Source organism: Ascaphus truei, chromosome 1, assembly GCF_040206685.1.
Source record: "Ascaphus truei isolate aAscTru1 chromosome 1, aAscTru1.hap1, whole genome shotgun sequence".
NCBI lineage: Eukaryota > Metazoa > Chordata > Amphibia > Anura > Ascaphidae > Ascaphus > Ascaphus truei.
Window position 1 is genome coordinate 100,646,262 of NC_134483.1, and position 72,089 is coordinate 100,718,350.

Genomic DNA, 72,089 nt, shown 5'->3' on the forward strand with positions numbered 1-72,089 from the left:
AAGTAAATATGCACCAAGACATGGATGTTATCAATATCTCAGGCCAAGAACTTACTACTGCTGAACTGTCATTACTGAGGAAGGGCCTTAAGTATGCTCCAACGATGGACTTTGATTTATTTAATACTGCCATAGACATTCACAAATTTGTGCGGAAACTAACGTTGAAATCTTTTTTTCACAAACAAGTACAGACCTCTGATAGAGAAGAGAGGGCACCTATGAACACCCTAGAGAATACTTCTACATCTGTAGCCATGTCTGAATTGTCCTTGCAAGATAGTGTGACAGAAGGAGGGGGGTCAACGGTGCCTGTCTCGGCCTTCAGAGAGGCGTGTGAACTCCAAGATGTGTTGGATCTTGAGGAACTATTGGGAGATGATAATGAGGCCCAACAGCTAATTAATATTCCTGAATTTAGTACTTGGAAGTCTGATCGTAAAAGAGTTTCATTATTTTATCCCCAGTTCACCAAGAGTCCGTTTCTCACAACTTTTGAGAACCTAGTAATTAGGGATTTGCGCATTTTGGCAGAGGGTATTTCGTTCTCAGGGGTGGGGCAAAACAAAACTTGAATCAAGGAGAAAGGCAGGCATTATTATCTTTACAAACAAATTCCACTATTGTTATCAAGAATGCGGATGAAGGAGGAGCGGTGGTGGTGCAGAGTAGGTCTGGCTACCTCAAGGAAGCTTATCGGCAACTTGGGGATGCCACTACCTACTCTGCACTACCAGGTGACCCCACAGTGGGGTATATGGAGGCATTCAAAGAATTGCTGGAGATGGGAGAAACCACCCAAGTCCTGAGTAAGACAGAAAGTGCTTACTTGTGGAACCCATACCCCACTATTTCTGTCTTTTACCATCTCCCAAAGGTCCATAAGACATTGGTCAACCCTCCGGGGAGACCAATCGTGTCGTCTATTGGATCTTTGGGATATGGTCTTTCCAAATATATCGATCGGTATTTACAACCATTTGTGAGGGGTTTGCCTTCCTATTTGTTTGATTCGGGGGACCTTATTAAAAAGCTCAGTTTAGTCAACTGGGGTCCCCATCCTATATGGGTTACCTTGGACGTTATGTCCTTGTATTCAGTCATTAAACACGAGCAGGGGGTGGTGGCTGTCAACCATTTTATCGGGGGTCCAGATAGCAATCAATTTCACACAGCGTTTATTTTAGATTCCATTAATTTTTTACTCACACACAATTACTTTTTATTTGATCACACTTTCTATTTACAACTACAGGGCACATCGATGGGCACAAGTTTTGCACCGGTGTATGCTAACTTATTTATGGGGTGGTGGGAGTCACTGTTTATTTTCACTAGCACTAATCCATATCGTAAGTATATCACGTTCTACAAGAGGTTTATCGATGACCTCATTATGATTTGGGAAGGGGATATAGACACGTTGCACAGTTTTTTTGATTACATCAACTGTAATAATAATAATTTGGTATTCACTCACAATGTTAATGAACATCACATTGACTATCTGGACCTTTGGTTATTTATTGACATGGACAAACAAATTCAAACAGAAGTTTTTAGGAAGAAGAACTCTAGGAACATGTTGTTGAGAGCGGATAGCTGCCACCCCCCTGCTGTGATAAAAGGTATCCCTAAGGGCCAATTCCTCAGACTGAGGAGGAACTGCTCAACTCAGGAGGGTTTTTCTCGTCAGTCTGAGGAGTTGTGCCAGCGATTCCAACAGAGGGGGTATAATACTAATAATGTAACCAGTGCACTTCAGGAAGTGGCCTCTATAAAGAGGGAGGATTTACTTTACCCCCTGCAGACTGACCCTAGAACAGATGGAACCGATGATGATAAAGAAATCCACCCATCAAACAAAAGGTATGCTAAACGGAATAAATATCATACCATGGAGGATGTGCCCCTCATAATTACGCAGTATAATAAGTGCAGTCATCAAGTCGAAAAAATCATTAGGAAATATTGGAATATTTTGGTATTGGATGGGAGCCTCAAAAATTGTGTTAAAAAAGGCCCCCGGTTTGTATACCGGAGGGCAAAAACAATAGCTACTTATGTATCCCCAAGCTATGTAGCGCCATCTTTGTTTGGCAGAAAATTCATTACCAAAGGATCATTCAGGTGTGGAGGCTGCAAAATGTGCCAATTCATGCTACCGGCCAGAAATTTTTCAAGCTCTTCCAATAGCAAAGAATTCCCTATCAAATCATTCATAAATTGTGACACTCAGTATGTCATCTATTTGTTGACCTGCGGGTGTGGAATTAACTATGTAGGGAGGACTACTAGGTCACTGAAATGCAGAATATTGGAACATGTCAGATTGATTATAAAACGGGACTGCTCGCATCCAGTCTCGAAGCATTTTTCTCAATGTAAAAAAGGTGGCATTAAGGGGATGACTGTCAAAGGCATCGAAAAAGTGTTTGCTAGTGAGAGAGGAGGTGATTTGCTCAATGTTTTGGACCGCAGGGAGGCATATTGGATCTTTATGCTACAAACTAGAATTCCCTGCGGCCTGAACATCGAGTGGAATCTTAGCCATTTCCTTAAACATTAAATCATTGGGGACCAATATATGTTCTGCAATAGTCCCGCTATCTCTTTACCTCATGTACTGTTGATATCAAATATGTAGATCGTCCACACGAATAGAATGTCTTATGATCATAGTGCTTAATACTGTTTATTCAATAGTGATCTAATGAGTTAGTAATACTGTTGATTCATCCTTCTGTATTTTTATTTCCCCATGGAGATTGAACTTTATGTATTTTATCTTGTTGATTATTGTTATATAGGGACCTTAAGTTAAACCATTGTGGATAGCTTACCTAGTGGTGAGTTTGTTTTAACTATTTTGTATTCTTGGTGTGTTGTCAGAGACACTCTTTTTTTATAATGTGTACTGTTTTGTATGGTATATGGAGCCATGTGAGTCTAATACCCTTAGGTTACCAGGTTTTGTCTTTTTATTCACTATTCAGCAGCCTTTGGTTCAAATTATAAAAATCATTTATTGTTATATAAGGTTGCGGTTAGTTTGCGCAGTTTAACTATATGCTTTTCTTTATTCACGCCAGCCTTAGACACTGCGTGGAGTCCCGGGGGGTGGGCGTGCCTTTTGTTCAGCCTGTAATTCTATTGGTTGACCGGCGGCGCGCATTGGCCAATCTGGGCTCGGTGTGATGTCACGGGGGCGGGCCTATTCGTTTGTTGACATGCCTAACGTCGGCGATCTGTCCCTGTGCTGACGGGAGCACTACAACACGGGGGAGGCACTTTTTACCCATAGGCCTTAGCGCCTGGAGTGGTGGTGCCTTGCATGACGTCGTGCGCATGCGCAGTGGGGACGGACCCGATTTTCACAGGTTTGTCAGATTTTCATTATTAGATTAGGGGTATATAAGACACAGATTTGCTCCATATGCTAGACTCCTTGATAAAGGACCTACCGGTCCGAAACGCGTAGGAGGTGCGTTTTTGTCCCCATGGGGGATCTGATATCAGTCATGTACTGAAATAAAGGACTTTGAAATTTTTATTCCACCTGGCTCCCTAGCTGTGCGCCATTTGCTGTCTGCTGCTTGTACTGCATATATTAGACTAAAGTGCATAATTAATAAAAACCACCGAAGAAGGTGTGCTAATCAGGAATTAGGAGCGATGCTGCTGCCGGGATCTGTTGATGTTATTTCCGGACTATACTCTCTCGCTAGCCATTATATGTTTGTTCACGGCCTCAGGCATAATTAATATTAAATGAAGAACGAGATAGGGATGTCTTCTCTTCCCCCTCTTGTTCGTCCTATCTATTGAATCCCTGGCAGCAAAAATAAGGGAAAATAATGATATCAGTGCAATTATCATTGCGCACCTCCCATATAAATAATCTCTATTTGTGGACAAGAGCCTGCTAAGGACGCGCTTATAGTCGCCATTTGCAAAAGATATGTTTCGGTTTTGGGCGACGTCGCACTATAAACGCAGCCTTACACTGACCATTCATCTCCCTCCCAAATCAAGTGAACATTTTTTACATTTTACATCTCTATCAGGATCCAAATTAACAATATAAAATCTGTGGGACTAAATATCAACTTCCCCGCACACACAGTTAAACTCTTCTCACTAAATTTTGATTTTAAATGGCAACCATATAGTGTTACATATCTGGGAATTTAAGGTAATGAGCACATACATTTCTTTATATAAGACTTGAATACATGGACAAAATTCAATATATGCTAGATAGGCCAATCAATAAAGATGAATCTACCTTACTTACTTTACTTATTTCAGACCCTCCGAATTCACCTGGTAAATAAAAATCAAATCAGATAACAGATTTTATTTGGACAGGGACGAAGCTGAGAGTAAAAAGACAATTTTTGACTCTACCAACTACAACTGTGCCTAGTATCCTATTATAAAGTGGCCCAAGCAAGCTAACTCAAAGACAGGCATGCAGGCCCTGGAATCAGTCAATGGGTATAATTAGTAACTAACGTATTAGAGCCCCTTTGAACAGATAATATCTTATGGCTTACAAGAAGCACATGGGAACCTCTGAGCTACTTCCCACTACTACCCACCCATGACTCCATTATTCTGAAATCCAAAATTCTCTGCCAGAGTAGAAGATTTGGACATCCAGAAATATAAAGCCAACAGGAATTCAAGACTAAGGGACAAGAAAAAATGATAGATTCAAACCCTGTGAATCGTCAATATTCCTGAAGGAGGACTACAAAGGCAGGCATTCCTCAGATACTTACCTTAAGGGTCTTTTATAACTCCAAAAAAGCCTGACGAAACACTGACCCAATTTCAGGACTTATTTTTATGCACATTATTCCAGAAAGGTTTAATCTCATCTTTATACTACATATTTCTAGACCGAGGGGCCACAGGAAAAGTAAAATATGTCCCAACGGAAGGAAGCAATTTAAACAGATCAAGTTGCACATCAATTAAAGAAAATGGGTAGAAAGTATTATATACATGGTAGCAAATGCCAACCAAATTAGTACAAATGTACCCGGGAAACTCCTCACTCTGTCCCAAAGGATGCATAGAACAAGCTCCTGCATACAGTATGTGGTGGGGCTGCCCATAATCACCCATTTCTGGCAAAAAGTAAACACAGGTACATGACCGCAGAGGATTTGTAATTCCATGATAACACTGGCCCCTGGACATTCTTGCTGTTCAGAATAATTCCAGATTTTAACAGACCAGAAAATAAATTACTCTCCCATGTGGCCATAGTCACCAGACTGGAGATAGCATACCACTGGAAAAAGCCTACATTTGTACTACTCACACAAATACGTGAAATAATCAGGTTTTCATGTCAAATGGAGCAATAAACAGCCCTATTGAATAACACAATTTCAAAATTCAATCAAACATGGCAACCAACCATGGCACCAGTATTGCAAAAACACAGGAGTTCCTCCACTTCCTAACTATTGAGCCCATCAATCCCCTTCCACACATAAAGAGTGAGAGACCAACAGCCAAACTTAGTGGTACAGGCCCTGTCTGACAACCTCCAGATCCAAAAGCCGCCCCCCCCCCCCTAAAAAAAGAGAAAGGGAAACACTCTTCCTGATAGATTCTTTAGAAAACAAATAAGATATCAGAGCCTAACATTAACATAAATAAAGACTAGAAATGTTTAAATGGAAACACATTGCAGCTAATTGTATTTAATAAACCTGACTTCTACATTATGTACCCCCCCAATGTGCCCCCACACATGCCCCTTTTATTTTTTTTAGCCTTATCACCCCACCCAGAAAAAAAATAAACATTAAGTTTAAAAAAACAAAAAAAGCAATGAGTTCTGTAAGCAATGCTAATTAATTGTTGACAAACACAAGAGCTGTCCCGCCTTTTAGTTTGAGGGGTTTTTGTGTGGATTAATAAAAAGTAAGTAAAATGAAATGGGTTGTGGCACGTATGCGCAGACAACTGGTCAACCAGTCATCACATGCATACATACGTTCCATACAGTCCTAGTGGGTGTGTACAAATACTTAAATGCAGAAATGGAAAGTAAGAGAAGAGCAGAGATAGAAGAGGTAGCAGCAACAGTGGCGGTAGCAGTAGCAGTGCAGGCAGCACCAGCATCAGCAACAGTGACAATCCCTGATATCCTGTCGGTGCACCTCTCCATCCCCTCAATGGATACTTCTTCACCAGGAGGGTGTATCAGTCAGCGTTGGGATTTCACATTGCCCACCTCTGGCTGGTAACTGTCTTTTACTAGTTATTTTTATACAATGACCCATACCGTATTTGTGCTTGCGTGTGCACCTATAATTGTCTTCCTTCACTAAACAATGTTTATTTATTGTTTAGGGTGAGACAGGAGTCGTGCACTGTGATTTTTGGAGATTGCCCTGTGATGGGTGTCCATTGTCCCATCACCAGTAACTTATGACACTCCGTCTGGTGTGTTCATATGGACCACTGCTTGTCTTTTTAGCAGGAGGGCCGATATCACTCCAATCACACCATCTGGGCAATAGAGGTTTGTGTTACAGTAGATTTATAAAAGCGTTTTACTTGAGTCTTTAATGGGGCTGCAGACAGGGTTTTCTCTACCTTACATTTTTCAGAAAGCCACAGATGCAGAACTAGTCTTTTTGTTCAATCAGCAGAGTGTAAAAGATGTGTAGAATTTTAAAGCCAGGGAGTGTACACTATACAATATGCCAGTATACAGTTTATGAGTACCTTAAAATCAGCACATATTGAGTTTCCATACCGTGAGTAACACACAGATTTGTTCCTTTCCTCTACAGGTTAATTGTACATGAAGCAGGGCAGACAGATGGAGCCAGGAAAGCACCTGCAGTGAGGGCCATTCCATCACAGTCTTCCTGGGTGTTTTTTCTTTTGATGTAGCAGTGGGAAAGGGGGTTAGGTGGTTGGTGACGGTTGTTATGGATAATATTGGGGGGGGGGATGTTGTTGGGTGGTTGGTGAGGGTTGTAAGGGGGTATTGTCAGTGGCAAGGGATGTTGTTGGGGGTAGTGCTGGGGTTTGTGAGTGAGTGTGTTGGACAGTTGTAAGGGTTAAGGGAGGAGGTGGGGGAGTGTGTTGGGTGTTTGTTTTATATTTTGTCAATTTAAAAAGCACTTATTTTTCAGCACTAGTTTGCTGTCTTTTTCTTACCGTGTAAAGTATATGAGTGTTCTAAGCGGGTGGGCTGGTGTTGTGTAGGTAGGGTTTCAAACCAAACATTTGGGGAGGGGAGGGTTACATTACAAGTGATAACCAGTATTAACCCAAAGTGTTAAAACCTGTAATGTTTCCATGCACAGCTGCAATTACTTTTGAACAATATTTACCTTGCAGTTAAATAAACTGTTGCTGTATCACCCTCCCCACAAATACAAATATAAGCCAAGTAATGCCTTTTTATAGAAAAACACAACAGAGTTTGAGGAGTTGGGCTTTATTCTTTTAAATGTGTGCTGACACGCATTCGTAGCAACTTCAACCTACTGTGACAGTCACAGATGTGTTTGCAACATTGTACTGAATTTTATTATGCATAAAGGTTGCTACAGTGTAACATAATTTTCATTTCCCTTAAGAAAAGATGTATGGACTAACTGTTAACCCTATAGTAGACAAATAACATGACAAACAGTTGGGTGTCAAAACATTATGTGTACTCCTAAGCACTTATGCAATTCAATAGCCACACGGCCATGGATAATGATATCTACTGCATCCACTGCTTGACACATACTGAAATACAATTAAAATAAACAAAACCCTCTAAACCATGGGATGTGATTCCGTTGGCTTCCCGTGGCCAGACCACAGTAAATAAATTATTTGCACACCATGTTGAATCTCTTGCCTTGTCACTGTACCGAAGACAATATATGTTGCTACATCTATTCCTCTGATCACAATTTTTTGGCAAAAAATGACACTCAACTGAATTGATCATTTGTTTCTTTCCAGGTCCCTGTTGATTCCTCTCCTCTCCAAACTGCATTGCCCTTTAGTATCCTCAAAGTCTTAAACTACTTGTTCTTGATTTAATCATCACACAAAATAGAGTAGCAAATCATTTCAACTTTTAACCTGAAACTTATTTTCCCGTAGAGTATATATTAGTATGACTTGAGGCAATGTTTTCTTTAATGATTTTGCTGAAATGTGCAAGCAAACTTTCCCTATTATAAATCATAGATTTTTTTTTTTAACCATAACTAAATGTTACGCTTGAAAAAAAAAATGATAATTCCTTGTGGTATTCTATGCCATATTATTTACTTTTTTTATTATTAAATAGCTTCAAAATGTGTTCATTTACAAGAATGCAAATTTAAAAGTAAGGCAAGATAAGAAGCTATCTAACATTTACTAATTCACAGGGAAAAGCTTTGTACTTATTCAGAATAATGAATAGCCTTCTGAGTTTAATTAAAGATACTGTACATGTACTGTATGAGCAATCTTTATTATAAGAAATATTATAAGTTGTATTTCTTATTGTTATGTATTTCATTGCTGATATACAGCACATTCAAATATGAATGGACATTAAAAGTGTTAAAATAGAAACAGCCTATAATAACAGGCCTAATTTCATTGATCAAGCTGAAATACGGTATGATAGTTTCCAGAAATGCAGAATTATTGTGTAAGACTGACTTACACAAAGTAAATTTTTCACAGCTCTAGGGAAGCAGCAGCCTACGGTGGATTTTTCATTTTTCCTGCTTGTACAGTAGCTTTTACTGCAAAATGTTTTTTATTGCAATTTCTGGCTGCAAGGAAAGTCATTCCAGGTACATTTATAACAGTGTTTTTAAACAGGGATTGCTAGGAACCCTTGGGTTCCCCGAGCATCCCTAATGGGTTCCCTGCAATTATCAGGTAATTTCAAAATTGTACCAAATACAGAAGAATTTACAATGCATTTGATCTCAGGCATGCTGTTGGGGTTCCTCAGAATGTTACAATATAATTTTGGGTTTCTTAACCATAAAAAGGTTAAAGAAACTCTGATCTATACAGTATTGTATATTCAAAACAGGCACAAAGGAAGTTAATCACTGAAGCAAGGTACAGTAGTTCCTACAACATGCTATAAATGTTTAACCTACTTACAACCTAAATGAGTTAATGGAAGTTATACTGTAGATCTAATGGATAAAACTAAATCACTGACATCTTTAAAAAAAATAAAAGATAGACATGTTTAAGCAATTTTATATAATTTTTAAATATCTGTAAAATGTGCCTGGTGTTTAGTGTGGTTTGGGGTTTAGAGTCTAAATTTGGTTTTAGAAATAAGTATTTTCTAAAAATGATCACCATAAGGTGCTACTCTCAATACTTTCTTACTTTAAATATTAAATAATGTAAGCATGTATGCATTTTTGACAATCAATATGATAATCCTTAAACTTCCCACTACTGTGCCAAAAATTTACGTATACAGGGTATCATATAGTCCAAGTAAGCTGCCTAAAATGTCGACTGTAATTTTATTTTAACCTCATGTTTATCTCACATTTAATAGTTGTTGAATCCATACAAACCATGTACAACAACCACTTGCATTTTCAAGTGGAAGTTCAACATCAATGGCAATAGAAACATTAAGTGCAACATTTTTTCACACTCATATAAAGTTCAGAAAAATTAATAAAAGTATAGAACTTTTCAAGAGTCTGTAGAAGTTCAAGTCCAGTAGTCTGTAGAAGTTCAAGTCCAGTAGTCTGTAGAAGAATATCCAAAGCAGATTTTGTAGGCTCAAAAAAATCTGCAACATCAGCCTACCACTTTTTCTCACCCATTCAATTTCACATTGTATTTTTCCTGGTTTTCTTTTTCTTTTTGACTAGTTACAGGATTGACTAGTTCAATCAACAAATCTTACCATTTTTCAAATTGTGATTATATCCCCAGAGGTGTTACACTATGTTATAGCTTGTTCATCATTTTTACATGTAATCATCCAACGTGATCTATGGGATGAATATCAAATAACTTTTTGTTCACAGCTGCAACAGATTCAATCTCAACCCCCCCAGTGTAGGTCTGCATTGCCTCAAAGGAGGGCAGCCTGATGGGGCTCCCCAAGAACTGCTCCCCTCTTCACAGGACCAGCATGCTAAGGGTTAACATGTGCTTGTACTTTGTGGAACATCAACTCCACACACTGAAATGTTAATGTGCCAAGGAGGACACAAATAACTTTTTTTTCACAGCTGCAACAAATTACATCTTAACCACCCCAGTATGGTTAAGATAGTATGTGTTGCCCCAAAGGCGGACAGACTTTGGCACAGCCAAAGTGCAGCCAAAGGGTGTGAGCCAGTTGCTGCCATTCGCTGAGGTTTGGTGATATTAAAGTGATATTAAAGCTGTTCTATTTCAATCTTAAACTCACAAGCCCTTTATCCCCAAACCCACTTTTCCAACTTTATCTGTCCATGAAATGTCTGTGAATTCACTGTATAACCCTGTTCTTTTAATGTAACCATGTATTTTTTATAACTCTATTCCCAGGACATACTTGAAAATGAGAAGCAACTCTCAATGTAGTACTTCCTGGCAAAACATTTTTATAAATAAATAAATATTACTAAAGGATAAACACAAGACAACTGGCATAATACTGTATTCATGTATTTTTATGTAGGTCTATTGCGCCTGATAGGTATTTCATAAAGTCTTAGTCACCTTATTTTAATTTATTAAAAATATCATCATGCTCCAATAAACAGGCTCAAGAAACGCCACCTATAATCCTACCTTCCCATGCCCCCCCCTTCCTTCCCCCGGCAGTCCCACCCCTACCATCCTTCCATCCTTCTCCCTTCTGTGTCACCTCCTCTCCCCCCCCCCCTCACCCTAAATTGTTATGTATGATATTCAAATACATAAGCTGCTTACTCACCGAGACTTCGGTGTTGTCTGAGTCAGTCTTGTCTTTTGTTGTCCTGTTGTCACCCCTAGTGCAATGTAACATTTCTATAGATTAGCTGAATGTTGTTCTCATTGCTTATATCAATGTCCTTTTATATTATGTTCCAGTACCTTACCTCAATAAAATTACAAGTTATAAAAAAAATAATATATATATATATATCATTCCAATTCGTTTTGTCATATGTGGACTGTACCTTTAAATGATTAATATCTACTGTAAAGAATGATTGCGCATCAATGAATAAACCCCACGTTATTTAAAAAGTTACTTAGATGAAACATGGGGCTATGTTTAAAGTTTTTGACGCATATGTTTGTATCTCATCAAATAGGTGATTAGTTTACATTTGGTGCAGATTTGTTGTTTTCTTGTATGGTGTGAGCTATGTTCAGAAACAATTGAAGAGTAGAGGCTCCAAGGATTCCTGATCTTGCAAGATTCATACGACATCATCTGCTCGCGCATACACATTAAATTTGTATCTTCTTATGTTCAAAGTTACATTTGTATCACACCGGCTCCATAGTAACCTGTGATGTTCTGTAGGCACATGCTCATTTAATATACTGTTCTTTTTATGGGACAACTGACATCATTGTCAATAACTCCATAGGAAGACATGTAGAAATGGGGGGAAAGGACACTATAAAATGTAAATTCAGAGTGAATGGATATAAAAGCTAATCCGTCACTTTATACCCAAGTGTAACTGTATAAGTGATATTTTAGAAAGGTGAACTAAAAAAGTTAAAATGATAAACTCTCCAATGGATTATTTCAAAAGGATATCTATAAATATATTAAATGAAACATACAATCAATAAATAATTAATCATATTTACAAGAGACTAGTAGAGATGAAAATAGCAACATATCTGATAGTAACACAAATTTTACCTTCCAGACGTAATGAGCTGAAGCTGCAGCAAATATATACCTGTAATTAATATTAGCGAAGAAACCAACGTCAAACTAAGGGATGGGTTATCTGTAATCCAAAAAACATCCGACATGTAAATGATCATTTAATCCCATTGGAAAAACTGTCTTTAAAGTAAAATTCAAAATGCCTCTTTACATAGTAGCATTGTGGCCTTGTCTAATCCTGCTCATACACGTAGACAACAAAGACAATTATTTTAACCCACACTTCCTAACTATACCAAAATCAGGATATTTTTAACTTACTTGAATTTTGCTAAATCCGAGGACCCTCTACTCTTCTTTTGTTCCTGAACTCTGCATATGGAATTCAGTAGACCCTCCCTTATTGAGAAGAGGGCACGGGTATAAGTATCTGCTATTTTTTTTCATTGCTGATGTGCAACATTTATCTTTGTTGTATGTATTATTCTGGACCCAGGGTCATGACTAGGGTATGAATGGACCCAGATAGCTTCAACTCAGCCCACCAAGTCCTGTAAAATTTTCTTCACTTTATTAGGAAAGGAGCAGTATATACAGGCACTTGTGGATGTAATGGTGTTGTGAGAGAGTGCTTCTCTATAGGTGCTTCATAGTTAAGGGCAGGTGAAAAGCATTGGGCCTTGCCGGGAGGAGTATAACATAGAAGGGGTACTCACTCAGCCAAGTAAAAGACAGAGAGGGGGATCTGGGAGGCAGGAATAGTCTAGGGACAGACCAACTTTCATTAAGACACAAGGGGGAGGACAGAATAGCCCATTCTGAGAAAAGATCTCAGGGGTTGCTGTAGCAACTCACTGGCTACATGCTCAGAGGCAGAAAAGGCAACATAGTAATATATCACACAGGCACAGTGTGTGTGTGTGTGTGTGTGTGTGTGTGTGTGTGTGTGTGTGTGTGTGCGTGCGTGCGTGCGTGCGTGCGTGCGTGTGTGTGTGTGTGTATGTGTAGAGCAAATACATGCAGCTGAAACTAAGGAGCTGACAAGCAGAAGCTGCAAGGGGGGTCAAACAGAAGTATGATTTTTGTTCCATGACATGTATATTAAACTGCTCCTAATGTTAGCACCCATTAGTATTTCATATTTGGAAATATGGACATAATCCTATACTATTTAGCTTCTGCTGAAGAATAACACCTGCTTTTTCTTATATTTTTCCTGCCATATCAGGTTTTGGAGTTTTTTTCTTACACTTACACATTGGTGCAAGTTGTAAACTTCCATAGGCCTTATACAAGGCTTTCTTAAATTTCTATTTTGGATTAACAAATAAAGTAGAGGTAAACATCTTTATTGAAGAAGAGCTTAATAAGATCATTTTCAAATGAACACCAGAGATGGCAATGTGTCTGGATAAACCTATTGATCATGTGAAGGACTTGGACAGATTGAAAAAGAGAGAGATTAAACTCTTTTCACATGGCAACACCCTAACAGAATATTATAAACAGAATTTGATCCCCAAGGGGTTCAGCATCAGTAATTGTCCTACAATTGGTATAGATAATACTGAATTGTGTTAAAACTGGTGTAACATATTGAAAAAATCTGCACTTGATTTAATATTACTTGTGATTGAAGAAATGGGGACACAACTTTCTAAAGTGAGACATGACATATTGAAGTTGGACATTATAATTGAACATACTCAATGATTCTACAGTACAAATTTGGGAGATTTAAAAACTAAATTACATAAATATAAGGATGATTTGACCCACTTCAAAAAACAAAAATGTAAAAAAGTGATTACAGAGATAATATTGTGCATCAGTTGACTAAGCAAGAGAGACGTCCAAGATTCGACAAGGAATCTGCTAGAAGACCAGATCCACAAACAAGTGCCTCTGATGCGAGTTCCTCAACAGAACGTTCTCAATCTCAGTCACCAACCCTCCTTTTTTAGAACAAAGGGGAAGGATGTTGGCAAAAAGGAAAGACAAAAAATACGGAGAGGTAAACGGGCAACAAAGATGACTGGTACTACTACACTCCCACATAATTTATGTAAACACAATCTGGTTAGAAATGTACCTGATTATAATCTCACAGTAATAGCAGTTTTAACTGAAGACCCTTCCTTATTCCCGACAACCGATCCCAGACAATTGGATTTGGAGGTGAAACGGTTTAAATTGGTAAGAAACCTTAATCTAAAAAATGTTTTAAGTCTAAGGGCCTCATGTAGTAAGCAGCGATAAGCCACTTACTGCCACCTTATCGCCAAAAAAGGCTACAGCGATTCAGTAAGCCCGATAACTCAGCGATAATAGAAAAAGTCGCCATTTTTTTTGCCGTAAAACAAAAATTCGACAACCATGCAGCGATAAGCCACTTTTAGCTAGCTTTTCAAACTTGTGCTATTCTAGTAGCCCCAATTAGCTTATTGATGGTAATCGGCGCTTTGGAATTTAGAATTTAGATTTTCACTCAAAATCATTCCGCCAGGAAAAGTTGGCAAGAAGGTGGTGAGAAACTGTCGATAAGCGGCGAGACGGTATTTAGGGAAAAAAATGCACTTTTGTTAACATATGTTTTAAGAATGTTGGAGTTGAGAAATATTACTTTGTATTTATGATTCCCTGGTGTTGAAAAGTATGTGTTGCGTAAATATAACCGTTTACCTTATTGACCTAATAGTGTCTCCACGTACGTTATTTATGTGCTAAGATATTAGTTTTTGATGTTATGATTATATACATGGTACATGAATGTTTCCGTTCAGCGGAGTCACGGGATAGTCCTATCGTAACCTCTTAAAGGTACATTTCAGACAAAATCAAAAATGTTTGTAAAGAATAATAAATAATTTATGTGCGATGAACATGCTTGTAATAACACAAATAAGCATGCCATACATTTTTAATGTAATTTTTCAATGTTTATAATGTATAAAGCATTATCAAAGTTACATCCTCTTCCTCTTCTGATTGGTTTGTGCTCTTCACCCCCTTCTTCTCTCTAGCAGGGTACCAATTGTATCTTATAACTGACCATTTATATTATCTACATAGACTAAATTTCCCACAAATGCTTTGCAGTAAAATATATTATTAACCCGACCAATCGAACGAGTACAGGAGAATTTATAGATCTGTAACGTTTCTAATCGCTTGGCAGTGTGCAGATATTATTGATGCACATATGTAATGATATTAAATCAATTTCATTTAGTCAAAACATCACTTTGACCAGCAGCTTTAATATATGTTTAATTCTTGTGACAGTTGACATATGTTCTCCAAGGTTACATACATTTAAACCTAGAGCCAACATGTCTAACGTATTCAATTCATGTTATATGCTGTCATCAATCTACAATGTTTTTACTACTATTATGAATAGCCATATTTTGGTTCATTTTCCAAGAACCCTTCATATATAATAGAATTTGTTTTGTAAAAATGTTTTCTTATGTTGTGGGTGTCTGTGAATTGAAAGCAGCAGTTGAAGCAATATCCTACATGTGTGTTTTGTTTTTTATAAACTAGTTCTGTACTATGAGAAAATACTTGTAGCATTTAAAAATAAAAATAAAGTTTTAAATAAATGTTGATTGTTTCTAATGTAGGAAGCATTTCCAAAGTGACAGCCCCTTCCCCTTCTGATAGGCCCCGCCCTTTCTTTAGCACTGCACCAATTGTATCTAATTACTGCACAGTCATTCATATTCCAGGACTACATTGCCCACAATGATGTGCAAGAACTGAATGTTATAACCCTGATCAAGCGATCGTTTACAGGATAACGGATCGACCTGTAGCTTAGCTAATCACGTCTCATTGTGCAGATTGTATTGATGCACATATTTAATGTGAAAATAAAAAAATATTTAAAAAAAACAGCAGCTTGAACTGCAGCTTTACACGTCAATATGTTTCAATGATTTTGTACCAATTATCCTTAACTGCTGACTGTTGCATACATGACAATTAGTGGCATTACAAACATCTGTTTTACTTTGGCTAACCAAGGAGGTATCAAAGAATTAGTTACATCACATTTTAAAAAGAAATCAGGCTATAATGATTCTGGTTTGGTAATGAACACATATTCATTGTTTCTAAGCACACATGGAGGCTATTACTTGTAATTGTTTTGTTTAACACCTTTCACACCCACATGCTGCAGACAATCAAGGACATTCAATGGCAACCACACTTTTATTTAGTTACAGCCGACGTTACATCACTTTATACAGTTATCGACCACGTCCAGGGTTGTGAGGCTATTGGCCAATTCTTAGACAATGACCCCTCCATCACAGCATCTGTCAAATCATTTCTCACCACAGGTATTCAATTTATACTCTCTCATAATTATTTTAATTTTAATGATTTATATTATTTGCAGATATGTGGCACCGCCATGGGTACCAGGTTTGCTCCCAGCTATGCTAATTTATTCATGGGCAGCTGGGAAAATAAATACATCTGGTCCAGCTGCCCCTTTGGAGCGAACCTGGTACTATGGCGGCGCTACATCGACGACATTTTCTTTATTTGGTCTGGCTCACTAGAGGAGCTAGACAGGTTTCAAGTGTATATTAATAACAATCCATTTAATTTAAAATTTTCATTTGCCTCCAGTAATATTTCTTTGGAATTTTTAGATTTAGTTATATATATTTGTAATAACACCATACACTGGCGACACACTTTATTCGAGCTTGGCTAGTCCCACGAATTCGGGTATACCCGGGTGTATTGAGGTTTGTGACTGTTTTCTGCCCGAGTACATTGAGTTATTTTCCAAGCAGGGATTGAAGCATTTTATTCCCGCTGGCTGCAATACTGCACAGTATATATATATAAACTGCATTACAATTCATGAATTTATGCCATCTGGTAGACACGCGAAGCATTGCAGCCTATTAAATCCTAATCATTATCATTTAACAGATCAGCCGCCCATCAGCCAGGCATGAACCCAGGCTGGGAAGGCAAATGCAACGGGGCTTGTCAGAGGTTAGGAGTGGCGCATTCCAGGTATCTGCCAGGTACATACCGGGTATTTGCTCGAATAAAGTGTGTCGGTGCAGTACATACTAAAACTCATTTCAAAAAGGTTCAGGCGAATAATTATCTACATGCCAATAGCCATCACAACCCTGCGTGGATCGATAACATCCCCAAAGGTCAATTCATCAGATTCAAAAGAAATAGTTCTACAATAGAAGCTTTTCAAACCCAAGCACAGGACCTTAGAGATAGATTTATCGATAGAAATTATCCATCAAATCATCTCGATAGAGTTATCTCTGAGGTCGAAGCAATAGACAGATCAACTCTTCTAGAGTACAAACCCAAATCATCCAACACACACACTCAAATACCATTCATAACACAATTCAATCAGATGGCACCAGGGATAAGGAAAACTATCCAAAAGTATTGGCCAATTCTGAGAAAAGACACTGATTTATCTAAAATACTTCCACTGAAACCCAAAATAATATTTACCAAGGCACCAAACATAGGCCAAAAGTTAGCTCCCAGTTGTCCACTTAGATCTAAATGTCGATCAAATACAAACAAAAATGTTATTAAAGGGTACTATACATGTAATACATGCACAGCATGTAAATTCAGCTCTAAACAATTAACTTTTACTTCTACTCAAACTTCCAAACAATACACCCTCCAACAACACATCACATGTAACAGCACTAATATTATTTATCTCCTTGAATGTCCTTGTGGTCTGCAGTATGTGGGTATGACCACAAGACCGATTAAACGTCGGCTCCATGAACACATCTATAACATTAAAAGAGGTCTGGATTCACATAGCATGTCGAGCCATTTCCTCCAAGTGCACGGTAAAAGCCCTAGAGGTTTAAAATGAGTAGCGATAGAGGCTGTCACGACCAACTGGCGTGGTGGGAACAGGGGAGGGGCATTAGGCAAGAGAGAATCCTTTTGGATTTACGAATTGAAAACACTAACCCCCCTAGGGCTTAACATTGAATTCGACCTGAAACCATTCCTTCTGGATAGATGAACCATCTATCTCCATGAGCAGATGATCTGTATTCCAGCACACAGGTTCCTCTGGTGTATAATAGTAGGATAGCTGTTTGACATTACATTTATTTTTAATCACTTCACATTTATCGCTTGAGCACTTCACTCCTTGCGTTAATATTATTTACTAATAAATATTAATATACACGTGACCAAGCTATGTATATTCCATTAATCACGCTATATATTTCTATGCACCTTTATATATTCACTCATTCACACATGCACCATTGCACTATAGTACATCACTTATGTCCACATGATTCTTATATCCACCTTACCTACCTATATCTTTATATACATCAGTTTATTATTAGTATATATTCACATACTAATCATCTTTTTGCACATATCTCACTTATACACATCTATTTATTTTTCACACCCACATAGGTTATTTACATATATCCATACACTACCGGGCACATATTAGCACTCATTTCACCTGCATTTGTCAACCGTTATGGTTTATACTGGGTTGTATTCTGCTCAACATACTTCTTATACATCGTATACAATTGTTGTTTATCATTACTGACGAGGTTCTTTGAATTTGTTTATTTTTTATTTTTATTTTTTAGTTAATGATAAGGTGTTTTTTGCACATATGGTTCTAGATAGTATGTATATACCATTTATACATCTTTGTATAATTTATCAACTAATAATATGTATTCATTGTCATTTCTCATTCCGTTTTCTGTTTATGTTATGTCTGAGACGCTGAGAGTCCCAGCGCATCCATCTGCGCATGATCAAGTAGTTTTGGTGTACTGCACCTTTAATATGGGACTACATATACCGGGATATACAGGGACTACTTTTTCATATCACGTTTACCCCTGAGGAAGAAAGCCTGACTTTCGAAACGCGTAGGGTGTTTCTGTGAGGTCCTCCATACTCGGTGGCGATTTCTGTCCCCCTTGGAATTTGCTAGCTGCTGCCCGTGGGCTGATGATTCCGGGCGTATATCCATCCGCGTTTGAACCTGCTCCATTTGGCGCGCTTTGAGCGGCCGGGCAGGAAGGGTCTACAGCTACCAGCAGACACGCCAATATCACGTGTCCACGGCGAACGGAGGTGGATGCCACGGACAGAGGGAGCAAGCACTATCCACGTAGGAAACCACACGTGTGAGCCCAGGAGATCGTTGCAGCAGCAGCCATCCAAAGAGGGGATACTCTTACAAATATCCACTGCCTGATACCTTCTTACATTCGGTAAGCAGGTACCCCCACTTGAGTTGGAGTGTCCTACCAGATCCTTATTCATGTTTTTATATGTAATTTTATGTATTTTTAATGATATACTTTATTAAATGTGTTTGTAATCTGTCACCTGTTGTTCTCAGCGTCCGTCTCATGTTGCATGTTTGTATGTGTGTCTAACAGTATCACACTATGTTTTGATTTTCTTTCCTTACATGGTCACCTACCACATGTGGAGCATCTATTCCAAGGGAGAAAATCCACGCCACTGGTTGTATAACTTTATTGTGATTTTATATATATTATATACATATTACTAGTGCAGAGCGCCATTGATATAATTTTTGTTCTATTCATTACCTGACTGGGGGTCATGGTTATATCACAGGCTGCCTGCTCATTAGGATATAGCGCTACCTATTTGTTTTCTATAAAGAATTAGTTACATCACATTTTAAAAAGAAAATCAGGCTATAATGATTCTGGTTTGGTAATGAACACATATTCATTGTTTCTAAGCACACATGGAGGCTATTACTTGTAATTGTTTTGTTTAACACCTTTCATTTATTGAAGTCACGTGCCATAATGACATTGCTACCTAAAGGAAGCCAATTGAACACTTACTTCGTGGTAGAGATGGCGGATGCAGAGATGGAGATAGAGTTGAGACACATTATGAAGAGTTAGGAGAAGCCTGGCTTTGGAGGAGAGACATAGGAGAGAGGAGAGGAGTGGGACAGGATAGGTGAGGGAGAGAAGAGGGGTGGTGCCCGTCCACACATACCGTGAACGCACACTTTTGTAAGGGCTTACTGAGGATTAAATTATTAGCAGATATTGCTTGAGTTTTGCAGCAATCTTTGCTCTTTATGCATAGTTAAGATAGCAGAAGATTTAGATTTCGTAACATGTGGAAAATAGCTGAAGCGCTCAAATGCAGGTATAATATCAAAAATAATAATAAGCCAAACCACTAAACCAGGGTACTAACAATTGATATAGTACCTATTGTGTGATATTATGGGTACTATTCTCCTGAAGACAGGTGGTATGTGGTGCAACCCACTCACCATCAGTCTCATTGGCAGGTTCCCCTGAAAAATATGCAAATACTCACATCCTGGAAGGGTAGGTAGGCAAGCTGTGCCGCTACTCAATGCAATACAGGGAAAAAGGAGACCAAAAGCGCACCAGCACAAACGGAGCAGGAAGGACCCAAAACAAAAAATGATTAAAAGGGCACTAAATGTGACAAAAGACCCATCCAACGCGTTTTGAATGTCACAGCGTTCTTTTTCAAGGATAAAACACAATGTGATAATATCCATTATATACCCTCTTGCCTGTGGGCCGTTTCGCGCCAAAAATCGGAACCTGATGACGTCATGACGCTGCGCGCGTCATCGCGCATGCGCAGAGCGACTCAGTGCCGATCTAAGGGCAAAAGGAAGTACCACAGGCAGTGTGGCCATCTTGGATGAGGGCAGACATAGGAACACAATAACAAAGCTTTAACAAAACATTCCAGTAGGACAAAGTACATTGCTGCTTACTGGGTATGCGCATTGCAACGGAATAACGCTATATAAAACTAAACTAATACTTACTAAAGGATGCTAATATATCAAAAAAGACATAAAGAAGGTAAATTAAAAAACTTGTTATGTTACAACTAAGCTATAAGCAAGGAAAGTGAACATATAAAAACCTCTAAACATGATTAAAAAAATGTGCAAAGAGAGTAAACTTAAAGACATATTAACACATATATACTGCATAACACAAATTGTGGACCTAAATCATAGGAACCAGGGAAATACAACATTATCATATATAAAGTATTGTCAACAAAATACATCAAAGAACAAATTTAAGCTAAAACTTTATAAGAACATTAGCATAATATTAGCATAATAAAGCTTAAGTTCAAGGGTTATAATGATCAAAATGTAAAGTCTAATATATTGAAAATTATCTTATTAAACCTAAATTACCAAATTGTGGAACAATAGTATATTTTACGAGAATGATTTTACAAGAAATGTGTTAGCTGCCAATCAATATTCAAGCCCATAGGGAAGCGTGTTTGGAGAGTGAAGATCCAATACGCCTCCCTACGGTCCAGAAGGTTGATGTGATCACCTCCTCTAGATTTAGAAATAACTGATTAAATCCCCAGGAAGAAAAAATTGCTAGTTCCTCCCTGACCACATTCAGTGAAATGTTTAGAGACTGGATGATTGTGGTGTCTTTCAATTTTATGAGCCTTAAGTGCTCTAACATCCTGACCTTAAGGGCTCTAGTCGTCCTCCCCACGTACCTCTTGCCACAACCACATGTTATTAGATAAACCACAAATTGACTTTTACAATTTATAAAACTGTTGATCTTAAATTCCTTATTTGATAATCTATTCATACCATGTGGCGGTGGCAAGGCAAACTGTCGAAAACATCCAACTGGATGATGGCCGGTCCTATCGTGTACTACCCGCCGACTCCACTCCGCAATTCTTGGAGTTCCTTGTAGAACTGGTTGATTCAGGTGTTATTATGGAAGTTCTGTCAAAGGACGAGGTTAAATACATTATACCATCTCATCCCATTATTCCTATCTTCCACCATCTTCCAAAGATCCACAAGACATTGGTCGACCCTCCAGGTCGCACCATTGTCTCTAGCATTGGATCTTTGGGAGATGGTCTGTCAAGATATGTTAATGGTTTTCTTCAGCCTTTTGTTAGGAAGTTGCCCTCATTTATACGGGACTCTGGTGATCTTCTTGATCAGATCAAAAATGTTAAATGGGGTAATGATTACCTGTGGGTAACACTTGATGTTACCTCTCTGTATTCTGTTATACAACATGACCATGGGTTGGCAGCTGTCCGCCAATTTATTGAGATACCAGAAATATCAATTTTTCAATCGGCTTTTATTTTGGACGCTATTCACTTTTTACTCACGCACAATTTTTTCACATTTAATGGTAAGTTTTATTTGCAACTTATTGGCACTGCTATGGGCACAAGTTTTGCTCCTTCTTTTGCTAACTTATTTATGGGATGGTGGGAAGCACTTTTTATTTATTCAAGCACCAATTTATTTCTCCACAATATTGTTTTTTATAAAAGATTTGTGGACGACCTAATTATTATTTGGAGGGGAGATGTCACTACACTTCACGCTTTTGTATCTTATCTTAATGATAATCTTTATAATTTAAAATTTACATTAAATTTTCATTTTCATCACATTGAATTTCTGGATCTACAATTATTTGTAGACATAGACAAAAAAATCCAAACGGATGTTTATAGGAAGTTAAATGCCAGGAATACCTTTCTAAGGACGGACAGCTGCCACCCATCTCACATCATAAAGGCCATACCAAGGGGACAGTTCCTCAGGCTGAGAAGGAATTGTTCCACTACTAGTGGTTTCCTTTCTCAGTCTGAGGAACTTACAAGGAGATTTTTGGAAAGTGGATACCCTAAATCACATATAGCAATTGCTTTTGAAAATGCATTACATACAGAGAGAGCTTCATTGTTGCCCACACATTCAATTGGATATTCTCGCCTTGCCAACAATATTAAGACAAGTGGTATCAAACAGGACACACATGGATTGATAGAACCAAAAAATAAATGTCCTCTTTTTATTTCACAATTTAATAAACAAAGTGGAAAAGTCAACTCTATAATTTCAAAACATTGGAATGTCTTATCCATGGACCCTGTACTTAAAAAATATGTGGATTCTGGTCCTTTTTTTGTATATCGTAGAGCGAGAACAATTGGATCTTATGTTTCACCAAGTGAACTCAAAACTTCTGGGCCTAAAAAACCTTTTATCACTAGGGGTTCCTTCAAATGTGGCTCTTGTAGTGTACTGCACCGACACACTTTATTCGAGCAAATACCCAGTATGTACCTGGCAGATACCTGGAATGCGCCGCTCCTCACCTCTGACAAGCCCCGTTGCATTTGCCTTCCCAGCCTGGGTTCATGCCTGGCTGATGGGCGGCTGATCTGTTAAATGATAATGATTAGGATTTAATAGGCTGCAATGCTTCGCGTGTCTATCAGATGGCATAAATTCATGAATTGTAATGCAGTATATATATATGTACTGTGCAGTATTGCAGCCAATGGGAATAAAATGCTTCAATCCCTGCCGGAAAATACCTCAATGCACTCGGGCAGAAAACAGTCACAAACCTCAATACACCCGGGTATACCCGAATTCGTGGGACTAGCCGAGCTCGAATAAAGTGTGTCGCCAGTGTATGCAAACACATGAAGCCAGCAAAAAGTTTTCGACAGTTTGCCTTGCCACCGCCACATGGTATGAATAGATTATCAAATAAGGAATTTAAGATCAACAGTTTTATAAATTGTAAAAGTCAATTTGTGGTTTATCTAATAACATGTGGTTGTGGCAAGAGGTACGTGGGGAGGACGACTAGAGCCCTTAAGGTCAGGATGTTAGAGCACTTAAGGCTCATAAAATTGAAAGACACCACAATCATCCAGTCTCTAAACATTTCACTGAATGTGGTCAGGGAGGAACTAGCAATTTTTTCTTCCTGGGGATTGAATCAGTTATTTCTAAATCTAGAGGAGGTGATCACATCAACCTTCTGGACCGTAGGGAGGCGTATTGGATCTTCACTCTCCAAACACGCTTCCCTATGGGCTTGAATATTGATTGGCAGCTAACACATTTCTTGTAAAATCATTCTCGTAAAATATACTATTGTTCCACAATTTGGTAATTTAGGTTTAATAAGATAATTTTCAATATATTAGACTTTACATTTTGATCATTATAACCCTTGAACTTAAGCTTTATTATGCTAATATTATGCTAATGTTCTTATAAAGTTTTAGCTTAAATTTGTTCTTTGATGTATTTTGTTGACAATACTTTATATATGATAATGTTGTATTTCCCTGGTTCCTATGATTTAGGTCCACAATTTGTGTTATGCAGTATATATGTGTTAATATGTCTTTAAGTTTACTCTCTTTGCACATTTTTTTAATCATGTTTAGAGGTTTTTATATGTTCACTTTCCTTGCTTATAGCTTAGTTGTAACACAACAAGTTTTTTAATTTACCTTCTTTATGTATTTTTTGATATATTAGCATCCCTTAGTAAGTATTAGTTTAGTTTTATATAGCTTTATTCCGTTGCAATGCGCATACCCAGTAAGCAGCAATGTACTTTGTCCTACTGGAATGTTTTGTTAAAGCTTTTTTTATGGTTTTCCTATGTCTGCCCTCATCCAAGATGGCCACACTGCCTGTGGTACTTCCTTTTGCCCTTAGATCGGCACTGAGTCGCTCTGCGCATGTGTGATGACGCGCGCAGCGTCATGACGTCATCAGGTTCCGATTTTTGGCGCGAAACGGCCCACAGGTAAGAGGGTATATAATGGATGTTAACACATTGTGTTTTATCCTTGAAAAAGAACGCTGTGACGTTTAAAACTCGTTGGATGGGTCTTTTGTCACATTAAAGTGCCCTTTTAATCATTTTTTGTTTTGGGTTCTTCCTGCTCCGTTTGTGCTGGTGCGCTTTTGGTCTCCTTTTTCCCTGTATTAGATTTCGTAACAGGCAGAGGTTGTGCAGTCCCTGGCCTTGTTAAAATGCTGTGCTCATTACATTTTCTTCCTTCTGCGTCTTTTCAGACAACTGTGGGCATAGTAGGCGGGGTCTCGCAGTCGTTATTCTCGCGCGCCTTTAGCCAGTTTCTATGTGCACTGACTACACGGGCTAGGAATTATATTAATTTTCCTAGAGAGCAGACAGAGTGACTGTAACTCAGGATTGGCTTTTATCCCATAGCCTAGCTACAATGCTATGGGTGCAATAGATTGCACCCATGTTGCCTTGATCCCGCCTAATCTGAATGACCATGCGTACCATAACAGGAAACACATTCACTCCATCAATGTGCAGGTGGTGTAAGATTCCAATTTGAAGATTTTTAATGTGGTAGCCAGATTCTCAGGTTCCAGCCACAATTTCTCTATTCTGAGAAACTCATCAGTCATTCATGCATTTGAAAAGTGTCATTTTGGACATGGTTGGCTGGTGGGTGAGTACATATAACACAATTAAGTGGTACATTAACGTATGTTGTATGTGTATGTATTTTACATTGAAAAGTCATATTATTATGACATATATAGTGTTTCATATATTCACATCTATATTAATAAATACTTGAAGCTACATATTATAATCTCAAAAATATTGTTTATAATACAAATGTCCATGTGAATTGATTGTATCCCATATATAGAGACACAGACACAAATACACATTTTACAGACAATGCAGCAGTTATGTCAAACATATGCTTAAACATTTTTATAGATAACATTACATAATGCCATTTAGGATTGAATATACTATGGCTGTGTAATTGAATAGAATACAATTATGTACCAATGTCTCAAAGACAGATATCTGAAAGTTTTGTGAGACTCTCTTATATGAGTAAACACCTCATATCTGATAACATTTTTTTATTTTTAATGTATGTAATGTTTATCAAATAACAATATATATTTTTTTACATTTGTACATTATACAATATGTAAGATTAATTTATTATGCTGTATTTTAGGTGATTCAGGATACGGATCTGACTTTGGCTCTTAACCCAACTGGCTAACACTCAAACCTCTGCAGAGGAATGATATAATGAGGCACACATATCCACTAGATCAGTTATACATTTGAACCTTTGGACTGTTGAAAAGTAGTTTAAGATGTCTTTATATATCTGGCGGTGCCCTACAGTACAAACCTGAAAAGGTGTCTGACATAGTGATTTGTTGCTGCATTCTGTACAATATTGCACTGCATCACAATCTTTCAGGAAACATACGGGAGGATCTTGAGGAAGACCCTCCTGTCCATGCTGCAGGGGATCATGAGCAGACAGCCAGTGGGGTGGAGATACATCGTAAGGTGATCGCCACCTATTTCTCAGGTACAATGTATCTGTTAGTAATAATATATACTGTCCTTCGTGTTTACTATTGTTAGGACCAGTATGTCAGGCCAGAGTCTGCACTCATGTTAAGCTTCCATTTTGTATGGTCATAACTAGTTAAGATTCTGTAGTCAGCCTTTTTGCTGAAATATAATTCATAAATGCACTCAGTTTCTCTGCTAAATTGCATTTCCTTTCTTCCTGGTCAGGATATTACTAGATACTTTTGTGATGTCAATTTCCTGGTGTTTTAGTAGAATATAATAGAATGGTTCTCTGCAAGAAGCAAGATAATGAAATAAAGTTGCTAAGACTCAAGGTCTCTTTTGATAACAGACAATGAATAAGCTATGTATTCAGAACATTGCTTGTATTGAAAAGGGACACGTCTCAAAAGTCACGCCACTAATATGTCCTGCCCCTAAATCACGCCTCTAATTAAAGCTACGCCTAAGACACACCTAGTATACGCCTATGTCACGCCTATGATACGCCTATGATACGCCTCTAACTAATATCTTTTTTTTTCTGTATAAAAATCATTACCCTATGAGTAATAAATTGAGACAAAGGATTTGAAACCTGGCGTGCGTTACGTTTCATTTTGTTCGTCTCCCAGGCCTGATAAGGTTCATCAAAGATCGAAGATAACAGTTGCAGGGCGTGAAAACTTCTCCGGGGAAGTCTGCTGCAAACGGTGCAGATTGTGTCCAGTCACAAGGCTTCAGTTTTCGCTACAGAGAATAGGTTCCTTTTGGTTCTGAAGCCAGGGGAAGGAAATAACGGATTTTCCTTCAGTTTTTGGCGTCTAGAAGTGGGAAATTCACAAAGGTGGTGAGTATATATGTAAATTTTTATATATGATGCTTCACCCCCTCTGGGAATTTAATAGACCTAAATTGTGACTGAAGAATTGGGATAGGCCCTTTTAAACAGAATTTTTGGTTAGAGTCCAGTAAATTCTGTGCACGACTGGACTGTTGTCTCTGATCTAGCTGAACGACCATTGTATATTGTGTAAGTATAAATGTTTCAATTATTTGTCATAATTAAGCTGTTTGTCTATAAGCTACTAATGGTTTATGCTGGTCTCAGAAATCAATCAGGAATAATAGCTCAGAATAATGGTATCTGTTTTAATTGTGGTAGTTTTGGTCATTTATTTATTTATTTATAAAATATTTTACCAGGAAGTAATACATTGAGAGTTACCTCTCGTTTTCAAGTATGTCCTGGGCACAGAGTAAAACAAAATAATACATGGTTACAAATACAGTTACATAAATGAACAAGGTATACATTATATACAAGACATTGCATGCACAGTTAAAGAAAATATATATTATGAGGGTATGAAACAGTTACAGACCAGATTAAAGTGTGAGACAGCCTTAGATTTGAAAGAACTTAAGCTGGTGGTGGATATGAGAGTCTCTGGTAGGTTGTTCCAGTTTTGGGGTGCACGGAAGGAGAAGGAGGAACGTCCGGATACTTTGTTGAGTCTTGGGACCATGAATAGTTTTTTGGAGTCTGATCTCAGGTGATAGGTACTGCATGTGGTAGGGGTGAGGAGCTTGTTCAGGTAGCTGGGTAGCTTGCCCAGAAAGTATTTGAGGGTGAGACAGGAAAGGTGAACATTGCGCCTAGACTCTAGTGATGACCAATCTAGTTCTTTGAGCATTTCGCAGTGATGTGTGTTGTAGTTGCATTGGAGAACAAAACGACAAATTGAATTGTAGAGGGTGTCAAGTTTGCTAAGGTGGGTTTGAGGAGCCGAGCCATATACTATGTCTCCATAGTCAATAATTGGCATTAGCATCTGCTGTGCAATACACTTTCTGACCAGGAGACTTAGGGAGGATTTGTTCCTGTAAAGTACCCCTAGTTTGGCATAGGTCTTGGTTGTCAGGGTATCAATGTGCATCCCGAATGTTAAGTGGGAGTCAAACCATAAGCCCAGGTATTTAAAACTAGTGACAGGTGTTAGGGTGGTTTTAGCGTTGGTTCTAATCAGGAGCTCAGTCACTGGAAGCTTTACAAATTTAGTCTTGGTCCCAAATACCATTGTTACCGTCTTGTCAGTGTTTAAAAACAGTTTGTTTTGGGAAATCCAGTTTTCGAGTCTCAAAAAGTCAGACTGAAGTATGTGTTGAAGGTCAAAGAGGCTATGGCTGTGTGCATACAGGATTGTGTCATCTGCATACATGTGTATTGAGGCTTCCTTACAAGCTGTGGGAAGATCATTAATGAACACTGAGAAGAGTAGGGGCCCCAGAACAGAGCCTTGCGGGACACCACAGGTGATAACCAGGGGGTTGGAGTTAGAGCCTGAGATGGACACATGTTGGGATCTTCCTGATAGGTAGGACTGAAACCAGTTTAAAGCATGTTTCCCTATTCCAGAGCTCTGGAGTTTGTTAAGCAGGATAACATGATCAACTGTGTCAAAAGCCTTTGCAAAATCTAGGAATACTGCACCAGTGAGTTGTCCCCGTTCCATTCCGCACTGGATTTCATTGCAAACTTTTAGCAGGGTAGTTACGGTGGAGTGTTTGGGACGAAACCCAGACTGGAATTGGCTAGGGAAATTTGTCTTGGTGTAGAAATCGCTTAATTGGGAGTGGACACATTTTTCCATAACTTTGGATAGAATTGGGAGAAGTGAGATTGGCCTGTAGTTTGAGAAAGTGTTTTTGTCCCCACTTTTGAAGATTGGGACAACTCTGGCACTTTTCCAGGTCTTAGGGATATGGCCTACAGACAGGATAGAGTTGACTATGGACGCAATTGGTTTGGCAATGGCTGGGGCACCAAGTCGTAGGAACCTAGATTGTAGTAAGTCGGGTCCACATTGGCTGCTTAGTTTTAGTTTGAGGAGCGCTTGTGTAATCTCCTCTTCAGATACTGGGCTAAATTGAAAATTGTGGGCAGTGTTGGGAGGGGGTGGGACTATAGGGGTACTCCCAGGATGAGATTCAGGTTTGGGGTTTGTGCTGCGTTTCGCTAATAAGTTAGTGGCACACCGCACAAAGTAATCATTGAATGCATTTGCAATGTCAGTGGGGTTTGTCAGAGTAATATCCCCCTTAGTGATATTACTTGGTTGTTGATGGTTAGGAGGCTGGAATATATTGTTGATAACCTTCCAGAAGTTAGCTGGGTTTGATGTATTTTGGTGGAGATTGTCAGAGTAATATTGTGCTTTTGCATACCTTGTTTGCCTTGTGCACACGTTCCGCATGCATCTGTAGTGATTGAGATCCTTGGTAGTGCCAGTTACTTTGTAGCTTTTCCACAAGGCATCCCTGAACTGGTAGAGTGCTATAAGGTCAGGTGTAACCCATGGAAGGTGGGCCCCCCGTACCCTTATTTTGCGTAGTGGAGCATGGGTATTGCAGAGTTTTAAGAACTCGGATTGGAAATAGTCGAGCGCAGAGTCAGGGTCGGGAATTAAATCGATTCTGTGCCATGGGCAGTTGGTAAGGTCATCCAGAAACTGTTGTGGGTTAAAGTTTTTAAATGTTCTAGTGAGGAGAACTTTAGGGCTTGAATGGGGCGGTTTAATTTTCCTTACACAGTACACTATTGCATGGTCACTGAAAATATCAGGAAGGATGCCAGAGGATTGGATTCTGCTGGGGTTTGAGGAGAGAATCCAGTCTAGCAAGGAATGGTTATGCGACTTCAGGTTTATTCGTGTGGGTTGGGAAATGAGTTGCGATAGGTTAAGTGACTTGAGTTGTATCTGGATTTTGTGGTTTTTAGGGTCAAGCCAATTGAAGTTGAAATCCCCTAGAACTAGCAGCTCACTCTTCTCATTCAGACAGGAAATGGAGGCAAGAAATTGGGTGATATCAGTCAAGGATTGTAGAGGGGCTTTAGGGGGGCGGTAGATGCCAGCAAGCAAGATGGGCTTAGAAAAGGGGAGGCAGATTTTGCCAACTAGAGTTTCAAAAGAGGGTGGGCTTTGTGGGCAATGTAACAGTGTAAATTGTAAGGTGTCTGCAATATAAAATAACACCCCTCCTCCTCTCTTTGACATATCTCTCCTAAAAATGGAGTATCCATGAATGGCGATATTTGCATCAGATGTTTTAGAGGATAGCCATGTTTCTGTAAGAACGATGGCTTTGGGTTTATGCATAAGGCACCATGCCCTTAGTTCATCCAGTTTGGGCAGCAGGCTCCGGATGTTTATATGGGCGACAGATAGCCCTTTTTGGAATTTAAAGGTGGAATTCTCAGGGGCATGGGACAGAGCTGAAATGGGAGGACCTGGGTTAGTTTCAATATCACCTGCTAGAGAGAGTAATAGTATGAGTAGAAATTTGGTTAGTTGTTTGCAAGTTGTAAATTTGTGGTGTTTTCCAATAGAGTGAGCAGTGGTTGGTGTGCTGGTTTTTAGAGTTCTCCACCAACATTCAGTAGATAGTGCAAGGCTTTTGAGTAGTCCAGGGTGTATGGTGATGTTGGGTGTGGGCAAGGATGGAGGAGTTTGTAGTGGATAGAGGGAGTAACATCTCCATGAGGCCAGGTGAAAGAAAAAAGTTAGAAGACATACAGTAGCAGGTTCATGATGCCAGAGGTAGGCAGTGCTGCAAGGAGCTGTTGTGAGCAGAGTGAGTGTGTGCAGACTAAACAGCAGGGGTGGGCCTGTACCTTGTCAAGTGTTTTGCTGCATTGCAGGGTTTCAGTGTTTTGTGCAGTCAGTTTTGGGAGAGGCTGCAGTGAAAGAAGTTGTAAAGGGGTGGGGGGTTAAACTATGCAGGCTAACAAGCATGGGATCATAGTGTGATCTGAATAGCTTACCGTTTGTTGTCTTGAGTAAAGAGCTTGCAGTAGATCCAGTCCCCAGTCACACTATAGTCTAACTGTATCACTTAAAAACCTCACTTTAAATGCCTCACTGCCTAATGCAGTTCCTGCCCAATGCAGCTGAGGTGTTAGTATTATACAGAAAAAACAGTCACATGATCCTCCCCCTCCCCAATCAGTCAGCTTGTTCCATTTGGTCAATTAACAGCACAGAGTTAAGAGGAAAAAAAAAAAAAACTTTTTACATTCAAACATACTAACTTATATATCAATTCAACAAGGCCATATTCAGTCTTATACACAGGGTTTCAACATCAGGAACATACTTATTTATCAATTCAACAAGGCCAGATTCAGTCTTATACACAGGGTTTCAACATCAGGAACATACTTATATATCAATTCAACAAGGCCAGATTCAGTCTTATACACAGGGTTTCAACATCAGGAACATACCTGTGAAGAGAATGCAATTAGATCCTTGTCATATCAGCTGAGGTTATTGGTTATTGGTCTTGCATGAAGAAAGTGAGTATATTAACTATATATAATATATATATTAACTGTAGTCTAACTGTATCACTTAAAAACCTCACTTTAAATGCCTCACTGCCTAATGCAGTTCCTGCCCATTGGCAGAGAGTGTGCCACTATCAGAGTAAGAAGCAGGGAAGTGCTGCTTTGCCCGTCGGGGCTCAGAGTGAAAGTCTCTGTAAAAAAAAAAAAAAACACCGCTACTTTATGTAAAGCTTGTTTGTAACCCTGATGAATTTTTTCCTGAATGATTTCTTGTGTGAAAGACACTGTGTGGTCATGCTGATTAACATCTGTACAAAAATATGAATATTAGTTGCTCATGATGAAATCTAAATTTTAAAAGGTTTTAAAAAAAGGTGTACACCGAATAAAGGGAGAAATACCTCACAACAAAAGGGGAGTATATTCAGCTCGGTCCCTGGTTATAGTTTGAAAGGTTTATTCGTCCTGGCCAGGCGGATACTTTTTAAACCGGACACATTTCTTTTCGTTTGTGGTATTTCTATCTTAATAAAACGAGGGGCACAGCCTCTCCCTTACAGTTTAAAGAATGCGAAGCATTCACATTAAAATTAACTAGCTGTGCTTAAGCAGTTTAATCATGAGAACAAGGTAATGTAGAACTGTCTTCTTTTCCGTAAAGCAGTAAGATAACACATTTCAATTTTATTTCTACAGGATTAAGATGTTTTTGTTTAAAATGCTGGTAAGAGCTCATAAGCACTGTTTGAATTAATATATTGCATTATATATGTATATAACGCCATCAATGTACATAGCGCTTCAAAAGGAGGGAGTCCGTGGTGTGAGCAGAGTGTGGTGATATATGTCTTTAGCAGCATGGAGGTCAGTTATTTTAGCGAGAATTGTCTCCGTTAAATAAGCAGTGTAGAAGCCATACAAGACAGGTAGGGTCAAGCTTGCTGTTTATTTAGTCATGGTATAACTGTTGCATGTTTGAAGATATTTTGTTTAGTTTAAGAGAGGACATAGTTAAAACGGGATAGCAATTGTATTGATGGAAGTTTGCAGGAGTATGAGATTTCTTGCAGAAGGCATTCAGGTGAATGAATGAAAGAATATTGCATGCTCTTGTAGGCATAGACTTGGTGTTTATAAGTAATTTGAAATATTCCCGTTATTTAATTATTGAAAGACCATACAAAATGCAGTTTTAGGACAGCGTGGAAAGCTTCATATTTAACATTAAACTAATGTTACAATCCCCTGCGTGAGGATTAATCCAACAGTTAATATGAATTAGACAGTGAAACCCATTGTCTGTTATCTGTACTGTGAAATTGCTGGCTGTTTTCCCAGAAAGAAAGAAAAAAAAAAAAAAAAAAACGCTTTGAAAATTATTATTTTTTTCTTTTTAAAGTCAGAGTGTCTTTTAAAGTGAATGCTGGCCATGTGCTCAGCACTTTGCAAAGAGTTCAAAATTATTTGTCTATTTTAAAAGGAAATCTTTTGTTCAGGATTTCAGGATTTTTTCTTATATTGTAAATGCCACAGTTGTTAAAAGACCTACTGCAGGCTTTTTCTTTTAACACAAGCAGTAAATATTTTTATAGTCACAACCCATACAAATCTTTTTACCAGTTTAATTTTGCTATATATCAAAGCAATCTGTTTTCATAATTTTTTTTGTATTTTTGTATTTTTGTTCACATATATAGATAATATATGAACAAAAGAGGGGAGATACATACATATGTGATTGAATTTATTATAGCAATGTTAACTCCAAGGGCTCTTGCAGTAATAAAAAGTTGCTGCCTATACTATTAACAGGGCGGACAGGCCCCTGGTAAATAATAATACCTTTGCAGATGTCACAGCAAAGCAGGTAGCAAGCCGTCCCTATGTTGAGGGATATATGATATGTGCCAAATTTATAATTTTGTAACCATTCATTTGTTTTTGGGTATGTCCTGGAAATAGTCAAAGGACAGGGGATATATAGTTGCATGGGTGAGCAGGGTATATATTATATACAAGGCATTTCACATTTTTAGCAGAATAGTTACAGTGGAGTGTTTGAGGTGAAAGCCAGGAGTGCTTGAGGTGTGGGACAATAGCCATGAGTGCAGGCTGTTGGGATGCTTGATTTGTGGGGCGAGTTTTAAGGTTAGTTAGTATTAAATGACTAAAAGGTTGACACCATTTGCATCAGAGAAAATGGCAGATGGCAGTTAGGTATGAATGAGAGTGTGTATTGGGAGAAGAGAGATTGATTTGTAGTTTGAGACAGTGTTTTTGTCCCCATTTTTGTAGATTGGGACAACTCTAGCAGTTTTTCAGGTCTTAGGGATATGGCCTGCAGACAGGATAGAATTGATTATGGAAGCAATTGGTTTGGCACAGGCTGAGGTACCAAGTTTTAGGAACTTGGATTGTAGCAAAGTCAAGTCCATATTGGTTGCTTAGTTTAAAATTTGAGGAGCATTAATAGGGAATATCTCTGTTTAATATTGCGGATGCTAATAATAGTAGTAACCATATTAATACAATAATTTATTTCTAGGTATAAATTCTCTCCCTATGAGACACTTATGGGATGAGTTATGACCATCAGTAGTTCAAAGTAACTAATTAAGGACCATGTTATTGGTAATAAAACAATTAATAAGTATTGCATGCAACTAATATATATTTTTGAGTCTTTCTAGGCACAGGTTAAAGCTGAAAGTGCACCTACGCAAGACTGGTTAATGGTCAAGCATTTTCTACGCAAGCACGCTCTTCATCCCAGATGAAAAGGCCATTTAGATGCTACTCATCACCAGCATTGCAGTAAAAAATTTCTTATCATCATGGATACACATCAAGCACGTCAAAATGGTGCCAGCCTAAGCACAAACAGCAAATAAAGACAAAGACATAGCACCTGCAAATAAGTGTTTTGATGGACACAATACTCTCTGACCACTAATCAAGGGAGAAAGGTTATAGGCAAAAAATGTCCAGGCCTCAACACACGAACTTTGACATTTTTATTTTTACAGGTTTTTATTATTTTTCAGTTACAATGTATGCTCCATTATGTTTGTGTAAGTGGCGTCCCATAAGGATGACAAAATAGTATAAGGTATTATTTGTTTAACTTTGTTTATTTTGTTTGGATTTCTAGGTTAATAGAATCTCCCTGCAGAATGATATCCTGGTGGGAGAATGCTTTATCAGTCAAACACACGGTTTTGTTAATTGCTCACAGGTAGAGTAAGAAACAGAAGAAATGAACCCAATACACAAGTGCTAAAAAGTAGTCTATGGGAAGAATAAGTTTCAGGAAATTTATTCCCAAATGTAGGAGTTGGGTTACTGTATGACAGGTTTACAGGGATATCCTAAATCATACAGCCACAGACATTTACTCACTTAACCAAGAATAGGTTTAGTTTAAATTAATGACCCCGCAGAATAAAATAGCTCTAGACTATATTTTAGCCTCAAAAGGAGGGGCATGTATGCGCCCTAGTTAAAGCGCAATGTTATGTATTTTATCCAGGATTTAGGGACCATGGGGACTTGGTGGTTGGATTGATTTGCTTTGAGCGAAGCAAGCGAATGTTTTTGTATGTGTGTGTTTGTCCTACTCATTGCTCTCTATGTATTAAGTACAGCAAAACTCTGATCCAGAAGTGCGTTGCAACCCCCACCGACGCTATGCCTCTCTGCGGTGAAGATGTCGCCAGTCCCCCAGAAGAAGAGACCAAAGAAGAAATCAACTTGGCTGATATAATGGCCGGAAAAGAAAGGAATGAAGTTATTCACAACTTGGACATCTTGGTCCATCAGGACTATGAAATGGTTAACTGTTTTGTTCCTTAAAGATATGGGAGGACTGAGAAGACTGGATATGAGGAAGGTGGGAGGTCACAAAGGGACATGAGTCAACCACAAGGAAAGGATCACAAGTCAGACATTTTGACCATAGCAGCCATCTTGGTCCGTTTTGCCATTCTGAGTAAATGCAGTATGAAAGATGTGTGCAAGAAGAATGTTTGTGCAGTCGCTCTTAGCAGAAATTAGCCCCCACCAATTTTCACAAATAGCTGACCCTTAGATTATGTGACATATTGAGATGTAAGCCATTTTCTAATCTATAGAAATATTTAATGATATATATATATATCTATTGGTTGTGTGGCATGTGGGCCACTAAGATTGTACCCTGCAATCACACTGCCCTTTGTTATCTGGGTTTCATTCTTCCCACTTTCTATGTATCTGACACGTTACCATAAGGGAAGCTGAGAAATCGAAAAGATCTGACCAGGACCATTAGTCCAACCCGCATTGCAGCTGGGGTTTTTATACCTAGTTTAGGTGTTCTGGATCTCTATTCTAATTAAGTGATCTTATGGTAAATATAGATGATGCTCTTAATCAGACTAGTGATGCTATTATCCGTCTGACTAATGAACAAGAGCAGATCCAAACAGTATTATTATAGAATAGAATGCCTCTTGATTATCTGCTAGCCTCACAAGGAGGTGTTTGTAAACTTGTAGGACAGAAGTGCTGTGCCTATATTGAAGATGAGTCTGGCGCTATTCATAAAGATATGGATAAGTTACAGGAAATTCAGGCAAGGATGCGTAAAGAATCCTCAGGCCTTAACTTAAATTGGATGTCAGGACTCACTAGTTGGATTGGAGAATTGGGTATGAAAATTCTCTATGGTTTTATTGTAGTGATTAGTATAATCGCAGCAATTTTTGTTATTTTTCACTGTGCTAAGTGTGCAATGCTTTCATTTGTCTCAAGGAAACCTTCAGTTTCATCTCATGCCATGTATGCAACTAATAATTCATATGTGGCCATGAACAGAGTCTATGATACTATTGGTCCCCATAATGCCATAGTCATAGAGAAGCGTACCTAGTAAGGGTATTTGTTCTTTTAGAGAACAAAAAGGAGGGATTGTTAGGACCAGTATGTCAGGCCAGAGTCTGCACTCATGTTAAGCTTCCATTTTGTATGGTCATAACTAGTTAAGATTCTGTAGTCAGCCTTTTTGCTGAAATATAATTCATAAATGCACTCAGTTTCTCTGCTAAATTGCATTTCCTTTCTTCCTGGTCAGGATATTACTAGATACTTTTGTGATGTCAATTTCCTGGTGTTTTAGTAGAATATAATAGAATGGTTCTCTGCAAGAAGCAAGATAATGAAATAAAGTTGCTAAGACTCAAGGTCTCTTTTGATAACAGACAATGAATAAGCTATGTATTCAGAACATTGCTTGTATTGAAAAGGGACACGTCTCAAAAGTCACGCCACTAATATGTCCTGCCCCTAAATCACGCCTCTAATTAAAGCTACGCCCAAGACACACCTAGTATACGCCTATGTCACGCCTATGATATGCCTATGATACGCCTCTAACTAATATCTTTTTTTTTTCTGTATAAAAATCATTACCCTATGAGTAATAAATTGAGACAAAGGATTTGAAACCTGGCGTGCGTTACGTTTCATTTTGTTCGTCTCCCAGGCCTGATAAGGTTCATCAAAGATCGAAGATAACAGTTGCAGGGCGTGAAAACTTCTCCGGGGAAGTCTGCTGCAAACGGTGTAGATTGTGTCCAGTCACAAGGCTTCAGTTTTCGCTACAGAGAATAGGTTCCTTTTGGTTCTGAAGCCAGGGGAAGGAAATAACGGATTTTCCTTCAACTATAATTACGTGTTAAAATGTTATCATCATAGGATAGTGATGGCTGTCCACATCTTCTATGTACAAGCTCTGCTATGTGTACAAGCACATCTTGCTATGTTAAGTTGAAACACCTTTGTTATAAAGTTTAAAAAAAATTGAGTCATGAGGGGACAATGTTATGCACATGTACAAATGTAATATTTAAGATTGTTTTATGTGTATGCATGAATTTCATATGATCTTTATGTCAGGTGAATAATATTTAACACTTCATATTGTATGAAGTCATCTTACAAAAGAGAGGGATATAAAAGTATAGCATCATATATAGCTTTGATCAAATCATAACTTTTTTTGTAACTCTATGAATATAAACAAATTAATTTCATATGTACATCAAAATACAGTGTCACATACAGTATCAAGAACTGTCAATTAATCAGTTGTATGTTTCTTCTCATAACAGACAGATAAATCATAATGCTATCGCTAAATATGTCCTAATGGTAAATAAGAAAATAAAGCAGGTGCAAGGAGATTGATAATAGAATAACAGAGTTGATCCAAGAAGGGTCAAAAGCCTCCCCATATAAATGCACTCAATGCTGGGATGATAGTGGAGACAACAGTGGTCAACCAGAAATATTACTGTAAGCTGGTCAAATGACCAATGAGGACAGGAATATTTAGAACAAAATAATAAAACTTTATTACATCAAATTTAATTAATCACAATGAATAGTTAAAAACATATATACAATATTAAAATTCCCTGTAGTGGAGTTGATAATAGAGTGGCTGTATATAATAGTATTACCACCAATAAGTTCAATAAAATCTTAACACTCTATACTGACATGAGGGAATATAAATTAATTTTACTCCTGCTAGATATTATAAAGTCTCAATATGATCAAGACTCAGTTAGGGTGTACCTATGTCCAGTGCTCGACAAAGTCACTCGACTGATCGCCAGGGGCGAGTGCATTTCCCCCCCTGTCAAGTGCCTCTGCTGTGTTTTGCTGCGGCTCAGTTCAGGATGTCGGAACGCGATCAAGCGGGTTATCTAGCAGTGTGGGACGCCTTAAAAATAACCCAGCTGCAGACATCCCTTGGAGGCACTGCAGTGACGCTATGTCACGCACAAACGCAGGTGCATACAGGCATGCCCTCCCGCACTAAGGATCTCCTAGCAACTGCTGGGACCAGAGGCGAAGAGAGGCCTGGAGATTGTGGCTTTGGCTAGATGTGTCTGTGGAACGGCGCAGCGTGACAGGAGGAAGTGCTGTTCGTGTTGCTGCTACCTCCGTGTGTATCGTGGATGAGGCGGATGGAGGGAGCCCCCCAGGCGGGATTCCCTCACTCTCATGGTAGGTAAGAGATAGGAGGGGGAGAGGGAGATGCAGCATACCACTGCAGTGAGCCGGCTTCAGCCATAATAACAGCTGCCCGGTCACTGCTATATTTCATCTCATGTCGGCACCACTGATAAGAGGGAGAGAGAGTTATTTAGTGGGGCTCTCGCAGAGGGGAGGGGGTTGGTGTCTGTGTCTGTGTGTGTGTGTATAAGTGTGTGTGTAAATGGGAGAGAGTGTGTGTGTGTGTGTAAGTGGGAGAGAGTGTGTGTGTGTAAGTGGGAGAGTGTCTCCCACCCCCTCTCTCGTCTCTCTGTCAACCCCTATCTCCCTCTGTCAACCTGTCTCCCTACGTCACTCTGTCTTCCTCCGTCACTCTGTCTCCCTCTGTTACTCTGTCACCCTCTGTCACCCTCTGTCACCCTCTGTCACCCTGTCTCCCTCTGCCACCCTGTCTCTCTCTGTCACACTGTCATCCTGTCTCCCTCTGTCACCCTGTCTGCCTCTGTCACCCTGTCTGCCTCTGTCACCCTGTCTGCCTCTATCACACTGTCTGCCTCTGTCACACTATCTCCCTCTGTCACACTGTCTCCCTCTGTCACACTGTCACATTGTCACCCTGTCACATTGTCACCCTCTGTCCCCCTGACTCCCTCTGTCACACTGTTTTCCTCTGTCACATGGTCACACTCTGTCTCCCTCCATCTCCATCCATCTCCCTCCGTCTCACACACACTCTCTGTGTCTCACACACACACTGTGTCTCTCACACACACACTCTGTGTCTCACACACACACACTCTGTGTCACACACACACACACACACACACACACACACACACACACACACACACACACACACACACACACACACACACACACACACACACACACACACACACACACACACACACACACACACACACACACACACACACTGTGTCTCACACACACACACACACACACACACACACACACACACACACACACACACACACACACACACACACACACACACACACACACACACACACACACACACACACACACACACACACACTGTGTCACACACACTGTGTCACACACACACACACACACACACACACACACACACACACACACACACACACACACACACACACACACACACACACACACACACACACACACACACTCTGTGTCTCACACACACACACACACTCTGTGTCTCACACACACACACACACACACACACTCTGTGTCTCACACACACACACTCTGTGTCTCACACACACACTCTGTGTCTCACACACACACACTCTGTGTCACACACACACACACACACACACACACACACACACACACACACACTCTGCGTCACACACAAACAAAACAACTCAAGACAAATCTATCAAAATACACAACAACTGTAGCAACTCCAAAACCTCCAAATGCCTAGCTTTGTCTCTCACTCACTCCCAACAACACAGAGAAAGAATAAAAATAACAAATTGATTGTTTCGCGAGATTATTGCTAAATTCCAAAATAACATTTTTGAACACGCCATTTCTTAGTTCTCAGAACGACGATCATCACGCAGCAGGATACGCGCCAATTGTAAAAATGTTGCTTTCACTGGTATTCGGGGTTTTCTGCATACCGTGATTGCAATGCTGTAAAAAATGGCAATTTAAAAACCGTGGCAATTTTTTTTATTGGAGTTTAGTGCATGAGGCCCTAAGTCTCCAGAGATGCGGGAACAGCAGGGGCAGCAATTATCACAACCAGCTTCCACTAGTACAACTACTGTATGTAAGCCATGTGAATGTTTTCATGCAAATGGTTAAGACTGACTTATACAAGTATTTACAAAATAAACATCACACTAGACATAATTTGAATATGGTAGAGAAAAAAAAACTTTGGATTGGCTAAAAGGTAATAAATACATTATTCTCAAAAGAGCATATAAAGGGGGAGTGCATGTATTAAAAAAATTATGAACAATACAGAACAGAAGCGCTGAGACAATTAAATGATAGAGTGTTACACACTCATGAATCATGATCTCACGCTCGCTTATCAGAAAGAGGTAATTGGCATACTCATAATGGTACTTAACAATTTATGGATTAATTAAATAGAATTTGATTTTCTAAATACAGTATGAAAAATATGTATCGACCAATTTTCTATTTATTACCAAAACTCCATAAAGATCTACATAGACCACATGGTAGGCCCATTATCTCAACAACTAACTATTGATAAAACTCTAGCAATTTTCATTGACACTTTTCTATAGCAACTGGTCTCCACTATCTTTGATTTTCCCATAAATATCAGATCTGTACCATAACAAGGAGAAGAGGTACTCCTTGTAACAATGGATGTAACAAATTTCTATACAATTATTCCACAACCCGTCAGCTGTTATTGAAAAATAGCTTACGGCCTCTCACAAGTGTAATCCCCCTGTTGTTTAAATTTTGTTATTATTACATTTTATTTTACATAAAAACTTTTTAAAGTCCAAAAACACATTATTTACAAATAACAGACACAGACATGGGCAGTAATGTGGCACCTTCTTAAGCTAACCTGTTTGCAGCACATTATAAGAAGCGTTTTATAATCGACACTATATATTATTCCAAAATTCCTTTCTACTGTAGGTTGATCGATGAGGTGTTCTTTTTATGGGAGGTTAGTAGTGAGGAACTCATTAATTTCTTTTCTTACCTAGACGGTTTAGATACACTGGTCCGATTCAATAAAACCTGGAGTGAGCACAGATTGCTTTTCTAATGTATTGCTGAGTTTACAGCAGGATGTATTAGACAGTGATTTATATAGGAAACTGACAGATTGAAATGCAACACTACATGCCACCAGCTTTCATCTAGATACTTTTTGGGAATACAGTAATATCTATTTTAATGTTAGACCTGCTCACATAATTGATAGGCCTGAAAAACTACAGGACACACTACAAGATATGAAAACACGATTTTTGGCAAGAGGACACAGGGAAGAGGTTATTGACAAAGCCTTTCATAAAGTTACACCTCCAAACCTCCAGAAGGTCAGAAGGAGCAGGAGAGAATAACATTCGTAACTAAGCTCACGACAGATAGCAATTTTATCAAACAGACAATTAGAAGATAGACGGTGCTTCAAAATGTTGAAATACTAGGGGCTTGTGAAGGATATTGCCTCGATTTGCCTACAGTAGGTGCAAACATCTCAGCGATATGCTCATACAGTACACACAGACACAGTGTTACCCCACACTTCCTAAATTTAACAAAATCAGGATGTTCTAAATGTTTTAATTATACTGTGTGTAACAGGTTCAACATCAGTGATTCATTCAGGTACCCCAAGAGGGGCAGAAATGTTCCTATTGAATCTAGGATTACAGTATATCTATGACTCTGCATGTCATGTACCTTATCACATATCCATGTGGGCTCTGTTATGTGCATAAAAGCAAAATAGGGCATGGAGAAGAAAATACAACTATTGTTCAACACTGTAAAAAATGTAGACATACAGTGACCATACTTTAAATTATAAGCATATAGCATACAGTATCAATGTGGTAACAGCAGGATTAGACAAGGACACAATGCTACTGTACTATGTACAGTAGAGATCTTTTTCCAAAGAGATTAAATGATAATTTGTATCTTGCATGTTTTTTGGATTACAGATAAGACGTCTCTTAGTTTTAAATGTTCTCCTTACTTATATTAATTACAGGTATATATGCCGCTTCTGCTCATTATGTCTGGAAGGTTAACTTTGTGTTACTATCAGGTATGTTGCTATTTTCATCTCTACTGGTCTCTAGCAAATATGATTAATTATTTATTGGTAATTTGTCTGTAAAAAAATTGATACCCTAATAAAGAATTGAAAGCCTTTTGATATAATCCATCGGAGAGTTTGTAATTGTAATTTATTTCACCTTTTTAAAAAAACACTTATACATTCACACTTCGATGTATGGTGAGTGATTAGCTTTAATATCCATTCACTTTGGATTTACATTTTATAGTTTATTTTTTCATCTGTTTCCATATGTCCCCCTATGGAGTTACTGACAATGATGTCAGTCGTCCCATGAAGAGAACAGTTTATTAAGTGATCATGGGCCTACAGAATAGCATGTTACTTTGGAGTCAAAAGAACAAGGTCCAAAAGGATCCAGTGTTCAGACATGGCACACACTATGTCAAATGTATAAATGAGTAGCATAATGCCCAGAACCTAATATCAAGAGAATAAATGTAGTGCACATAGAATAACTGTTGTATTGGTTGAACAGTGCCTATTGGTGTCTAGAAGAGATCACACAACTGAAAAGAAATGCCACAATAATTATCTTCCATATTATGGTATTTAGAATTTGTCACACATAGCTCAAGATGGAATAAAAAAGGGGTAACACACATGTGATATAGTGCAGTGTGTGTGTGTGTGAAATGCATTTTTAACCTCTCTTGGGGACACATGTGATCCAACAAAATATAGTTTTAATGGGAGTCCCCTCTGGATCATTTTTTTTAATACCTTGCTGAATATTGGTGGTGCTCCGCTGCTCTACTATGGAGCCAGTGTGATACAAATTTAACTTGAACATAAAAAGAATACAGATTTTATGAGCATGCGTGAGTACTGCACCGACACACTTTATTCGAGCAAATACCCAGTATGTACCTGGCAGATACCTGGAATGCGCCACTCCTCACCTCTGACAAGCCCCGTTGCGTTTGCCTTCCCAGCCTGGGTTCATGCCTGGCTGACGGGCGGCTGATCTGTTAAATGATAATGATTAGGATTTAATAGGCTGCAATGCTTCGCGTGTCCACCAGATGGCATAAATTCATGAATTGTAATGCAGTATATATATATATTTATATATATATACTGTGCAGTATTGCAGCCAGCGGGAATAAAATGCTTCAATCCCTGCCTTGAAAATAACGCAATGCACTCGGGCAGAAAACAGTCACAAACCTCAATACACCCGGGTATACCCGAATTCGTGGGACTAGCCGAGCTCGAATAAAGTGTGTCGCCAGTGTAGATAACATAGGATTCAACTGCATGCCACTCCTTGACAGAGGCTGCCTAGATAACCAAAAGGTTGGAACATTCTGGTGTGACGTGAATGGGTAACAGGCCATCAATAAAGGTATAATGCCCGGCTTTTTACCTTTGAACCCTGTTTTAGGTTTTAGAGTGTCAGCTCTTCAACCTGTGTATTGTAAAAAATTGTGAAGTGGTGCAAATCCTATAGGATACAATTCTGAAAATGTGTAATGCCTGTATGCCCGCAGACCTGGCCAGTCCCCAGTACTGAGGTGGGAAGGGTTTTACCACGCACCCACAGCAGTGAGGGCGTGCCCGGAGTGTCGTATGGCGTTGCCGGGCCTGTAGAAAGATGGTTAGTTAATACTTGCAATGCCTTGGGATACAGAGTAAGAATAGTGATGTCCGTGTGCCAGAGTCCAGGGGTATAGCGAGCAGGATCGTAAAGTTCATAAGCCAGAGTCCAGGGATAACAGAAGTCAGCAAAGTCATGTCCGTAAGCAGGGTTCAAGGGCAGTAGAGAGCAGGGTAATCCAGTACAAGCAGAGGTCAAGCCAGGGGAATCCAGAGGTAAGCAGGAGCAGGAACAGAAGCTGGAAAACACAGGAGAGCCAAGCATAGGACTGCACACACAGAGGTTACAAAGAACTATGCAGAGCAATGAGTGAGAGGTCAGACAGGGGTTGTAAAGGAGGGAACACTAATGGGAGAGAGAGGAGGAGCAGAGGGTGAAGTGAGAGACAGCAGGGATAGGTGAGAAGGAGAGGAGGAGGAGACAGATGAGCCAGAGAGGTAGATAGCCTGAACAGCCTGAGAGGAGGAGCGAGGGGTCTGGGAAGGCCTACAAGAGGAGCGTGTGCGCGCGCCCTCTGTAAGGTTAGAGTGCATGCGCACAAGCTGTGTCAAGAGGGCGGGGGGAGAACCGGAGGGGAGTCTGCAGGAGGTAAGGGGACCTGAGCGGGAGCAGAGGGAGGCCGTGAGTGGGGAACACTGTAAAGGGAAACGGGAGAGTGAGAAGACGCGAGTGCCCTGCGGGAAACGCACACAGACGCCGAGAGAGCGTCAGGGACTGCCGCAGAGGGACGGATGCGGGAGGAGGAAGGGAGAACCGAATGGGAGGCAAGGAAGGGACAAGAGAGGCAGGAGGGGGCGCAGCACCAGGGACACATGGAGGGGAAGGAATCCCCTGAACCGTCACAAAATGCAATAAATTACTTATAGTCCCGCAGCTGAATTCCCAGGAGGTTATTCAAACTCCTCCTCATGTGAATTTTTTGTAAAAGATATAATCGTCCTCCAGCGCTTGGTTTTATTGCCTTTTACTTCTGTGATATGTAAAAACAAACAAAGAACACACCACAAACAAGTGGTATAATACACGTCGACAGTGCTGGTATTTGTCAATAGAGAAGTAAATTTGAGAACTTAACACTTGCCTGTGTGTTTGTTCCCATAGCTTATACTACTCTATGTCCTTCCTGCTGTTCCCTTAAAAAGTGGAGAGAGGCATAGCATAATTCTGTTTATTAGGAAACATTTAAATGATATAATAAAATTACACTCACAAACGGCCAAACACATAGATTGTGATGGATTCAGCTGCTGTAAGTGTCCTTGAGCAATGAGGAAGCCAAACCCGGCGAAACGCATTTGATGTGGATGCCTTTCTGATCGTTTGGAGCCACCATACTCTTGGAGATCTCGGATTGCCCAATCAGAGTCAACAGAGAGTTCGGCGCATGCGCTGTGTGCAACACGGACGGAGGGAAGCAGACCAGACTGTGCACAAGTCTGGGAAAGCCTCCATTTGCCGTGAAATCTAACTGACAACCAGGGACTGCAAGACGGGTCATTACAGAGTACCTCTATATAGAGACATTCCTCAAGGACCCTTACAGCAGCTGAATCCATCACAATCTATGTTATGGTGTGTTCTTTGTTCGTTTTTACATATCACGGAAGAAAAAGGCAATAAGACCAAGCACTGGAGGGCGATTATATCTTTTACAAACCTGTGTATTGTACCTGCAATTAATGTAATTGTATGACAATAAAGATTGTATGTGTGTTTTACCTTTCCAGGAGTGCTAAACAGTGGAGATTCTCAGGCTATGAGTTTCAGGGGGGACTTTGCGGTAAAAGTGTTGTCCGAATGGGTCTAGGTAGAAGGGGCCCAGAGTTGCTGGTTACCCCAAAAATGTATCCGGAATCAGATCATATTCCCGGGGACATAAAGACACATCACTCCGGTCAAAGTCCTCCCTTGAAAACAGTTATGCGTCTCACCGCCTGGTTTCCCTGCTTCAGCACAGACCAGAAAGGTAAATGAGGGCATAGAGATTTGTATATCCCGGGTACAGTCACGGTTCCCTAAATTAATGAGGGTCCCCCAGTATATGCCCAGGTACCCCAGAATCAGTATAGAGGTTCTTGGGGGTTTCTCCAACTATATTTTAAGTTGCGAGAGGTTTTCTGAAACGTAAGTCCTAGTTTCAGTAAAGAAAGAGATACAGCCCTGGTAGTGTGACTAAGCGTTTTTTGGTTCTAATTTTTTTTAGGTTTCCTTGAAGGAGCTACTGTACAGCTCTGAGATTGAAGCAAAGCATCTTTTCATTTCACTGTGGGGCTTAGAAGAAAAATGGGAAAGATTTTTCATGTTTCTTAAAATGTTTAATAGCCAATGTGGCTATAAGGTTTTTACAGTCTAAGTCAGGATTACAGTGTGTGTGGGATATGGCTAGTTGGAATAAACATGTATTGTCCCATTCTAGCCCTCATAGCCCAAAAGACTTAGACAAAGTAAAAGTGTAAAAGTATATTTTTATTAAACTGAGATGTTTGTAAATGTATTATACTTATAAGCTGGAACTTTCAAAGACGGTACTCTGAGGGAGGTTAGTGGAGTACCAATTTGTGGTGCCACTGAGTCTGCCCAAGGTCCATACTTCAAAGCCACAGATACTGCCAGAGGTGTTAGAGCCATTTGGGCAGGATGGTTATGTGGAGTACCCACGTCCGGGAAACAATGCCGCCATCGCGGCTAGCATGTGCCTTCCCAGACTTGGAGGCACCTAACTCAGCAGGAGGCTTCTGAATGACAAGTGGCGAAGGTGGCAAACCCGCGCATGCCCTCGTTACATTCAAAAGAACTGATTGCCAGGTTTTAGAAGACTGGCAGCGCTCTGATTGGCTGGTAGTAAAGTTCCCAGGTTCGGATTTGTTGTAGCATTTCATGAATGAATCTGAAATACTATAAGAAACCCAGCAAACAATCCGGACCTCATATTCACACAAATTCTAAGTGCCAAAACAGCAGCGGTAAATTTGAACTCACCAAAATATGCTCTTGGAGAAATAGACGTGAGCCGGCTTCAGAAATTTCAAGGCTGAAAATTTTTAAAGTCCCACTTTTCGGGGCCAAGTTCTGAGAAAGGAACGTAGTGGTCGCAGCTGGAACTAAACACCGAAAAAAGTACTAGGATGTTTGGTACTATCTCCCGGTCAAGGGATTTTGGCATCTCTGGAAGAGATACAGCAGTGGCGTCAGGAACTTCATGCCGATTTAAGTTCCAGGACTTTTCGGGCTATGTCCCGGTCAACCTAAAGACTTTGTTTTATGGACTAGTTCAACTAGGAAAGTTTAGTTTTATAGCCCAGACCCCCAGTAAGTGTGTTTTCTCCTGTATATTGTAATCCATTGTGTGTACGCCTGTTTCTAAGGAATAAATCACAATTTGTTTTACTTCTTGGTTTTGCTCAGTGATATAATATCGGTATAAAGGTGTAAATCCCTGGTCTCCCGTGACATCTGTCTTAATAAATGCTTGAATTTTTCTAAATCCGTGGTGCCTATACCCTTCTTTTGTTCCTGAACTCTGCATATGTAATGCAGTGGGTCCACCCTTATTGAGAAGAGAGCACTGGTATCAGTATCGGTCATATTTTTACATTACTGGTGTGCAACACTTATCTTTGCTGTGCGTTATGTTCATACATATGAATACATTAGGAATTGCTTGCCTCTACTTGAAATTGTAATTAACACCAAGAAAAACTTCACAGTTTTGATACATTTTAGCATTTTGTTTTTGCTTAAACTTTTCCCCAACTTTGTATCTAGGAGACATACACAAATAGACCCCCTGGTAAATAAAGTCATATTAAAGCAAACATAAAAAAATGGGATCTATCCTATGGAGGGTTAATGTTACTACAGAGTTGTATTGCATATCCATATTATTACTTTAACATTAGCTCTCAGTTCATTGGCCATACAGTACAAATTCTTGGTGGGATTTTGGAAAAATAAATAAATAATTAAATATATATATATATATATATATATATATATATATATATATATATATATATATATATATATATATATATATATATATATATATATATATATTCAAAGCTACTTTTGGCATAGGTGACTACATTTAAAGGATAATACAATTATGACTGCTACAATGCAAACTATGAATGCATTTCTTTGTATCATTTATTGCTTTGCTGAGTGATACCAAACGTATATTTTTTAAATCTACTGAAGTCACTGTGACATGTATTGTGATAGGAGCTCAGCTGTGTTCTTTTGACATTTAAGATTATTACAAAGCTCATTGGTGTAGAAAGAAAAATACAGTGGCTCTTTTTTGCCAATAATAAAATGAGATGCATTTAACAAGCACTGTGTCATTGACAGTGGTAATGAAAATAAGATTGCAAAAACAGTATGATGATCATCATCTCGCATACAAAGCTGTATCTCATCAAAATGGCAAAAGTAGCTGCAGGACAGAAAAACTAACACGCTTTCTAGTTGCCTAATACTCAAGAAAGTAATCATCTAAAAGTTACTAGTTTGTAAAAGTTTTTTAAATGATTTGATGAGGTAATTATTTAACAATAGTCCGGATTTGTTTTTTTAACTTAATTTTCACAATGTTTCCAGGTGAATGATAAAATAGCACAATAAAGCATGAAGAACATTATTAAAATAACAATAAAATAATTATAAACAATTAGGAAACTAGAATAATGTTACTAAAAACATAAAACAATATGAAGAATAACTCCCCTAGTCTACAGCTCACCGTAGACATGGGAGCTTGGTCTGGTGTTCTCATTTTTGTCTGGTTTTAAATAAAAATTTTTTATTGGTTCTAAATAATCATAAGGGTTTTGGGTTTTGGTTTAATACAGCTGAACCCCGTTATAGCGCGACTCGTTATAACACGGTTTTCACGTGGCTCCCGTTTAAAAAAAAAAAATTTGCACACTGCTGACTGCCACACTGCACACACTCTCACTGCACACACTCTCACTGCACACACGCCCAGCACTCACTGCACACACTCTCACTGCACACTGTACACTGTACACACTCTACATTGCACACTGCACAAACTCTCACAGCACACCGCACTCACAGCACACTCTCACAGCACACAGCACACAGCACTCACAGCACACTCACAGCACACAGCTCTCACAGCACACAGCACTCACAGCACACAGCACTCACAGCACACAGCACTCACAGCACTCACAGCACACTCTCACAGCACACTACACCACACTTCCCACTCCCCCTCCCTACCTTTGGTGTCGGCTGCTGAGATCGGAGCGGAGCTGGCATCAGGAGGAGGGGGGGTGTCGGGGGAAATAGCAGTAGTATTAGATTTATATCGTTTTTACTCCTTGAACATGTACTGATCCTCCAGAGTCCAAAACATTCCTTATATAAGGTGAGGTATTCTATTGTCAGGTAATGCTCAAGTGCTATTTAAAGGAGTGATTCTGTTCCTGATTTAAAGAGAGGATAATTCTGCTGAACAAATTGGCAAAGCATTAACACTTTGGGTGCTGGAGGGGCCACAGCACCAGCATGGATGCCCCCTCCAGCAAAGCGTGGCCACACGACTGCATAACCCAGAAACGGGTGCAGAAGGTGTCCTGCATTCCCATGGAGCAATCTCCTCTAGAAAACGAACCCTCTGTGGGCATAACTTGGCCACTACATAATGGCACCCCATGAATGCCACAACACCCCATGATGTAGTGAGTACTTCTTGGGGCACCCACAGGGTTAAGTTAGGATGCACAAAGCTCAATCATATTCAGTAAGCCCGTGTACAGCACTGGGTTATATAACTTTCATGAACAAGGTCCTTATCTAACCAATGAGAGTGCTGCTGGCATCTGAGGCACACGGAGTAGCTCAGTAGAGCAAATTATATGGAAGTAGACTTGCTGTGAGGTTGGTGTTGGTGAAAAAAGAGGGGGATAGCATGGCAGTATGTGAGATAGCAGTATTAATTTATTAGTGTCTCAACCAAAATGATGCTAAACATATTACCAAATTTATTATAGAAAATATAAAATTCTAATAGAAAACACCTTTTTTATTAGATAAATCTGGGGGGATGGGGTTGTACCTGAATTATCCTAGTTTTGCAAGGCAGAGAGAACCCAGAAAGAGGATGATCAGGATGAAAGGTGTTTGTGTGTCCAGTACAAATGGAGGGAGACAAAAGGAAGACTGCAAGAGATAATCACAGCACACAGCACTCACAGCACACTTTCACAGCACACAGCACTCAAAGCACACTCTCACAGCACACAGCTCTCACAGCACACAGCACTCACAGCACACTCTCACAGCACACAGCACTCACAGCACACTCTCACAGCACACAGCTCTAACAGCACACAGCACTCACAGCACACTCTCACAGCACACAGCTCTCACAGCACACAGCACTCACAGCACACTCTCACAGCACACAGCTCTCATAGCACACAGCTCACACAGCACTCACAGCACACTCTCACAGCACACAGCTCTCACAGCACACAGCACTCACATCACACTCTCACAGCACACTACACCATACCTCCCACTCCCCCTCCCTCCCTTTGGTGTCGGCTGCTGAGATCGGAGCGGAGCTAGCATCAGGAGGAGGGGGGGTGTCGGGAGGAGGGGGGGTGTCGGGAGGAGGGGGGGTGAGTGAGGAGCAGGCTGGGACTCGTAAGGCCACGTGGGCTATGCCGGAGAGGGCCGGTAGGTGTGGGGACCGGGGGGGGTTGGAAATGGATGCCGGTGGTGGGAGTTAAGGAGCAGGTTGCGGCTGGACTCGCCGTTGCTAGGGGATGTGTAGGGCTCCCGGCCACCTCTTCCTTCCTTCCTTCCTTCCTTCCCCACTCCCTCCCGATCAGGCGCGCGGCGGCCATTTTTAAAAAAAAATAGCGCGACCCCGGTTCTAGCGCGGTCGGATCTGGTGGCCCCCGAGGACCGCGCTATAACGGGGTTTAGCTGTATTTTGTTTTGGAATGTAAGGTTTTGGTAGATTTTGATTTAACACACCTCAAATTAAACTGCAACTCAAAATGTGAATTTCACATTTATCACCTACACCAAAAGAACTGCGGTACAAGACTACTGTACAACAGCAAATGTACAGAAAATCTGCAAATTCCAGTACAAAAAAAGAATTTTTAAGATGACCTTGACAATTAAGGTACTGTAACAAAAATGGGAGATTAAGTTGCTACTTTCTATTATGACCCCATAATTACACATTAAAAAAACAGAAAGTCCAGCACAACATACAAAATGACACAACATATAATACAATACTTCAGTGCTTATCTGCTCATAAGTAAGGGTCATTTAGTTAAACCCTTTGGCTTAAAGTTTATAAGCCTGCAGCCACTTCACGGCATGACCGATCTGCAAGTCCTAACACTACCTGACACAATTCTCATGTACCTCTGTTTTCTGCTGGAGGGAGAAAGACCATACTGGGTCTGTGATTCACAGGATCATGATAAAAACTGCTAATTGGAAAGTGGGGCAGGGTGAGCTTTAAACCATGGAGAAGAGGGTCACACCTGCAAGCAACAACTGTTGCATAATTACACATGTTCATACTACAGTAGCGACAAAGTTTATTCGAGCAAATGCCGCTCGGCAGGATGCGTGGCGGCAGCGTGGAGAAGCGTTGGGAAGCGGCTCGTTCGCGTGACGTCGGTGACGTCACAGTCAAGCGAGCGCCCGGCTTCCCCGGCTTCCCCGGCTTCCCCGGCTTCCCCGGCTTCCCCGACTCCCCTGAAGGTTTGAAGTGAGGTAAGCGGGGGAGCGGGGAAGCAGAGGGGCACAGCAGGCGCAGCTAGAGGGTCGGGAAGATGTTTAAATTGCGCGCGGATTGGAGGGGGGGGGTGGAACGGAGGGGACGCGGCTGGATGCGGCTGATGTGCTGACTTTCCTCAGCACCAGCCGGAGTAAATCCCGGTGAACCGGCGGCATTTGCTGCAATAAACTTTGTCGGTGCTGTATATACAGCTAATTGAGTACATTATATAACAGTTTACATTCCACAGTTGACTGACAAAGCTATGATCTTAAAAGTGTGTTCTGCCATATTCACAGCACAAAGAGCCAAGGTAAATAAGTACAGTACAAAACGGTAGACACACACAGCGTATACAGGTGTTTGTTGGCTTTGCTTTGTGATGCTGGTAATAAGTTTAAATCCACATGCAACAAATTTCAAATTTGTGATATATTATACAAGGGGAAAATGCAATACCTCATGTATGTAAATCTATTCTGGTTTGATTTAATTTACTGAAACGTTAAAGAAATTCACACATTTTCTAAAGTATTTGAATTCATTTATTCTACATAATTAATTGAAGAAAATTCATACATTTAAATGTTCGTGAAGTCATACATGTTAATGAATGTCAACTACAATCTAATTTATGATATATATATATGTGCACATTTTTCACAGCCCACCATAAACAAGCACATGCTGGACAATAGGTGCCATGGTTGGTGTTACTGTATATTTTTGATCACCTATATACCCAACTCAAAAGGTAACAAAGCAATATTAATCCAACTCCAATTGACTGACGTATATACAGATGTAGCAGCTATTATTGCACATCGGGGGGAGCAAGTTTAATTGAAAATACATTAGTCGCATGGGAACAAGGAGTGGGGCAATGGAAAAAACACAAGTGCTATAACGTCTGCTACATCTGTACTGGACTAAAAGAGACTTTGAGATAAGAGAGAAAGGTGAAATAGTGGTACTGTATATCTCTGGTCACCTGCACCTACAGTACTGTATGTGGTTACTCAAGACCCAACAGGTTACTTAAGGATGAAGTAGGATCACTCACACCGTCCCTATCACAGTGTATTGATCACCACTTGCAACAATATGTAATTAAACTACGCTCATACCTAAGGGATACAACACATATCCTACAGGTTTTGAGAGACATTCGTGGCATCAAGATTTCATTATAGTAACAGCAGATGTTACATCACTTTACACTGTAATATCACATGAGAAAGGTTGTGATGCAATAGCCTCAACTTTTGACCAGGATAAATTAATTCCTGTCGAACTGGCTAAATTTCTAATGGAATCAATTAATTGTATTCTAAGGCATAATTATTTCCTATTTATGGAACAGTTCTATTTACAGATATGTGGCACCGCCATCGGTACCAGATTTGCCCCCAGCTACGCGAACCTATATATGGGTAAGTGGGAGGATGATGTCATCTGGTCCGACATGGAGCTGGGGGTAAATCTGGTCCTATGGCAGCGTTACATAGATGACATAATTTTCATATGGAGAGGTACCCCATGTGAACAAACATGTTAACAAATTAACATATAGAAATATACACATTAGATGTCCTGCACCTCATACACTCACCTTCCATGCTTGATGATGAGCTGGCTGAGCCAGGTGATGAGACTTGTTAAGTGTCAGGTGACACATGAGCTTCAGGAGCAACTATATAGAAGAATAACATAAGAATTTTATTGACATGTGTACATAATTAACATACAGTTTGTGTAGTTGGCATATGTATGGCTAAATATCAGCATCACATAATGAAATGACAATATGTTTCTGGCAAGCTGTACATTATCCATCTTAACATCAATGTACATGTGAACCTAATTGGCACATTTATTGTAAAAACCATACACCATACAACATACAATGTTCATGCAGTAATGCGTTGTAAAATTAAGTGTTCTGTTGGACATACACTGCATATGTTGTGTAGTAATCTAACAATAATAATGTACATCACTACCATGACAGCAAAGTTGACTGTGCTTATAATTCAGTACCTAATTGTGGAAATGTGAATGAATGTTTTTAGTGATCTGTGTGAACATTTAAAAGAAACAGGTGTAGCGCTCAATGTGGCTGACATCATCAACACATGCAGTGTGTCACTCACAGATGGTACTGGTGTGATAATGTGGCGTTTCTATAAGGTTAAAAGAAAATATGAGTGAACGACTGAGTAACGTACGTTTTCATATATAGTGGGCTGGTGGGTGATAATCTTCATAGAATTACCATTTCAAATGAATGTGATTAACTTCTGTTCACCTTGTCAGCTTCTAACAACTGTAGTCCCTCCCCCAAGACGTGACAGCACCCTGACCTTTTATTTGTTTCTACCACCTGTAAGGCATCCCACAAGACTTGACCGTAACATGACCCTGTGATATGGCTCTGTGCCCAACCCCACCCCTGTGTTCTCCTCTATGCTGTGATGACATATTAATTGCAGCTGGTTTCACACACTGGTACATGAGCGAAAGACAACTCTGAAGTGAGCTACATATGAACACAATTAAATACCATATGGAACAAGTTCCTATTTATGCTCTCAGTATAGTACATGAAGCGAAAAAGGAGCTTTCATTAAACATAACGAAATGTGTTTGTGCAAATTATGAAAGTTCGCCTTTGAATGCAATATCTTCCATGCAAGACTTGATGAGGCAGTAATGGCCTGTTTGTAGGTGTAACATAGATTATCACTAATTTCAGCCTGTGTTATTGGGGCATAGGTATTCATTAGCAGCCCCTGACGAAGCCCGATGTGGAGAAACGCGTAGGGCCAGCTTTCACCTGCAGCAGAGAGAGAGACACGCCAGGAGGTCTGAGTGGAGAGACATTCGCGAGGAGCTCCGGCAGTGTTCCACTGTATTGACAGACACCAAATCTCGCGAGTGCCGAGCCGCGTCACTAGCCGCGTCACACGCCACGGCTGATCACGTGGTACGGAAGTAATGGAGATCGCGGAGAGGACTGGCAACCGGCGAATCTACACGAGTGTGAGAGACTCGCAAAACACTCTCAACTGCTTGCTATTTACTCACACAATAGACACAGAAGTGCCCAGACAAGGAGCTCCTGCAGCAGCTGTAATTGACTTCTTGTGGAGAAGAATCTGGAGATCCAGCAGTCCAACAACAAGATCCCTAAAGCTACGGTGGCGAGTCCCAGAGAGGATTACATGCTTTTACTTGTCGCAGCTGTGTAAGCATATATCTTACCAATTTTAGTCCATATAATTATAGATATACTGCCCTATGATCTTTTCTTGTGTTTTCTTCTTTCCCTGTCATATTTGCGCTTAGGTCACTCTTCTCCAGATTCAAAAGGCGGCGTCGTGGAGCCGCAGACCTAAATCGGCTGCAGTGTGTAGGGTTAGGTGTTAACCAGGGTATGTACCTCATTTTGGAATATTGGCTCTTTTAATAGTGGTGTGATTAATTACCCCCACAGGAACAAATTGTTTAGAATTGCGCTGTGTGTTTCTTTTGTATATATATATATATATATATATAGCAACTGTAAATATTACTGCATGCTCATTTGCATGTCTTAGACAGGTCTGCAACCCTGTCTTTCCCCATCATCGCCCAGTATACAGTAAGGGATTCAGGGAAATGACATGCAAATGAGCACTCATTGCCACCTTTTGCCACCATACACTGGCGACACACTTTATTCGAGCTCGGCTAGTCCCACGAATTCGGGTATACCCGGGTGAATTGAGGTTTGTGACTGTTTTCTGCCCGAGTGCATTGGGTTATTTTCCAGGCATGGATTGAAGCATTTTATTCCCGCTGGCGGCAATACTGCACAGTATATATATATATATATACTGCATTACAATTCATGAATTTATGCCATCTGGTAGACACGCAAAGCATTGCAGCCTATTAAATCCTAATCATTATCATTTAACAGAACAGCCGCCCGTCAGCCAGGCATGAACCCAGGCTGGGAAGGCAAACGCAACGGGGCTTGTCAGAGGTGAGGAGCGGCGCATTCCAGGTATCTGCCATGTACATACTGGGTATTTGCTCGAATAAAGTGTGTCGGTGCAGTATATATTAATTGTTACTTTTGTAGGACAACTAGATATAAATCTATATATATAGATAGATATATAGATATAGAGACATATATACAGAAATATATGTAGGTATGCTTATATTGGGAAAAAAGTATAAGTAGCAGCGGATATATAGATAAGAGCTGTAACCTACGACACGCCTAGTACAGTAACATTTGTCACCTGGTGGAAATGGAGCCGTATAAATTCCGATATCTCTGTCCCCGGGCAAACCCTCCACGACGACAGGAAGAAATTTTTCCCGCATCTGCTCCTCCAATGGTGTTAAGATTAGAGATTGTGCTGGTGGCCCACCTCCAGTGGCAGAAGCATGCATCCGTTGTGCTTGTATTTTTTTCTTTAAGTTTGCCCTGATATCATCGAATCTCTTCTGACAATTCGCCCGGTCCCTGACATGATTCCCACATGCAGACACAACCAAGGTTATTTGATCCCACATTTCGTTTTTTGATGCTGAACTTGTCCGCCCTTGAAATACATACAAAATATATGACGTTAATTATTATAATAAAAACGATCAGTGTCCTAAACTGCAACCTGTTCCAAGAGATACCAAATATGCTGGTTTAGGTGTAATATGTGTACCACATGAGCATTTACGTGTAAACATAAAAATGTAATGAAGCTTGCATGAATATTGTATGAACTTTGCCCAAATTTATAGACTGATTGTTATGGTCGTTCTAAAGCATGAAGGAATATGTGTGTAACAATTAAGTTTAATTGATACATATTAGATAATAATCTTTTGATATTAAGACATCTCACATGACCTAGCATAACATATCTTAGAAGAATTAATGCAAAGATAGACTTACCTAGTAAATGGCCAAACAGACAGTCATAGTGCTCCAGAATCCCTGTGACAAGAACTGTGTTTTCCTCTTCATTGAACCGAGGATTACGTGGCCGCTCCACACGTTTCTTCCGAATACGTGCAGGCCCAGAGCTTGGCTGCTGCTGACTGGACTCTCCTTCTTCCAATGGAAGAGACTCCAAAAGCGGGCCACCAGCAACCACCCCACCACCAGACACCCCAGCAGCACCAGCAACAGAGCCACCAGCAGCACTCGCACTCCCAGCAACACCACTCGCACTCCCAGCAACACCATTCGCACTCGCAGCTACAGCACTCCCCTGAATCCTATGTTCACTCAGACGCGTACTCACACGACTACAAGTACCACTCACACCAGAATCACTCTTACCACGCGTTGCGGCCATACCTCTAGAACTCACAAAGAACAGAAAAGAAATTTAAAGCCAATCGCACTGAACACTTACAAAGTGAAAACAAGACAAAGATGTTAACAAAACAACACAGGACAAACCTCTCACAATACACCACAACTCTCTCAGTCAATATGAAATATGCAAATCGCCCAGCTCTGTGTGTCTCTCTCTCTCTCTCTCACTCCCAACAACACAGAGAATGAATAAAAATACACGCTGCCTTTAAATGGGACGCTCAATCCAAAACATACTTGCTTCAGCAGATTCAGCAAGAAGTTTCATTGGGGAACCTAACACCACCTCGCCATGCACGCCGATACACCTGTGTGTGATCGGAAAATCATCGGCAGAGTGGGAGCAAATGTTTTCGGCTTGATTCGGAAGGGATTCGGCACTTATTGCATACGGAAAGGGAAAATCGCCAGAATCATGCCGATAAGGTACCCTTGGCGATTGCTCTTTTTCGGCGCTTACTGCATAGAGCCCATAGTGTACTGTACATTGCAGGTGAGATATGTGGGATTGTGGTAAAGAGGGATTGTACGGTATTAGGAGAATTATGTTTACTGATTTGGTGATGGTGTTTCAACAATATTTATTTCAGCACACACATGTAGAAGGTGTTATTGCCCCCGCTGGTGAGCAATAGCGGGTGCAATAGCCTTGTAGCCATGCCACTTTTTGCACATTGGCTAATCGTATTACAATGGAGTCTGCACCTGCTGGTATTTTTTTTGTCTCCTGCTACTACATGACAGTGGGAGCAATAATGACTGTTTCATCTGTAAATAAATAATAATGCTTACAAAAATAAAACTATCTCCCACCAACTGCCCCTGTGTTGTGAAGTTTTACCTGTAAGGAAATGAGCAAATTGATGTGTTAATTAAATACTGTGTTGCTCTTTAGTTACACTGCTGCACATGCATGCTCTATGCCTGTTCAATGGTGCGCACTGGGTCTGAGGTGTGGTGAGCTGGGTCTGAAGTAAAGTGAGAGAGGTCTGATGTACAGTAGGATGAACTGAGAGCAAGGAGACTTGAGCTTAATCTGAGTCGGGGTGATATAGGACTGGCGTGCAGTGAGATGGGACAGACATGGAGTGAGGTGGGTTCTCTAGTGATCTCCATGGGCCTTGTTTTTATACTTACAAGTTTTAGAAAATACAGAAATGGAACATTTAGTAAGGTTTCTTTTGTTTATTACCAAGGCTTTTAAATATAAAACCCATTATTATTATTGTATGTTAAATTGTGCTTACATCATGGCTACTATACCCACTGCATTATCATGTCCTACAGTACTATACTTCATGCTTGCCCATCTTTCCTGTGATGGTTAATCATTATGGTTTTGACTTGCTTCTTCTTCTTCCACATTGGTCCCACAGTTAGACCCTTTTTAACTTTTGTTGATCAAACTTGGTATTCATTGTCAGCTGAAAGCTATTGATTGCTTTTTGGGGTAACAGGTCACCTGGAATTCTCATCAATGATCTGTTATCTTATCAGGGTTAGAAGTGCTATAACTGGTAAGCCTTGAGAAGTTTCTTGCTTATGCAGAAGTTTCATTTATCCATCAATAAAGCAGTAGAGGGAGAAGAGCGATGAAAATGACTAGGTTTTATATACTGCATATAAGCCTTTTGTATTGGATTGTATACAACTTCAATTTGTTTCAACCTTCATATACAGAAGATGCAGTCATGCCAGTGCAACAATTAAGAAAATGATTGAACATTTATTTTGAAAAGTTGTTAAATGTTGGTTGCTTCTCATTGATTTGGGCACCCGTAAAGCTAGAAAGGTGTAATTGTTATGTCAATCTGAAACTGTGATTGGATGTCTATTGTGACAAGGTGTCAAAAGTAGGCCTTTTGCTTTACTTCTATAGTTCACTAATAATTGTATAAAACTTTAATTTTCAAACCTTATTAAACAGTGGACTGTATATGTGCCCCCAAAATTTAACACAAAATTTAACACAACCTTGAGAATACAAAAGTGGCTGTGGCAAGGGGGCATCCAGGTAACACTCCAATGAATTAGGTATTGCACTCAAGGTACAGTAGGACTAAGGTTTGCAAGATAGTTTGCAAGGTCAGGACTAGAGATGAAAAAAAATTAGCTGGAAATTCGAATCTGCCATGGATTGGCCAGTTCCTTCCAACAGTCTAAAAAAATAAATTAAAAAAAAGAGATCCTAGAAGAATTTCTGACCAATATCAATACAAATAGGTTCAACCTGTCTTTTACCCAGTATGTGATTCTAATCAAAAGGCATATTAACACATTGACAAATTGATGCTTGTCAATGGCTCTCCTCCCTCTTTCACCAGCAACAAAGCCCACTCTTGTGGCCGAACATGAGGTACTGTGCCTTCAGAATCACTGGACATAATGCATCACCCGCCACCCTTCCCAACAACACACAAGCACCTTTACCTCTCTGATCTGTCTTTGATATTTCAATTGGGTAACAAAGATTTGTTGTTGAGCTTCTTCTTCCTCAATGTAAGGTCTTCTCTGTTCAAACCCCTCGGCCTGCTCTTGGCCACACTCACCAGCTCCCCCGCCCTAAATGCTCCAAAAAAGGATCACACAAAATCTGCCCTAAAGAGCCTTCCTTCAAACCCTGAGAAGCAAATGCTCTCTGTTTCCTACAACATCCCCTTAGAATCTCTGGAGAGACAGGCCTCTTAAATCCACTTTTCATATTGTTCTCCTCCATCCATTCACTAATCTTCTGGCCAACACATGCTTGGTGTGTGTCACGGTAGCTTATGACAAGATATAATGAACACCAAATATCTGGCTTGAACTGAACGAGGCTTAGATATAATAAAATATAATTTATTCCTTTAATAAGGTGAACACAGCAATATAGTACAATTAACAGGCAAGAAGATAACACTTACTTAGTGTTGGGGAATGGAGACGTTTCCAATAGCAATTCTCCATCAATCCAGTGACATTCCAGGTGGAATCAGAAGCACAACTCCAGCAATCCAGTGACATTCAAGATGGTATCAGAAGCACAACTCCAGCAATCCAGCACAACTCAAAACTGTAGGGTTGACACAGTTTATATACCTGTGCAACCCTATTCTTAACATTGAACACAGCCTATTGGTGAACAATTACCTGTATCCACTCTCTAATGTGGAGACACAGACTAACAGACTAACCCATGCCCTCAGGTAACAATTAGACTGGCAGAGTTTGTTGATTGACTAATACTTAATCCCTAGACATTGGGTAACAATCAAGGCAGTTACTTTTTGATCACCGTGCTTAGGCTACTCAGCCGTCTGCCCTTCATGACTTATTAGCCTAGCAAATGGCATCTGCATTTTCAGAACAGATCCAAAATAAAAAACATATACACTTTAATATCTACACATATTAATAAGTTCCATTCTGGTGGGCTCAGTGGGTCGACCTTTGCCAGTTTTTAATGCCTACAGTGACTCCACATATTGGCCAAATATGAAATCTCTGCGACCCCCAGAACTGGAGATACAGAAATGCACTTTAAAACATTAAAATACATGCTTATAATGAAACATGGGAACAGGGAAACATACATTTTCAAGGTACAACAAGGTGAAAACCTCATCCCTGGACCGCAGTCCAGTTAACCCCTTGTCTCTCTGGTGAGGTCAGGGGATGGCCATATGGGGTGCAACCCCTTTAATACCGGGCCACCCCCTTTCTCCTTCTACACCTCCCCTTCTTAATGGGTGACCTGTGGCCCACTGGCCCTAACGGGGAGTGGGGCACTGCTGGCACCCTTAACGAACTCAGTCTCAGAGGGATAGTCCTGACGTGAAAGTCCATCAGCATTGCTGTTTTCACTACCCTTTTTGTGCTGAATAGTAAACTCAAACTCTTGCAAGGCCAAGCTCCACCTTAGAAACTTGGCATTCTCCCCTGATGCCCTCTGCAGCCAACTCAGGGGGTTGTGGTCTGTGAGGACCGTGAAAGCCCTTCCATACACATAGGGCTGGAGTTTTTTGAGTGCCCACACAATGGCCAAGCACTCTTTCTCAATGGTGGCATAGGCCACCTCTCTGGGAAGTAGTTTTCGGCTGAGGTACACCACAGGGTGCTCTCTACCGTCGTCCCCCACTTGGCTCAACACAGCCCCAATGCCATAGTCCGAGGCATCAGTCTGTATGAGGAAATGTTTGGTATAGTCTGGGGCTGCCAGTATGGGGGCCCCAGCAAGCGCAGTTTTCAGTGCCTGGAAAGCTGTTTCACAGGCAGGAGTCCAGGTGATAAGCACAGGCAGTTGCTTCTTAGTCAAATCAGTCAGGGGTTTGGCCACGGCGCTGTACTGTGGGACAAATTTCCTATAGTACCCTGCGGTGCACAAAAATGCCATGACCTGTTTCTTGGTTTTTGGAACAGGCCACTGAACTATGGCTTCTACCTTAGCTGGCTCTGGTTTGAGGTGCCCTCCACCCACCCTGTGCCCTAAGTACAGGACCTCTGCCATCCCTACCATACACTTAGTGGGTTTCAAGGTAAGCCCAGCCTCCCTGATCCTATCCAGCACCGCAGCTACATGTCCTAAGTGGGAGTCCCAGGAATTACTAAAGACAGCAATGTCATCTAAGTAAGCCCTGGCATAGCTCTGCATCCCTTCCAGTAACCTATTGACCAGGCGTTGGAAGGTAGCCGGGGCATTCTTCATCCCAAATGGCATCACTAAAAACTCATAGAGGCCACTTGGAGTGATGAATGCTGACTTCTCCCTAACCTCCAGGGTCAGTGGGATTTGCCAATAGCCTTTGCTCAAATCCATGGTGGTCAGATACTTTGCCCCCGCGAGTTCATCTAGTAACTCATCCATGCGGGGCATGGGATAGGCATCTGACACCGTCTCAGCGTTGAGCAAGCGGTAGTCCACACAAAACCGGGTGGTCTTGTCCTTCTTAGGAACTAGGACTACCGGGCTTGCCCAAGGACTCTGGGACGGAGTAATAACCCCTAGGGTTAGCATCTCCTCTATCTCCCTCTCCATACTGGTCTTGACCTCTGCTGACACTCTATAAGTGTGCTTATGCAGAGGCCGCAGGTCCCCTGTGAGCACTGGGTGTTTTGTGAGATGTGTGGTCCCTGGCATGTCAGTGAAGAGGGCCCCATACTTAACTAGCATGTCCCTGGCTTCTCCCTTCTGCCTAGCACTCAACTGTGCCCCTATCTCCACCTGCTCCACAGTGTTTCCCTGCCTGCTAGAAATCATAAGGGGTCCTACAAGATCCATCGCTACTTTCTGGAAGGGTTCACCTATTATCGGTAGGGGTTTCAAGGGTGCCTTCACACGGTCGCCCGCCTTACCCACTCACTGGCAGGCATCACAAGAGTGGCAGAAATTGCCCACATCTCGAGATGCCCCCGGCCAGTAGTAAAGCTGTAATAACCGGGCTCGCGTTCTGTTGACCCCCTGATGTCCCGCTAACGGAATAGAGTGAGCTACCCATAACAGTTGCTGTCGGTACCCCTGGGGCACTACTAGCTGTCACTTACCGGTCAATCCCTCCTCTATCCCTGGGTTCCCTTCTTCTCTATACAGGAGTCCCTTATACCATAGGCAGCGCTCAGTGCCATCCCCTGCCTGAGATTCGGATGCCCGAAGTCTCACACCGGCCAGGGATGGGTCTGCCTACACTGCCTCCCTAAACTGGGCTCCTAATTCTGGCCACCCCCCTAGTCATGTTATTGTCAGGGGAATGGGGAAGGGTAAGAGGGAACAGTAAGTCAGTCTGTGGTTGCAACTGATCCTGGCTTACCACCCCGGGCTCCTCTGCGCCCTCCGCTAACGTTGGTCCCAAAGGCTGGGGGACTGGCGCCGCCGCCATTGCCGCTGTCTGGCTCCGGGTAACCGCCGCCACTGCAGCGGGCTTGGGCACTCGGTCATAGGTGCAGGTCATCGGTCCCAGATCGTTGCCAAGGAGAACATCGGCATCCAAACCGGGTAAAACCCCCACCTCCCGCACACCCTGGCCCTCCCCCCAATCCAAAAAGATCCTGGCCACTTGCAAGAAAAGTGGCTCTCCGTCGGCCACAGTGATCTGTATCCCAGGGCCTGGGATCAATTCCTCTGGCCGGACCATATCAGGTCGGACCAGGGTCAATGCAGCTCCTGAATCCAGCAAGCCGACTGCTTGCCAGTCACCGACTGTGACCGGGGTGAGATGTCTGCTCCGGCCGTCCGTCTGCTGCAGGTCCGCGCTGAGATGTCCTCCGCTCCTGGCTGTAGGCACCGATGAAACCGGGACAGGTGTGGCATGGGACGTCTCGCTGGGAGTTGTCTCCAGGACCGGTCCGGAATCTGTGGTGGAAGCCACCCGCACGCGGGCTACCGGCTTCACAGCTGGGGTGCGTTGCCCCTGATGGGGTCCGCCGGAATGCAAGGGTTCCGGGCAATCTGGTCTGATGTGACCAGGGCGGTTGCAGTTGTAGCACCGGCGCCCGTGCCGGAGCTCCCCCGCCTTTGGTGGACTGCTGCCCGCAGGTGGCCTCTGAGTCCATTGGGGGTATTGGCAGACTTTCTGGCCGGTGCCGCCGCCACCGTCACCTTGGCTACTGTTTTGGCAGTCATCAGGGCTCAGCTGGCCACATAGTCATCTGCAAGCCTCGCCGCCTCCTGGTAAGTCTTCGGCTTCTTGTCGTACACCCAAGCCCTCACCGCCAGCGGGCACTGCTCCATGAGCTGCTCCTGAAAGATGAAGTCCAGCAGGCGTTGGTAAGTCTGTGCCTCATAGCCCTCCACCCAGCGTATCCCGTATAAAGCCATGCGGGTCACGTAGGTAACATAGGACTCCTGGGGCTGCCTCTCTTCCTGCCGGAATTTACCCCGGTAGGCTTCAGGGGTAAAACCGTACTGAAACAATAACAGTTCTTTCAGGTGTTCGTAGTCATCAGCATACTCATCTGGAAGTGCCATCATTGTCTGCTTAGCCAATCCAGACAGTAAGGAGTCCAAACGTGCAACCCTATGCTGGGGAAGCACTTTGTACCGCCGCCACTGCGTTTCAAAGTTCTTTAAGAAACTGTCAATCTGGTCAGTGCCTTTCACGAACTTGGTGAGACTGTGCTGGTCCAGCTTGAGTTCATCTGTGTTGGGTTGGACAGGGGGGCAATAAGCGGGTCTGTTCACTGCCATAGTGATAAACTGCAGCTGCTCCTCCGGTGTCCCTCTGTCTCCCCATGCAGTAATTAGAGCCAACATTTCAGGGGTGAACGGACTGGTAGCTGCAGCAACCAGTACCCCTCCTGTTGCACTGCTCCCGGGAGGTGCACTCGTCCCCTCCCCGAGATTCCGCCGCCCCGGCACTGGGTTCCTTCCCTGATCTACGGGTGGCTGTAAAAGGGCAAGCTGAGCCGTATCCTGAGGCTCTGGAAGCCGGGCTTCATAGTCACCGATTGCGTCAACCATGTCTGCGATCTCCTGGTTCTCATAGGGCAGTCCATATTCACGGCACTTTTCCTTCAGCTGAGCTCGGGTCCACATGTTGGATGAGCCTTCAGCCTCGCTCATGGTTCAGTCGCAGCAGTGAGGTGGTGTTACAACTTGTGTTAACTGTTGCACTACTGTGTGTTCAATATCTTTAGTCCCAGGAACTCGCAATTACCATCAAGTTCCTACTATGTTACAGTATCCCGCAGTATACTGTAACACAGGTCCAGTTCAATCCCACCGCTTGCCACCAGTTAATTATAGAGCTTGTCACGGTAGTTTATGACAAGATCCACTTTTCATATTGTTCTCCTCCATCCATTCACTAATCTTCTGGCCAACACATGCTTGGTGTGTGTCACGGTAGCTTATGACAAGATATAATGAACACCAAATATCTGGCTTGAACTGAACGAGGCTTAGATATAATAAAATATAATTTATTCCTTTAATAAGGTGAACACAGCAATATAGTACAATTAACAGGCAATAAGATAACACTTACTTAGGGTTGGGGAATGGAGACGTTTCCAATAGCAATTCTCCATCAATCCAGTGACATTCCAGGTGGAATCAGAAGCACAACTCCAGCAATCCAGTGACATTCAAGATGGTATCAGAAGCACAACTCCAGCAATCCAGCACAACTCAAAACTGTAGGGTTGACACAGTTTATATACCTGTGCAACCCTATTCTTAACATTGAACACAGCCTATTGGTGAACAATTACCTGTATCCACTCTCTAATGTGGAGACACAGACTAACAGACTAACCCATGCCCTCAGGTAACAATTAGACTGGCAGAGTTTGTTGATTGACTAATACTTAATCCCTAGACATTGGGTAACAATCAAGGCAGTTACTTTTTGATCACCGTGCTTAGGCTACTCAGCCGTCTGCCCTTCATGACTTATTAGCCTAGCAAATGGCGTCTGCATTTTCAGAACAGATCCAAAATAAAATACATATACACTTTAATATCTACACATATTAATAAGTTCCATTCTGGTGGGCTCAGTGGGTCGACCTTTGCCAGTTTTTAATGCCTACAGTGACTCCACATATTGGCCAAATATGAAATCTCTGCGACCTCCAGAACTGGAGATACAGAAATGCACTTTAAAACATTAAAATACATGCTTATAATGAAACATGGGAACAGGGGAACATACATTTTCAAGGTACAACAAGGTGCAAACCTCATCCCTGGACCGCAGTCCAGTTAACCCCTTGTCTCTCTGGTGAGGTCAGGGGATGGCCATATGGGTTGCAACCCCTTTAATACCGGGCCACCCCCTTTCTCCCTCTACAGTGTGATCCTTCAAACCCTTCAAACCAATGAAGAATGATATTCTGGCAAGTTGTTCTTCCATTATACTGGCTGACACATGCTCACTGAACTTAGCTATCAGGAAGCTCACCCGGGCCCCCCAAAAATCCTGTTTAAACACAATTTCTCCTGACCGAGCCACTAAATGAAACTGACTGTCTCACTTCCTCCATCAACCTTCCATCCAAAGCTGTCAAATTGTGTGTGGGTAAACAAATCCCTCAAATTTGGATCCCTTGACAAACTGCCAAAACAAAGACAAACTTTTTCTTGACAAAGCATCCTCTATAATGTCTTCCACCCCTGGCACATAGCATGCTCTGAATGATATATTATTCTCAAGACATTTGAGCCCCACGTGCCATAATACAGTAGGTGTACCACCAGGGGTGAACAGGCGGACAATCTGTCCACCGCCTCTACCACCCCCAAATTGTTTGAATGTAATAGAACATTCCTATCCCTTAACTCCTCTCCCCAGTTCAACCACAACAACTAAGGGAAACAACTCTAAGGAGGTCATTTTCTTTTTATAGTTTGAATCCAGCCCAATCACTCCACCAGTGCTCCGCTCACCACTTGTTTCCAAAGACTGCTCCAAAGCACACTGGTCCTGCCACATCATTAAAGAGTTCAAAATCATGGTTAAAAACGTACCCCAACCGTACCAATTTTTTGCCATTGGACTTAACCAGGAACTCCTCCGACACTCGCATGTCCCCCTTCATATCTTTTGAAACCTGCCTAAAGTGGTTTGTGCCTTTCTTCAGCTCCCTTAATTTCCCTTCTGGTAGCCTGAAAGCCATATTAATTGAATCAATTTCCATTAGATCAACAATGTTGAAAGGCCCTCCATCTTTTCTATGGCAAGAAGGACTCAAAATCACTTGGCCAAATCCTGGAATTATGCCAGCAATCCATCAAAAAGACCTGTATCTGCCGGACCCACATAGAGAAATTCATTCAAGTAGTGGATGATTCCCGAATTCACCATTTCTTGCCTCAACACCCAGTATAAGAATATATTAAAAGACTCAAAATAAAAGCATGAGCTGGAACAGCTCATCGGCAAACATTAATCCAGAAAGTATTCTCCCTCATAAAAGAACCCCAACAAGTGAAAACATTTTGGGTGCACCAGCAATAAGCAGAAAACTGATTCCAAGTGTGACAGGGTGAATGAACGTCACCAGCCATATACCTGGCAAACCTATGTATAGGCTTGCAGTGCAGCAGTGATGAGGTTAAGTTGGCTCAGCAACAAATAAGCCTCGGGAACAGGGAGCCCCAGAGATGGCTCACGAACAAGAAAGGCCCATCAACAGGCTAAGCACAGAAACAGGCTAGCCTCAGGAACAGGGAAGGCTCACAAAACAAGGAAGGCTCAGCTACTAGAATCCATGGTGGCCAGGCACACACGGAAGGCTCACAAACAAGGAAGGCTCAGTAAGTAGAACCCAAGGGGACCAGAAACACAGGGAAACATATACAATGTTCAAGCAGAGGCTGGAAGTCACTGGCTGCTATTTAAACCCTTGAATAGGTGCAGCCAATATAGCAGGCTGCCAGTAATCAAATTGTCCACAGTAGCCAGGTTAGGGCGGGTTCCAGCTAAAGCCTGGACTGGAACCTTTACAGGGTGTTCCCAAACTGATTTCCAATTCCTCAGAAAAGTATGGTCACCTTCCTCCCTAAAAGTAATCCTAAATCCCTTTGAAAACACATCTCACAGTAGCGTCGCACCACTTGTCAGGATAACGATGAAGCCAATAGGACATCTCACTTACCATCACTGGTGTTCCCGCCGCTTCATGCAAACTCCTTGCTTGCAGTACCTTTTTCTTTCCTGGAGCCCCTCATAGAGGTACAAACAAATCTACTTAAGTACCAGCACTCACTGTCTAATAGCTAAATGATGAAAACAGTTGTAATGCAGAAAATACATTTAATAATAAAATAAACCAGAAATAAATCAAATGTGTTTGCAGAAACCAGTGTCACAAATGGGCATGTCACACAGTGAGGGATGGGGGGGGGGAAGGAAAAGGGGGAAAAACATGAAACACAAGGAATATACGCAAAAAAACAGAGAACGGAAAGTTTGCTGGGGGCGACGTTTCGAGGGACTACCTCTTCATCTGGCCCATTCCCCATGGTCCAAAAGGTCCCAGAGGTACTTCCCTAAGCCTCCCTTCCCCTATAACTGGTCTAATCAGACACCCCTGAAAATAGATAGCAATCATGTAGTGTAGGCTAAATACAGCTAATAGTAGGGCAGCAACCATCCACTAAAGTCAATGCCACAGAAGGTTTGATTACTGTTTTCATTTGCTATTCCCATTAACCTTTTATTGACTGTTGTGGACTCCTGGTGCTTTTTTGCAAGCTGTGTTCAGCCTTTACTGTAGTATTGCCAACAGTGTCTTGTGGTACTTGAACAACAGGCATTGACTTTAGTGGATTCTTGCTGCCCTGCTATTAGCTGTATTTAGCCTACACTACAAACCGGTTCACAGCAACAGCATTCAGTCCCGGCGCTCGCGCACTCCAATGACGTCACTGGTAGCGTGTAAGGTATACACGGAACGCACTAGGCCAGTATTACGTATTTCTCGATGCTTCTGCTGTTGCTGTGAACCGGTCAACCTGACTGCAGTGAGAGCGCCTCTACACGGACGTGCGCTGCTAGCTATACAGACTTCCGCATTTGTGGCATGTACACAGTGCTCCACACCAAACAGATGTTCCGAGCAGTGCGGTGACTCTAGTAGCTCAAGGATTTTGGTTGCTGATCGCGAGACGTCCAGGCTGTGAGAGACGCAGACGACATCTTGATAGCGACAGGAGACAATCCACTGTGGCTATACCTACCATCCAGATGACCGCAGTGTGGTAACTTCGTGCAATGTTGCACGTGAATGCTTTTATTGTTCAACCTTAATGTACGCAGAATACTTACCTCCTTACCACTAAAAATATTTTATGACATACTTCACAAGCGTTTTGCGCTTTTTTTGTCTTTTTCTCCTAGTTTGTGTGAGTGCCGAGCCACTCTCTGATTTAGCAGCACACGCTAAAACCAACGGACTTTATGGTTTGCATTTTACTTTCACAGTAGAGTAGTACCCTATATAGCATTATATTTGCTTTATTTAGCACTAATATAAAAGGGTTATTTGTATGGTACACTGTATTACATAGTTTTTTACACAGTTAAGGTGTCTTTTGGGTTGCGCACTTCATTCTTTGTTTTATGTGCTCGACTGCAGCCATCGTGGTAGACAGATTGGCCTTCTCAGAACTAAGGGTTGCAGACTCCCTGGGGTGCCAATCCAAGGCTATCCTTGCCGCCTACTCCCATCCCGATGGAATGAATATCATTCCAGACAAGATCATCGCCTGGAAAGATCTGGTGAAGAATCAGATATGGGATCCAGTGGGCGGAGCTATCCACCAGGCCATCCAGCAAAACAAGGTTTTGGTAGAGTAAAGTGCTCAAAGTGTCTTGTATGTGTAGAAGGGAGGGGAGCACACTCTGGGTTTTAATGCATTCAATTAGTGTATATACTGAGCCTAAAAGCAGATGGGGCACTAAAATACCCTGAAGGCTGGGGTAGGTTGTCCAAGAACAGCCTCCCCTACCTCATTGGGTTGGCCCTAAGTCAATCACTCACAGTATTCACTTAGCATCCAAAGTCTCCCCTCCACCACGTGCTGCTGATGAGATATAGGGTCCAACAATAGAGAAAGGGCAGCGCACCACGATCCAAACAAGAAGCAGGTCTGGCAAAAATCTATCTTTATTTGAAAGTCATAAAAACAAGGGATGCAGCCCTTCTACGCGTTTCGTGCCTAGCACTTTATCAAGAAGTGCTTTCACACGGTACACAATACAGTTAAATAGCAATGGCTGCCAAATCTCGCGATACCTGTGACGTCACAACTCAACTCCGGCCAATGAAAAAATGCATCCACATCGCATGCGCCCCACGGCAAGGTATAGGGGAGTGAACAGCCGTGTGTCAGTCCTCACGTCATCCCTGTGGGGACGCCCATTAGGGAGTACCCCGAGGAGAGTGAGTAACCCTGGCAGCGGCTACACAAACCCCCGTCCCGCCGGTACGCGCATGCGCAGGGGTACAGAATGATGTACATATATAGAAAAATTATATAAACGGGCCAGTATGAGCCCTTAAACTGGAAAACTCTAGTGGTGTCATACTCCCACACAGAGACCCATGAAAAAAAACAATCACGGACTCTATGTTCAAAAGTCAACACAAACAATATCTGAGTTGTAAAGAAAGTCTTTTTTCCATGAGAGACGTAGGACAAAACCAGCAAGCTCAATTGGGCAGCCAGTAACAACATTGACAATATCAATACATAAACATTTATTAATTAAAATATGAAACACAAAACAATTAAAAATGAAGTATGCAATATACTCGTGTAAAAACAAATATGCATCCTTGTGATGACAATGAGGTCATGAAAATAGTTTAGATCATAAAGATATTCAATCCATTCTGTGGAGTACCTTAGGAAAATATTAACAAGTATTGTTTTATATAATATTGATTCATCACAGAGGATGACACAAGATTCTAGTTAATACATATCCCCTTTTAAGGCAATTAATCTTCTAACAACACTATACAATTTGACATAGAATAAGGCAATGAACTGTACCATAAAGAATTTCAATCATTGCAGGTTTAGACAAAGTCTTATCCAATAAGTGATTGCATCATATAGTTACCTGTCCCATTTTAAAACAAGCGATCCTATGACAACATTATACACTGTGATACAAACCAAAATGATAAATTATGTCATAAAGAGTTTTTAATTATTATTGGTTCAAACAAAGCCATCGTGGAAGACAGATTGGCCTTCTCAGAACTAAGTGTTGCAGACTCCCTGGGGTGCCAATCGAAGGCTATCCTTGCCGCCTACTCCCATCCCGATGGAATGAATATCATTCCAGACAAGATCATCGCCTGAAAAGATCTGATGCAGAATCAGATATGGGATCCAGTGGGCGGAGCTATCCACCAGGCCATCCAGCAAAACAAGCCTTCATTGATGAAAAATGCTCCCAGCGACACGGTCGCAATACTAATGCGGGAAATAGACATATTCGAAATGAATGGTTTACTCTATCGGGTGGTTAAATACCATTACCCCCCGCATAGAAGACAGCTGGTTTTACCAAGGAACCTCCAGCATATGGTCCTTCATTTGCTACATGATGACCATGGGCATATTAGAGTGGATAAGACCATCGGCTTAATACGAGACCAGTTCTTCTGGCCGCAGATGAGTCGGTAGGACACCATTGCCGTCGATGCTCATGGTGCATCCAACGAAAGACACTCCCTACCAGAGCCGCTCCAATGGCTCATCTGAAGAGCTCGGGTCCCCTGGATCTCATATGCATGGACTTTCTATGTAATGAACCAGATGCCCGAGGCATCAGAAACGTACTAGTGATCACAGACCACTTCACTCGGTACGCCCAAACCTTTCCAACCAATGACCAGAAGGCCATTACGGTGGCCAAGATATTATGGGAGAGGTACTTTATACATTACGGCCTACCCAATTGCTTACACTCTGATCAAGATCGGGATTTTGAAAGCAACCTCATCTGGGAGTTGCTGAAATTATTGAACATCACCAAGTCCCAAATGACCCCTTACCATCCAGAGGGTGATGCTATGCCGGAGAGGTTCAACCGGACCCTCCTCAACATGCTCCGCACCCTAAAAGGTTCTCAGAAGAGTGAGTGGAGTAAACATGTGGAGTCTTGGTGCACGCATATAACCGCACCCACTAGGAATCTACGGGATTCACTCCTTCTTAATTTTCAGGCGAAAAGCACGGCTTCCTGTAGACATACTGTACGTCACGTTATATGTGTTATTGTGTTGCCTATTGCATGTCAGTAAACTTTTATTATATACTCTGTGTACTTATTGCTTTTGGTCCTGTGAAGGGGTTATCTGGTGCAGTCAGGTTCCCTCACAGGGGGAGATGCTGTCACCAGGCGATCCAGGTACACTCCAGGCTCCCAGCAGCGGAGCTACAGGCCTCCAGTGAGCCACAGGTAAAGCACCCCCACACACTTACTGCACCGACACACTTTATTCGAGCAAATACCCGGT